At 45.6% G+C, this 60244-nt stretch overlaps 1 protein-coding gene across 1 annotated transcript; it reads right to left on the reverse strand.

Moving 5' to 3' along the window:
- Positions 1–1183: 1183 nt before the first annotated feature.
- wnk3 (WNK lysine deficient protein kinase 3) lies at positions 1184–58540 on the reverse strand (the record flags this gene model as incomplete). Its single annotated transcript, XM_084187166.1, has 25 exons — positions 1184–1447; positions 1718–1843; positions 2022–2197; positions 2285–2380; positions 2595–2821; positions 3173–3525; positions 12173–12445; positions 12717–14818; positions 15224–15367; positions 17313–17361; positions 21388–21489; positions 21759–21875; positions 22006–22144; positions 22509–22552; positions 22980–24712; positions 25022–26639; positions 26998–27198; positions 27420–27538; positions 27798–28125; positions 28587–28806; positions 29092–29180; positions 29556–29713; positions 30371–30591; positions 30845–31017; positions 57791–58540. The coding sequence occupies 25 exons, from the start codon at positions 58538–58540 to the stop codon at positions 1184–1186; spliced, it is 9822 nt and encodes a 3273-aa protein (XP_084043292.1).
- Between the last annotated feature and the right edge of the window lie 1704 nt (positions 58541–60244).

Raw genomic sequence — 60244 nt, forward strand, 5'->3', positions numbered from 1 at the left:
ATTTCTGATCAATAATTTACCTCAGTTTATTGTTGTGCACAGCAGCAGACATGAGAAATATAAGCACAAGTGTAAGCAGATTGCAGGCAAGTCAAGGTACGTTGTAGCCATAAGGTCATGCAGTCTTAGTGTTTTGATCAGTGTTTATTCAGTTAGACTTCAATGAAAGCTCACTGAACATATTCATAAATTAAATCAAAATATCAGCATATATTGATCACAATTTAATCATGTTACTCATCAACATGTTATTTTAAATCTTCTTTAAATCTACTGGTTACCACTTTTTATCAATGTAAAAAATGATAATACACAAAGTACATGCCTTGCCCGTGCACTACACTGTACAACAGTGTGCTTAGTGGCATTGTGGTAGTGATAATAGCCAGGTAGCACCATTATTACCATGCTCTGTGGTGTTACTGTAACATGCTGTTGTTGCAACTGCTATATATCTCAATGGTAACCTGTTGAAACATTTGTGCTATATTCATGTAAGATGTCAGTTAATTCGTAAATGTCTGGTTGGTTATTGTCAACGTGCTTCTAGAAAATTATTTGGTTAAACGCCACTACAGACAAATCTGGACGTTACAGGATGATAAAAAATTTAGATGACAGTTACTAATTGCACTTTTAAAATTCATAGTCCTTTTCAATATAAGTAAGCATTGACAAATAAAAACAAAAAAAATATCTCAATACATAATAATGTCAATGTTTTGTGTTCCTTCTTGTCTCTGCTTGGGAGGAAGAGTTCAGGGTCTAGTTGGATTTTAAAAATAACATGACCATTACTTGGTGTCAAAACACACAAGGAATATGTACTGAGAAAATCAATAGCAACACAAACACACACACGCGCACACACAAATACACACATTACCTAATTTTGTACATCTCAAACACACCAACATCATGACCCCCCAGAGTTCCATATTGCCCTCTGTCTGTACATACTCTGTCTACATAGACTCAACCATCTATCACATTCACTTCCCATCTCATATTTACAAATATACTGACATCCATTTTCTCATTCTCAGACATTACCTCTCATAACATACACACTCTCAAACTTTCAACATGGTTTTTGCTCATCCATCATCTCCATCTTTTTTCTACTTCCCTCGCTCCATCATAATCGACCTCACTCTTCCCCTCTTTCATTTTCTTCTTCTTTTCACTGCTGTCCCAGAGGAAGAGTGGAGGTTGGGGGCATGGGGTGACGTTTGGCACTGGATGGTAGAGCAGCAGCAGAGCAGGAGGAGGAGCAGGAAGAAGAGGAGGAGCAGAAACAGAATGTCCCTCCGGGGCCACCGGGGGCAGTAACAGCAGCAGCAGCGCCAGTGTCTATGGGCCCCACTACTGCATTGTTGCTAGACCCAGGAATCAGACACCCAGGCTGAGCTAGGGCCAGCTGAGACGACGGGGCCATCTGGGGCATCTGGGAAGGCAACAGAGGTTTATTCTGAGGTGGGGCTCCTACACCTACATGGGGCTGCTGGGGTATATGTTGTTGCCCTGTCTGTGGCTGTACAGGAGACAGTAGTGGAGTCTGTAGGGGCTGTTGTTGTTGGTGTAGAGGGGATTGCTGCAAGGGCTGTGTCTGTAATGGGTGAGCAGGCTGGGCTTGCTGGAGATGTAAACTTTGCTGTAGCTGAGGGACTGGAGGCATGTGTGTTTGTTGTTGTTGTGGTCCTGGTGGTCCCCCCACCCCGCTCCACTGGCTCAGGCTCCCCCCAGTGGTGTACTGAGCTGGGGCTGGAGCAGTGAGGCTGGAGGGGGCTGGGGAGGCCTGGGGGTTCAGTGGTGCCACAGGGAACCGACCCGGAGGAGCCACCTGGAAGGAAGACATCACTAATGTGAAACACAATAACGACATCCAATGTTTTTTGGTAGCTTGCAGTCATACACTGAATTGTACAAGTGTGTACACAATACATTGGCAATGGAATCCTGTACATGGGCAATCAAAATGCACTGTATACGTTTAGGTCACGAGAGGCCTGGCGCTTTACCTCTGTGGCCTGTGGCCACCCTCCCAACTCCTGCACCTGCTGAATCTGCTTGATCTGATTGAGCGAGGGCTTGGGAGCGGCGGGACCCACTGTCTCCTTCGTCCAATCATCAACCAGTCTGTGCAAGTCATCTGTGAACATGCTCTTCCTGGCACCCTGTGAGGGAGGACTGTGGTCTGAGAAGAGAGAAAGGGGAGATATTCAATCAAACACTACCTATTCAGAGGAAGAGGAATAGTCTTAAGTTTCGGTGAAACCTTTACCTCTTTTGGTAGTCAGTAGGGTGGTGTGTTCTGGGTTGCAGTATGGTGGTAGTTTGCTCTGTTCTCCCCCTGAGAAACTACTGGACTGCTGTATACCTTCAGCAGAGACAACAGATAGTCAGATATCACATATATCACCTTCAGTGAGAGAGAGATGGAGAAAGAGAGATGAGAGAGAGAGGGAAAGAGAAAACAGAGAGTGAGAAGACAAAGAGAGAAGACCAACAGGGAGAGAGGGGGAGAGAGAAAGAAATACACAGAGATCAAGATTGAAAGACCGAGAGTAGACCCAGAAAGAGAGATTGGTTACCGGGGTGACCAGCGAGTCCATTATTGTCCATGTGGGAGTGGGGTCTGGGCCGGAGCTTGGCTTTGGCCGGCCTGGGCCTGCGGGGGGAGAGGGCTGGGGATCCTGAGGGGAAGGCTGGGGTGCGGGGCAGGGTCTGCCGGTGGTCTTTGAGGGACCGCAGCTGCCTGTACAGCTCCTGGAGCTCTCTGTTCTGCTGAGCGTGGAGGGACATCACCTCCTTGATGTGCCTGGGGAAGAAAGGTAAAATACAGGGGGAGGAATGGAGGTGGGAGGAAAACACATGAAGAGAATGGGGTTTGGGAGATCATTAATGGCAGAGAGACAGAGTTGAGGAGGAGAGGAGTTGAGGATAGAAGAGAGTGATGACATGTTGAGAATGTAGACCGGCAGGGATGGAATGGAGTGGGTGGGAGAAAGAGTAAAAATTGGTGAGTCAAAATAGAAGAAAAAACAATAACTTGAATGATACTGAAAATAAACCCTGTCCCTTCTTTCCCCTCCCTGTCTCCCAGATGGGTCATTGACCGCACAAAATGAATTCCCAATAAACAATAAAGTATTCTATTGTATCATCTCACTTCTCTCTCAGCTTGTGCAGCTCCTTCCTCAGGTCTTCATCCCCCATCTCACTCTCCTCATCATCGCTACTGCCCAGGGGAGAGAGACCATGCCCGTGACCATGTCCTCGGGTTGGGTGGCTCAGTGCTGGGTTCCTCTTCCCCGCCTCCCTCTCTCCCTCCTTCCCTCGGGCCCTCCTCCTCTCTCTCTCCAGGTCAGGAGACACAGGGGAGCTGTCAGTCAGTTCTTTCTCCTCTTTCCGGGCCTCCGTCTGGGTCACAGAGAAGCGCCCCACTTTCCTGTGGCTGCTGCCCGTACCACAGGCTGCCTCTTTGGGGGGAGAGGCCTCAGGGGGCTGGGGCACTGGGGTGACCTTGGGAAAAGACAAAGTGGGAGTCATTAACTTTGTGTGTGTTCCTCCTCCTCCAGCACATTCTGATATTTAACCAGGAAGTGATAATCAGGAAGTTCTATGCACTTAATAGATCTGAAAGAATTTAATAGGCCTGGTAGTAGTACCATCTTGTCCTCTCGTACACTGGGTGGCAATTTTCCCATATTGCTTACACCTATCTAATCCTTTCAGAACTACACAGGTGTCTAGGGGCTGTTTCTAGATGGGCCGTACCTGAAATCGTCCCTTGAGTGAGTGGGGAGGGTTGGAGGAAGCCCTCTCGCTCTCCTCTCTGACTGCCTGACTGCCACTATAGTGACCGTCTGGTAAAAAGAGGAGTAATGAAAAACAACAGGGGGAGAGAGAGAGAGGAGGACATAGAGAGACAAGGACACGGAGACAGAGACACACATGGGTATAGATACAGACATGAGGACAATATATATAGACAAACACACAGAAATAGGCACACACAGAGGCACACACCAACAAGCACAGGGATAAGACGTGGACACAGACACCACAAACACAGAAAAAAAAATAAAAATTAATCCCATGACATCACATTATCAGACAGCAACCCTGAGACTACACAAAAAAGCATTCTATTGTATACATGCTTACAGTTCATGGATGACAATGGGAGTGTGTGTGTGACATTACATTGATTTAGAAAACTATAGCATTTTTACAATGTTTTACTGTCCTTTTCTTACAGTGACAGGAACAAGCATAAAAGCGTCATAATGATAAAGATAACTTAAAAATAACATCTACAGTAAAAACATGCTTAAATAAACATAAGATGTTATGGGGTGTGGGGAGGGTTTGTATAAAGGTCAGATGAGATAGAAATGCATTTTAGGGAGGGGTCAGTTAGTTGAATGTATGCATCAGTATACTGTACCCCCCACCACACACACACACAGACACACCCACAATGCACCTGTACCATATCAGACCCCACACACTAACATCACACGTCAATCTGGATGAATGAATTTATCCACAATTTAGATTAACAGTGATGTTCTCGTTTATGGTGTATGATATTCTAAACAGAAAGTGTGTATATGGATATGTTGTATCATTTGAGATATCAATGTAAAAATGTACAGCTTGGTATGAATGCTGCTGATGTTATGGTATTACACATTATGTATGATATTACATCACCATATATACACACATATGTAGAACATAAGGTATGTCAAGTGCACATACACTACATGGCCAAATGTATGTGGACACCTGCTCATCGAACATCTCATTCCAAACTCATGGGTATAAAATATGGAGTTGGTCCCCCCTTTGCTGCCATAACAGCCTCCACTCTTCTGGGAAGGCCTTCCACTAGATGTTGGAACATTGCTGCGAGGAATTGCTTCCATTCAGCCACAAGAGCATTAGTGAGGTCGGGCACCGATGTTGGGCGACTAGGCCTGGCTCGCAGTCAGCGTTCCAATTCATCCCAAAGGTGTTCGATGGGGTTGAGGTCAGGGCTCTGGGCAGGCCAGTCAAGTTCTTCCACACCGATCTCGGCAAACCATTTCTGTATGGACCTCGCTTTGTGCACAGGGGCATTGTCCTGCTGAAACAGGAAAGGGCCTTCCCCAAACCTTTGCTACAAAGTTGGAAGCACAGAATCATCTAGAATGTCATTGTATACCGTAGTGTTAAGATTTTCCTTCAGTGGAACTAAGGAACCATGAAAAACAGCCCCAGACCATTATTCCTCCTCCACCAAACATTACAGTTGGCACTATGCATTCGGGCAGGTAGTGTTCTCCTGGCATCCGCCAAACCCAGGTTTGTCTATCGGATTGCCAGATGGTGAAGTGTGATTCATCACTACAGAGAACGTGTTTCCACTGCTCCTGAGTCCAATGGCGGCTTTACACCACTCCAGCCAAAGCTTGGCATTGCAAATGGTGATCTTAGGCTTGTGTGCGGATGCTCGGCCATGGAAACCCATTTCATGAAGCTCCATACGAACAGTTCTTGTGCTGACGTTGCTTCCAGAGGCAGTTTGGAACTCGGTAGTGAGTGAATTTGAAGGGGTGTCCACATACTTCTGGCCATGTAGTGTAAAATGAAAATACACATAACTAAACTACAGTGAAACACACTAATATATACAAGAATAGCAGTCTGCTAAAACTATATGAGCTTATACTGTAAGCTTAGCCTTACAAAAGCCTATGCAGGTAAGAAAGAAACAGTATATATATATATATATATATATATATATACATACACTACCGGTCAAAAGTTTTAGAACACCTACTCATTGAAGGGTTTTTCTTTATTTTTACTATTTTCTACATTGTAGAATAATAGTGAAGACATCAAAACTATAAAATAACACATATGGAATCATGTAGTAACCAAAAAAGTGTTAACAAATCAAAATCTATTTTATATTTGAGATTCTTCAAATAGCCACCCTTTAGCTTGATGACAGCTTTGCAGACTCTAAGCATTCTCTCCACCAGCTTCACCTGGAATGCTTTTTCAACAGTCTTGAAGGAGTACCCACATATGCTGAGCACTTGTTGGTTGCTTTTCCTTTACTCTGCCATCCGACTCATTCCAAACCATCTCAATTGGGTTGAGGTTGGGGGATTGTGGAGGCCAGGTCATCTGATGCAGCACTCCATCACTCTCCTTCTTGGTCAAATAGCCCTTACACAGCCTGGAGGTGTGTTGGGTCATTGTCCTGTTGAAAAACAAATGATAGTCCCACTAAACCCAAACCAGATGGGATGGTGTATCGCTGCAGAATGCTGTGGTAACCATGCTGGTTAAGTGTGCCTTGAATTCTAAATAAATCACAGACATTGTCAACAGCAAAGCACCCCCACACCATAACACCTCCTCCTCCATGCTTTACGGTGGAAAATAAACATGCAGAGATCATCCGTTCCCCCACACGCGTCTCACAAAGACACAGCGGTTGGAACCAAAAATCTCCAATTTGGACTCCACCGGTCTAATGTCCATTGCTCATGTTTCTTGGGTCAAGCAAGTCTCTTCTTCTTATTGGTGTCCTTTAGTAGTGGTTCCTTTGCAGCAATTCGACCATGAAGGCCTGATTCCTCTGAACAGTTTATGTTGAGATGTGTCTGTTACTTGAACTCTGTGAAGCATTTATTTGGGCTTCAATTTCTGGGGCTGGTAACTCTAATTAACTTATCCTCTGCAGCAGAGGTAACTCTGTGTCTTCCATTCCTGTGGCGGTCCTCATGAGAGCCAGTTTCATCATAGCGCTTGATGGTTTTTGCGACTGCACTTGAAGAAACTTTCAAAGTTCTTGGAATTTTCCGTATTGGCTGACCTTCATGTCTTAAAGTAATGATGGACTGTCGTCTTATTTGAGCTGTTCTTGCCATAATATGGACTTGGTCATTTACCAAATAGGGCTATGGAAGAAATGGAAGAAAACTAAACTGCCTGCCGACCTGGCATCTTTTCACTCCCTCCTCTCTACATTTTCTTCATCTGTTTCTGCTGCTAAGGCCACATTCTACCACTCTAAATTCCAAGCATCTGCCTCTAACCCTAGGAAGCTCTTTGCCACATTTTCCTCCCTCCTGAATCCCCCCCCCTCCTCTCTCTCTGTGGATGACTTCGTCAACCACTTTGAAAAGAAGGTTGACGACATCCGATCCTCGTTTGTTAAGTCTAATGACACTGCTGGTCCTACTCACACTGCCCTACCCTATGCTTTGACTTCTTTCTCCCCTCTCTCTCCAGATAAAATCCTGCGACTTGTGACTGCAGGCCGCCCAACAACCTGCCCGCTTGACCCCATCCCCTCCTCTCTTCTCCAGACCATCTCCGGTGACCTTCTCCCCTACCTCACCTCGCTGATCAACTCATCCTTGACCGCTGGCCATGTCCCTTCCGTCTTCAAGAGAGCGAGAGTTGCTCCCCTTCTCAAAAAACCAACACTCGATCCCACTGATGTCAACAACTACAGACCAGTATCCCTTCTTTCTTTTCTTTCCAAAACTATTGAGCGTGCCGTCTTTAGCCAACTCTCTTGCTATCTCTCTCAGAATGACCTTCTTGATCCAAACCAGTCAGGTTTCAGGACTGGTCATTCAACTGAGACTGCTCTTCTCTGTGTCACGGAGGCTCTCCGCACTGCTAAAGCTAACTCTCTCTCCTCTGCTCTTGTCCTTCTAGACCTGTCTGCTGCCTTTGATACTGTGAACCATCAGATCCTCCTCTCCACCCTCTCCGAGCTGGGCATCTCCGGCGCGGCTCACTCCTGGATTGCGTCCTACCTGACCGGTCGCTCCTACCAAGTGGCGTGGCGAGAAGCTGTCTCCGCACCACGTGCTCTCACCACTGGTGTCCCCCAGGGCTCAGTTCTAGGCCCTCTCCTTTTCTCCCTATACACCAAGTCACTTGGCTCTGTCATATCCTCACATGGCCTCTCCTATCATTGCTACGCTGACGATACACAACTAATCTTCTCCTTTCCCCCTTCTGATAACCAGGTGGCGAATCGCATCTCTGCATGTCTGGCAGACATATCAGTATGGATGACGGATCACCACCTCAAGCTGAACCCTGGCAAGACGGAGCTGCTCTTCCTCCCGGGGAAGGACTGCCCGTTCCATGATCTCGCCATCACGGTTGACAACTCCGTTGTGTCCTCCTCCCAGAGTGCGAAGAGCCTTGGCGTGACCCTGGACAACACCCTGTCGTTCTCCGCTAACATCAAGGCGGTGACCCGCTCCTGCAGGTTCATGCTCTACAACATTCGGAGAGTACGACCCTGCCTTACACAGGAAGCGGCACAGGTCCTAATCCAGGCACTTGTCATCTCCCGTCTGGATTACTGCAACTCGCTGTTGGCTGGCCTCCCTGCCTGTGCCATTAAACCCCTACAACTCATCCAGAATGCCGCAGCCCGTCTGGTGTTCAACCTTCCCAAGTTCTCTCACGTCACCCCCCTCCTCCGCACACTCCACTGGCTTCCAGTTGAAGCTCGCATCCGTTACAAGACCATGGTGCTTGCCTATGGAGCAGTGAGGGGAACGGCACCTCTGTACCTTCGGGCTCTGATCAGTCCCTACACCCAAACGAGGGCATTGCGTTCATCCACCTCTGGCCTGCTGGCTCCCCTTCCTCTGCGGAAGCATAGTTCCCGCTCAGCCCAGTCAAAACTGTTCGCTGCTCTGGCACCCCAATGGTGGAACAAGCTCCCTCACGACGCCAGGACAGCGGAGTCACTCACCACCTTCCGGAGACATTTGAAACCCCACCTCTTTAAGGAATACCTGGGATAGGATAAAGTAATCCTTCTACCCCCCCCCCCCCCCCCCCCAAAAAAAAAATTGTAAAGTGGTTATCCCACTGGCTATAGGGTGAATGCACCAATTTGTGAGTCGCTCTGGATAAGAGCGTCTGCTAAATGACGTAAATGTGCCCTTGAGCAAGGCACTTAACCCTAATTGCTCCTGTAAGTCGCTCTGGATAAGAGCGTCTGCTAAATGACTAAAATGTAAATGTAAATGTAATGGCTATCTTCTGTATACCCCCCGCAACCTTGTCACAACACAACTGATTGGCTGAAACGCATTAAGAAGGAAAGAAATTCCACAAATTAACTTTTAAGAAGGCACACCTGTTAATTGAAATGCATTCCAGGTGACTACGTCATGAAGCTGGTTGAGATAATGCCAAGAGTGTGCAAAGCTGTCTTCAAGGCAAAGGGTGGCTATTTGAAGAATCTCAAATATAAAATATATTTTGTTTTGTTTAACATATGTGTTATTTCATAGTTTTGATCTCTTCACTATTATTCTACAATGTAGAAAATAGTAAAAATAAAGGAAAACCTTTGAATGAGTAGGTGTTCTAAAACTTTTGACCGGTAGTGTACAGTGAGGGAAAAAAGTATTTGATCCCCTGCTGATTTTGTACGTTTTCCCACTGACAAAGACATGATCAGTCTATAATTTTAATGGTAGGTTTATTTGAACAGTGAGAGACAGAATAACAACAAAAAAATCCTGAAAAACACATGTCAAAAATGTTATGAATTGATTTGCATTTTAATGAGGGAAATAAGTATTTGACCCCTCTGCAAAACATGACTTAGTACTTGGTGGCAAAACCCTTGTTGGCAATCACAGAGGTCAGACGTTTCTTGTAGTGGGCCACCAGGTTTGCACACATCTCAGGAGGGATTTTGTCCCACTCCTTTTTGCAGATCTTCTCCAAGTCATTAAGGTTTCGAGGCTGACGTTTGGCAACTCGAACTTTCAGCTCCCGCCACAGATTTTCTATGGGATTAAGGTCTGGAGACTGGCTAGGCCACTCCAGGAACCTTAATGTGCTTCTTCTTGAGCCACTCCTTTGTTGCCTTGGCCGTGTGTTTTGGGTCATTGTCATGCTGGAATACCCATCCACGACCCATTTTCAATGCCCTGGCTGAGGGAAGGAGGTTCTCACCCAAGATTTGACGGTACATGGTCCATCGTCCCTTTGATGCGGTGAAGTTGTCCTGTCCCCTTAGCAGAAAAACACCCCCAAAGCATAATGTTTCCACCTCCATGTTTTACGGTGGGGATGGTGTTCTTGGGGTCATAGGCAGCATTTCTCCTCCTCCAAACATGGCCAGTTGAGTTGATGCCAAAGAGCTCGATTTTGGTCTCATCTGACCACAACACTTTCACCCAGTTCTCCTCTGAATCATTCAGATGTTCACTGGCAAACTTCAGACGGGCCTGTATATGTGCTTTCTTGAGCAGGAGGACCCTGCGGGCGCTGCAGGATTTCAGTCCTTCACGGCGTAGTGTGTTACCAATTGTTTTCTTGGTGACTATGGTCCCAGCTGCCTTGAGATCATTGACAAGATCCTCCCGTGTAGTTCTGGACTGATTCCTCACCGTTCTCATGATCATTGCAACTCCATGAGGTGAGAACTTGCATGGAGCCTCAGGCCGAGGGAGATTGACAGGTCTTTTGTGTTTCTTTCATTTGCGAATAATCGCACCAACTGTTGTCACCTTCTCACCAAGCTGCTTGGCGATGGTCTTGTAGCCCATTCCAGCCTTGTGTAGGTCTACAATCTTGTCCCTGACATCCTTGGAGAGCTCTTTGGTCTTGGCCATGATGGAGAGTTTGGAATCTGATTGATTGATTGCTTCTGTGGACAGCTGTCTTTTATACAGGTTACAAACTGAGATTAGGAGCACTCCCTTTAAGAGTGTGCTCCTAATCTCAGCTCGTTACCTGTATAAAAGACACCTGGGAGCCAGAAATCTTTCTGATTGAGAGGGGGTCAAATACTTATTTCCCTCATTAAAATGCAAATCATTTATAACATTTTTGACATGCTTTTTTCTGGATTTTTTTGTTATTCTGTCTCTCACTGTTCAAATAAACCTACCATTAAAATTATAGACGGATCATTTCTTTGTCAGTGGGCAAACGTACAAAATCAGCAGGGGATCAATTACTTTTTTCCCTCACTGTATATATACACACTACCGTTCAAAAGTTTGGGGTCGCTTAGAAATGCCCTTGTTTTCAAAAGAAACATTTTTGTCCATTAAAATAACATCAAATTGATCAGAAATACAGTGTAGACATTGTTAATGTTGTAAATGGCTATTGTAGCTAAAAACGCCTGAAAGCGTTTTATGTACACTCCCCTACGTATTTATTTGGACAGTGAAGCTAAAACTTTTAATTTGGCTCTATACTCCAGCATTTTGGATTTGAGATCAAATGTTTTATGAGGCGACAGTACAGAATGTCACCTTTTATTTGAGGTTATTTTCATACATATCAAATAAAAGGTGACATTGTGTACAGTCACCTCATATAAACATCTGATCTCAAATGCTGGAGTTAATAAAAAGTTTTAGCTTCACTGTCCAAATAAATACATAGGGGAGTGTTTGTGTGTACATTATGTGTGTGTCATTGAACCATCGTGTATGTGCGAGTGTGTGTGTGGTGCTACTCTGTGCCAGCAGGTGGGGTGGTTGGTGTGGTGAGGGCAGTGTTTGGTGTGTGGGCACTGACTGGGCAGTGGCCTACAGAGCAGAGGGTGGGGCGGGGCTGTGGTGGGCGTCCTAGCTTGGGGGCTGCAGATCCAGGTGTACCTCCAGAGTTACAGCAGTAAGCTTATCTGCACCATGGACATATCAGCCTCCTGATGTTGCCCATCTCTTCCCTCCTTCCTTCCTACACTCTGTACCATTTTCCTCCTCATCCCCCCCTTCTCTGGCTCCTCTTCTCTACGCTTCTTTCCACTATTCCATCCTCATGCCAAGGGCGAGTTATCCCCCATGCAAACAAAAAAAGATTGCCAAAATAAATTTAGTAAAGCCATTCTCCAAAACAATTCAAAAGAGTAATGTATCATGTAGTGACATCGTCGACATTACACTATACTGTACAACAAAGACAATCACATTACAACAGAAACAAGATACAATTACTAATTACTTGTTAATGAATAAACAATCAAATAATTAATGTCAAAGATTAGCAGAAATAACACAACTAGGTTACACTAAATATTCTGTATCTACCCATTTGTATTTGAGATAAACTCCCCCACCAACCAACACCCCATTCACCCTCTCTCTCTCACTCTCTCTAAGAACACGCTACCTTGCTGGACTCTGGGCTTCTTGAACAAGCTGGCGGAGTGGCGCAGTTTGCATGCCCAGCTTTTGAATTTGCGAGTCCAGGATTTCTTGCTAACGGGATTTCTGATACTAGGACATGTCAGGTTTAGGCCAAAATATCCACCTCCTGCATTGTGCTGCGGCGGCGATCCAGGGCCCAGGGGGATGGGGTGCAGATTTGGGGGCCACGTAGTGACTTCTCCTGGAGTACTGGTGTCAGAGTGAGGGGGGGCAGCCTGGAGGGGGAGGGGGAGGGGATAGGTAACATAGCGACATGGTAAGAGTGGCTGCCAAAATGGGGGGTAGAGACATTCGGAGAGAAAAAAAAATGCTGGAATATCATAAACTTACATAACAACAACCGTATCATTGAAAAATACATGCATCTATTCATTCATAAGAACAAGGCAATCGAAGTAGTGATCTTTACATAAAGTTTCAGATAAAAGTCAATCAAACACTATTCAATGTTTCAATTCAACACCCAGATATGTGGACCTTACTTACAAAAATGGTGGGTTCTCCAGGGATAGGTGGGGGCCCGGCCGAGTCTCCGTGTGGGGGGGTCAGGAGGGAGGCGGAGGAGAGAGACGGGCCAGGCTGCTGCTCCACCGGGCCTGTTGTTGGAGCCCCCCCCCCCACACCTCTCTCCCTTTCCAGGTCAGAAGAGGTGGAGGAGGAGCGGGAGGTGGTGGAGGAGGTGGTGGAGGAGGAGGAGTGAGGAGAGGTGTCTGAGGACGACAACGCGGGAGGAGGGAAGGAGGAGGGATGGAGCGAGTGCGGCTCCGAGGATTCGTCCCCTCCTGCCGATGTGGAGGCTGCTGACACTGCGGTGGGACCAGCGGTAGAAGCCACAGCAGCTCCCCCCGTCACAGCTGCCCCACTACTATACTCCTGATACAACAAGTTCCTCAGCTTTTCATCCAGAGTCTTAATGCGGTTGTCTACAAACTCGATTTTGGGAGGGCCCTCGCTGTCCGACTCAGCCACAGAGGATGGCTGGACTGGTGAGGGGGTCAGGGTGAGGGAGAGGGGCGGTAGGGGGGCATCGGCGGTTGTGTTAATGTTGAGGGGCAGAGATAAGTCTGAGGAGGGGTGTAGAGGGGCAGAGTGACTGCCTGTATCGTCTGTCACACTGGCCTCCTCTGTAGACCGTTCCCACTCTGACTGTTGGAATGACGGCTGCTTCTGGAGAGGAGCCTGCTGGGACACCTGCTGATGCTGAGGGTTAACCTCGTGTTGTTTTTGTTGTTGATGTACCTGCTGTTGCAGCTGTTGTTGTTGTGTCTGTTCTAGAGGGAGTTGTTGAGCCATGTTTAGTGGCTGTAATGATTGTTGTTGGACATACTGTTGGTTCACTGACAGCTGCTGCTGCTGTTGTTGTTGTTGTTGTTGTTGTTGTTGCGGTTGCGGTTGTTGCTGTTGCGGTTGTTGTTGGAGCATTTGCTGTTGCTGCTGAATATGTAGTGCCTGTTGCAGAGCTAACTGTTGTTGATGCTGTGGCTGCAGGTCAATCGCTGCCTGTTGCTGTGAAATGACTGGTTGTTGTTGTTGCGGTGGTGGTGGCAACTGGTTTGGCTGTGGCTGTTGCATGTGTAACTGTGTGTTGTACTGTGCGTTCTGCATTTGGACAGGCATTTGCTGAGTCTGTTGTTGTAGTTGGGGCTGCAAATATACCTCAGACTGCTGTTGTTGTTGTGGCTGTAGTTGTTGCTGTTGCAGCATCTGCAACTGTTGAATAGATTGTTGCAATGCATGCTGCTGCTTCTGCTGCTGCAGTTGTATCTGCTCTTGGTACTCTTGCTGTTGTTGCTGTGCCTGTTGGAGTTGCACAGTCTTCAGGTGTTGTTGCTGATGTTCTAGGAGCGGTTGCTGCTGCTGTACCTGTTGCACTGTTTGGAGCTGAGGCTGGGCTGCCATGCACTGCATCAGAGGCAGAGTGTGTTGCTGCTGCTCCAGACCTGCATGGCTAACAGGAGGAGAGGCCACGGCTCCCGACACAGCCACTGGAGGCTGGATTGGGCCAGTGGATGAGTGGTCCTCTCCAGACACACACTGTCCTAGGGTGGCCACCTTTCCTACATCACCCAGGCTTGGTCCTTGGCCCTGGCTCACCATAGAGCTGCCACTAGTAGCTGGGGAGGTCAGAGATTCAGTTAGAGAGGGGGTGGTAGTGGGAGCGATGGTGGCAGAAGCAGCTACCATGGTAGGAACTGGGAGGTTGGCAGCGGTGCTTGAGACATTGGTTGGGATGGAGGATGTTGCTGTGGTGGCACTGGAAGTTTGGTCAATGGAAGCCTGCAGGTCTAGGCCTAGGCCAGCTGAGGCAGCGGGGACTGAGTGTGGTTCTGAGGCAACAACTGCACTAGCGAGACTAGAAGCCAGAGCAGAAACCCTACTGTCAGAGGCAGCAGAGGCAGTTGTGTCAGGAGTGGGGGCAGCAGGGGCTGGGGGGGCAGACATGGAGGCAGGGGCAGAAACGGTGGAGGCGGAGGCATGGGGGGAGGTGGTGGTGGCAGGGGCACACAGGGTGGATGTAGGGTGGGGAGGAGGAGAGGAGACCATTCCAGCGAAGGAGGAGTCCGATCTCTGGGATCCTCCGTCCCCCTCTAGAGTACGTCGACCAATCAGAGCACACCAGACCAGAGAGAGGAGGGACAGAGGTTTAGTTGGTGTTACTCAACAGACAGAACCAAACACAGCTAAGCCGAGCCCAGCCGTACTACGCTGGCCTGGTTACGCTTCCACCATAGTTGTTGGAAAAGACAATGCAATAAGAAAATATTTAAGCCAGCACAGGGTAAAAGGGGTTGTAAAATGTTCTGTACAGTGCATAGCCTACCTTTGGAGCAGGACACTAACTGCACAGGACAGGTCAGAAAATATTTCAACCCCTACTGTTGAACCCCTACTGTTTTCGGGTGGGCTTGGTAGTGTGAAAAGGGTAATGCTGCCCTGTGTTAGATTACTGCCCATGTTTATCTTTTATTAACCCAATCATATTGTTACTGTACCTCTGTCAGTGTCTGTAGACTGGGTCGAGAGAGGTGGAGGGGTGGATGCTCCTCCCTGGTTGGACGTGGAGTCTCTGTGTCTGATGGTCTGGTTGATGAAGAACCTCCATCTGCCCACCGGAGACGACTGAGGCGCCCAGTCCACTGGAACATAAAATAATATATAAAAAGTCCCACTTTAAACTAACTACAACTTTCAAGTTTTCCTTAAACACTTTATAAAGCCTATATAGATGTTTCAGAAATCAATCAGAATCATTAATAATGCTTTATCACAAGGGGCTACGTCCACTGGCAGATAGAGAGAAGTAATATATAAAAGGTCCCACTTTAACTGACTATAACTTTACTTTCAAGGCTTAATGAAGCCTTCATAAACACTTTATAACCACATAGATCAGAGGTAACCTGCAAGGTAACCTGCAAGCTGAGTCAAAATGCAAGCTGAGATCTACTGCTCAGATTTTGTTTTAAACATGACTTAAAAAACGTAAGCCTATGCAACATTAACTAATTAAAAACTGTTTTGTAGCAATGAGGTTTGTGCAGTAGGCTTAAGGCCCAATACATTATCACTGCATATTGGCTATGCTTGAATTGCTCTGCCAATGTTGTTCTTCTCAGACCATTTAGAAATTATATTTAAAAATTGTAGGTATATGATCACACTGGTAATATATAATTTTTTGTATTACTTGTGAGGCACAGCTAAGTGAGCATAATAATTCACATTTTTTTTTACTGGACTGATGGCCTGCATCTGATGGACAGTCTGAGGGAGGGAGGGAGCAGTGGTGAGGCTGCTTCTCACCAGACTCACTATCCCTCCTCTCTCCCTCACTCCGCTGAGAAAAGGGGACACAGTCTTCCAGTTAATGGCGAAACATAAGTCGCACCGCATTATTTCAGCCTCATGCACCAACTCATGTTGTTACTCCTATGACCAGAGAAAGTGAAAGATTCCTCAATATTAAAAAAAGACACAAGCCACAAATAATAACAACGCAAGCTTATCGAAACACTTTGCTATTCTCATTCATTGCAGGGAGAAGGGCCTTGGTCAGGGAGGTGACCAAGAACCTGATGGTCACTCTGACAGAGCTCCGGAGTTCCTCTGTGGAGATGGGAGAACCTTCCAGAAGGACAACCATCTCTGCAGCACTCATTATGGTAGAGTGGCCAGACAGAAGCCACTCCTCAGTAAAAGACACATGACAGCCCGCTTGGAGTTTGCCAAAAGGCACTTAAAGGACTCTCAGACCATGAGAAACAAGATTCTCTGGTCTGTGAAACCAAGATTGAACTCTTTGGCCCAAATGCCAAGCATCACGTCTGGAGGAAACCAGGCACCGCTCATCACCTGGCAAATACCATCCTTACGGTTGAAACATGGTGGTGGCAGCATCATGCTGTGGGGATGTTTTTCAGTGGCAGGGACTGGGAGACTAGTCAGGATCGAGGGAAAGATGAATTGAGCAAAGTACAGAGAGATCCTTGATGAAAACCTGATCCAGAGCGCTCAGGACCTCAGACTGGGGCGAAGGTTCACCTTCCAACAGGACAACGACCCTAAGCACACAGCCAAGACAACGCAGGAGTGGCTTGGGGACAAGTCTCAATGTCCTTGAGTGGCCCAGCCAGAGCCCGGACTTGAACCTGATCGAACATCTCTGGAGAGACCTGAAAATAGCTGTGCAGCCAACCTGACAGAGCTTGAGAGGACCTGCAGAGAAGAATGGGAGAAACTCCCCAATACAGGTGTGCCAAGCTTGTAGCGTCATACCCAAGAAGACTTGCGGCTGTAATCACTGCCAAAGGTGCTTCAACAAAGTACTGAGTAAAGGGCCTGAATACTAACGTAAATGTAATATTTTTAATCCATTAGCAAACATTTCTACAAAACTGTTTTTGCTTTGTCATTATGGGGTGTTGTGTGTAGATTGATGAGGAAAAAATCAATTTAATCAATTTTAGAATAAGGCTGTAAAACGTAACAAAATGTGGAAAAAGTCAAGGGGTCTGAAAACCTTCCCAATGCACTGTAGTTGCCATTTTGGACGAAGCCAGGGAGGAGGGAGGAGTAACTCACTTGCTGTGCCTGTTGGAGTGCTCACATGCAGCTGCTCCATAGATCCAGTCTTGACAGACCACAGGAAAACAGAGAACAGATGATGTTAACATACATACAGGCAGAATTACATTGTAATAAATCAGATTAGTTATGGTTGCTCCATTACATTAGCTATGGTAAGGGCCTCTGTATGTTCTCCATACACCATTACATATGACATTAGCGCTCTGAATGTTCAGTGTTCACCATAATATATGACATGGCTACTGACATATTGTTTCCATAATGGTAGGACAAAATGACCAGACAGACAGTACTTCACATGGACCTGTTTTCAAGGCACTATAATATGGAGCTTTACCCCTGGCTGTACACTGTACTGGGTTCAGTGTTTCAAACTGTATGTCTAAAGATTAAGAGTAGAAAGGAGTGGAACAGACATTACATCAGGATATCGGAGCTGTATCCCAAAAAGCAGCCTATTCCCTTCATATTGTACTACTTCTGACCATGTAGGGGAGGGGTTCTCAAACTTCTTGGAGCCCAGGACCCCTTTTGTGATTGCAAATTCATTAGGGACCCCCTCATCATCAGAACACAATTCGAGTGAGATTAAAAAATACTAATAAAATAAAAAGCATACAAGAAGTTTTACTATAACTTCGGCAGTGCATAATGGCTGGACGAACCAAGGAACATTTTAAAAGCCCGCTTCTTGGCATGGGAGAGAAAAATGTGCTGTTTTCAAGATAATTTCCTGCAATTCTACACATTTTGTCATTGGGCAGAGAGATTTATTGTTGCTGTTGCAGCTGTAGAGCTAATATCATGCAATTCTACACATTTTGCCATGAGGCAGAGAGAAAATGTTGCAGTTTTAAAGCTTAAATTACAGTGCATTTATGTAAAAAAAATCAAAAATATTTTTGGGGAATACAATAAGTATTGAGTTAGAAAATGTATAATTGGTGGAAAACTGCAGTGGATACCAATATCCCTGTGATTATCCCAGGCCCATGATGTTGCCTAGGGTTAAGAACATAAATTGTAGATGAATAATATTCCATTGTATTGTATTACAACCTCTAAACTTATTCCATGGAGCCCTTGTCCAAAATTAGTTTAATCTGTTGTTAGAAATATTCATTTAAAAAAAGTATGTATGTATATACACATACATACATACATACACTACATGGCCAAAAGTATGTGGACAACCCTTCAAATGAGTGGATTCTGCTATTTCAGCCACACCCGTTGCTGACAGGTATACAATCGAGCACACAGCCATGCAATCACCATAGACAAACATTTGCAGTAGAATGGCCCGTATTAAAGAGCTCAGTGACTTTCAACATGGCACCGTCATAGGATGCCACCTTTCCAACAAGTCAGTTTGTCAAATTTCTGCCCTGCTATAGCTGCCCCGGTCAACTGTAAGTGCTGTTATTGTGAAGTGGAAACGTCTAGGAGCAACAACGGCTCAGCCGCGAAGTGGTAGGCTTGTACTGGACCACTGAGTGCTGAAGCGTGTAGCGCGTAAAAATCGTCTGTCCTTGGTTGCAACACTCACTACCAAATTCCAAACGGCCTCTGGACGCAATGTCAGCACAAGAACTGTTCGTCGGGAGCTTCATGAAATGGGTTTCCCATGACCAAGCAGCCGCACACAAGCCTAAGATCACCATGCGCAATGCCAAGCGTCGGCTGGAGTGGTGTAAAGCTCACCGCCATTGGACTCTGGAGCAGTGGAAACGTGATCTCTGGAGTAATGAATCACGCTTCACCATCTGGCAGTCTGACGGACTAATCAGGGTTTGGCTGATGCCAGGAGAATGCTACCTGCCCCAATGCATAGTACCAACTGTAAAGTTTGGTGGAGGAGGAATAATGGTCTGGGCTGTTTTTCATGGTTCGGGCTAGGCCCCTTAGTTCCAGTGAAAGGAAAGCTTAACGCTACAGCATACAATGAAATTCTAGAGGATTCTGTGCTTCCAACTTTGTGTCAACAGTTTGGGGAAGGCCCTTTCCTGTTTCAGCATGACAATGCCCCTGTGCACAAAGCGAGGTCCATACAGAAATGGTTTGTCGAGATCGGTGTGGAAGGAGTTGACTGGCCTGCACAGAGCCCTGACCTCAACCCCATCGAACACCTTTGGGATGAATTGGAACGCTGACTGCGAGCCAGGCCTAGTCGCCCAACATCGGTGCCCGACCTCACTAATGCTCTTGTGGCTGAATGGAAGTAATTCCCCGCAGCAATGTTCCAACATGTAGTGGAAAGCTTTCCCAGAAGAGTGGAGGCTGTTATAGCAGCAAAGGGGGGGACCAACTCCATATTAATGCCCATGATTTTGGAATGAAATGTTTGACGAGCAGGTGTCCATATACTTTTGGTAATGTAGTGTATATACAGTGCCTTCGGAAAGTATTCAGACCCCTTGACCTTTTCTACATTTTGTTACGTTACAGCCTTATTCTAAAATTGATTAAATAAATAAAAAATCCTCAGCAATCTATACACAATACCCCATAATGACAACGCGAAAATGTGTTTTTATAAATTGTAGCAAATTTATTAAATTAAAAAATAAATAAATACTGTATTTACATAAGTATTCAGACCCTTTACTATGAGACTCGAAATTGAGCTCAGGTGCATCCTGTTTCCATTGATCATCTTTGAGATGTTTCTACAACTTGATTGGAATCCACGTGGTAAATTTAATTGATTGGAAATTATTTGGAAAGGCACACCCGTCTATATAAGGTCCCACAGTTGACAGTGCATGTTAGAGCAAAAACCAAGCCATGAGGTCGAAGGAAATGTCCGTAGAGCTCAGAGACAGGATTGTGTCGAGGCACAGATCTGGGAAGGGTACCAAAATATTTCCTGAGCATTGAAGGTCCCAAGAACACAGTGGCCTCAATCATTCTTAAATGGAAGAAGTTTGGAACCACCAAGACTCTTCCAAGAGCTGGCCGCCTGGCTAAACTGAGCAATCGGGGGAAAAGTGCCTTGGTCAGTGAGGTGACCAAGAACCCGATGGTTACTCTGACAGAGCTCTAGAGTTCCTCTGTGGAGATGGGAGAACCTTCCAGAAGGACAACCATCTCTGCAGCACTCCAACAATCAGGCCTTTATGGTAAAGTGGCCAGACGGAAGCCACTCCTCAGTAAAAGGCACATGACAGCCCGCTCTCAGACCATGAGAAACAAGATTCTCTGGTCTGATGAAACCAAGATTGAACTCTTTGGCCTGAATGCCAAGCGTCACGTCTGGAGGAAACCTGGCACCATCCCTACGGTGAAGCATGGTGATGGCAGCATCATGCTGTGGGGGTGTTTTTCAGCGGCAGGGACTAGTCAGGAATGAGGCAAAGATGAACGGAGCAAAGTACAGAGATATCCTTGATGAAAACCTGCACCAGAGCGCTCAGGACCTCAGACTGGGGCGAAGGTTCACCTTCCAACAGGACAACAACCCTAAGCCAGAGCCCGGACTTGAACCCGATCGAACATCTCTGGAGAGACCTGAAAATAGCTGTGCAGCAACGCTCCCCATCCAACCTGACAGAGCTTGAGAGGATCTGCAGAGAAGAATGGGAGAAACTCCCCAAATACTGGTGTGCCATGCTTGTAGTGTCATACCCAAGAAGACTCGAGGCTGTAATTGCTGCCAAAGGTGCATCAACAAAGTACTGAGTAAAGGGTCTGAATACTTACGTAAATGTAATATTTCTGTTTAAAAAATAATAATTAGCAACAATTTCTAAAAACCTATTTTTGCTTTGTCATTATGGGGTATTGTGTGTAGATTGAGGAGGGGGGAAAACGATTTAATAAATTTTAGAATAAGGCTGTAACCTAACAAAATGTGGAAAAAGTTAAGGGGTCTGAATACTTTCCAAAGGCACTGTGGAGGTACAAGCATGTGTATATATGTAGTGTATTTATCTGGACATGGACCCCCTGCAGTACCTCCACAGACCCCACTTTGAGAACCGCACAGACTCCACTTTGAGAACCCCTGATGTAGGGAATAGGGTAATACTGTGCCATTTGGGACGCAACCAATGTTTTCAAACCAGACCTGTTGATGTGTGAGGAGAATTTCCTGAGCTCTCTTGACAATGGACCTCAGGTCTTCCACAAATGTATCTTTCTCTGACTCAAGGACAAAATCCTCCTCCACCTACACAAGACAAAAGCCATTACAGATACAAAAATTGATACACAATAGAACACACTTTTTAAAACCAAACTAAATGGACCAAACACAGGCTGCATGGCGAACTGGGTGTTAGTCCAAATGAGAATACTTGCCGCAAAAACCATCATACCATCCAATATTATATAATCATATATTCATAGAATCATATCTAATATATCGAAACAGGTAGAAGTTTGTGGTGCTATAATCCCATACAATGTCCATGTATAACTGCGTGTTGGTCTAGTTACCATGTAATCTGCGATGTCTTCAGGTGCGTCTCCCTCAGTGTCGAACTTAAAGGTGACCATCTTGTTGCTGTGGGTTTCAAGCTGACACTCCACCATGTTATCCCCAGAGCTGGACACCTACGGAGCGCAGGAAGAGAAACCATGTTGGTCTGTTCAATGTCTTGGACATGACAACTTCTTCGACTTGACAATTTATTTCAAACCTTTTACATCCTGAGACGGATTAATATTATTAGGGATACAATACCTGGATCATGCTCAGTTGAAATGCATGTGATCCCTTTTCTGCCCCCCGATAGGACAATCTCCTTTGAGACTTCACCCTCTCTAGTTTTCCATTGGCTAACAACATCTGTAGATCCCCATCCCCATTGGCTGGAACAGCACTGTGAGAGGTGTCAGACAAACAAGAGTCAACACATGTGAACATTGATGGTCAAATAAATAGTACTCTTATTGTTAGTACTTCATGTACAGTAGTGGGCAAAGCCTTTTCTAACATGGAGGGCTTGACATTCAAAACAAAAAACAAACGAACAATGACAACCGGTCCCTAGCCCATCCCCTTGGCCCTAACCTTTGGATGTTTGCAGATCTGAAGGTTCTGGAAAGGTATAAGTAGTGTAGTGGTGTAGCTTCCACCATATCACTTCAAATGTATAGATCTGCAAACATTGACATGATAGGGCCGGGGGCTAGAGCAAGGGAGTAAATTGGGGCCGACGTTGAGAGTAGTGATGTGACACATACCCTGAAGAGGAGTGTCTCTCTGTGCCAGACTGGTTTGCACTCTCCTGTAGAGCCACATAAATACAGACAGAACAACGAACATACAAATACATACCGACATACAGAAAACAGCAAAAACCCACAAAGAAAAAATACATACCAAACCATTAGTTGACTAATACAAATAAAATTGAACAACTGAAATAGGAAATTGAACAAAAATGAACCTATTTTAATGTAAGTTAAACACTGGATCTGGTTGTTGTCGTACTGGTTGGTTTAAATCAGAACAAATACCATACAAACGTACTTAGCGTAACTGAATGAAATGACCTTTTCTTCAAACGAAACAAAAATAATGTGTTTTATTGTGTTTCAAAAATAATACTCTCTACTGTATACACCCTTCTATAACCGGCTGGTTATTGGATGTTGATAGTGGTAGTAGTGGAACAGTATGCAGTAGTGGTAGAGCGGCGTGCACTTCTGTACCTGAGCAATGCCCAGCAGAGCAGGGTCACAGTCTTGGAGCGAGGTTGAGGTGGGGGGCAGCAGCGAGGGGGCGTTAGAGTCAAGGGGCTGGGCAGCGGCAGCAACAGCCAGGGGAGAGGTTAGGCTCGAGGGGACATCAGCCAGGCCAGGCAGGGTTAGTTGGCTCTCTGGTGGGGTGGGCTGGGTCTCTGGGCCAGGGGTAGCAGGATGGAGGGGTGGCAGGGAGGCAGGGTGGGGGTGAGACGATGTATGAGAAGGGCTGGGGGGCATCTGTGGAAGAGGGAGGGAAGTAGCCTGGGGAGGATTCAGAGGGGGCTGTTGCTCGGTGGTGGAGGCCGCCATTGCAGCCTCAGCGAGCTGGGTCTGGGTATGGGCATGGGGCTGCGTTTGGGCCAGTGTCTGGGTGTGTGCCTGAGCTTGCATGGCCATCTGGGTGTGTGTGTGGGCGGGTAACGGCTGTGTCAGCTGAGCCTGGTGCTGGTGGGATGGTGGCGTAATTCCTGCTACTACCTGACTGTAGAAGGGTAGGGCTCTAGTCTGATTCCCGAGCTGGGGCAGGTTACTTGGGGATGCTATCTGTGCTGGGTTAACAGTGGGCTGCTGGGGAAACAGATGTGGGGGGATCTGAGGAAGCTGATAAGCCAGTTGACTTGGGTCGGGAATTGAGACTTGCTGATGCTGAGAGGGAAGAGACTGCAGAGCCTGCTGGATGGGGGCTGGGGCTGTCTGAGCCTGAAGCTGCTGTGGCTGTGGGACAGGCTGTACCGGTGGTTGTAGCTGTACCTGCTGGCCTTGGATATCCACTTGTCCAGTTTGTTGTTGTATGTGTTGAGGCGAAGCAGAGACCAAGGTGGTAGGGTCTATGTCTGTGGCTGCAGGGGCCGCCATGACAGTTCCAACACCAACAGATCCAGGAGACAGCATCACCTGCTGGTACTGCAGAATGGACTGCTGTTGCTCCAACAGTATCTGCTGTTGTTGGGTAACTTGTTGTGTGATGTCCTGATGCTGTTGTTGCAGGACTGGCTGCATGGCTTGCTGTTGGGTGGGCTGAGGTGCAGTGACATACTGCGGTGCCAGTAGGGCGGCTGGAGCATGGGGCAGGAGTTGAGGCTGCGCCAGCACTGGGAGCTGAACACTGGGCTGCACTGGAGACTCGTGCTGGGGTTGGGCTTGGATCTGGCTGTGCATGGGGGTTATTGAGACTGGAGGTCGGGGTTGGACCAGAGTTGGACTCTGCTTCATAGGAGGCATCATCTGAGTCTCAAGAACTGCTGGAATCTGAGTCTGAGTCAAAGCTTGGGTTGGATGCAGAGGCCGGGGAGTCTGCTGGATGAATGACTGCACTGGAGCCTGGGCCTGTATTTGAGCTGGGATCTGATGGATAGACTGTACTAGAGGAGCCTGGGGCTGGATAGGGATCGGAGGACTTGGTGCCTGGATCGGGGCCACCACTTGAGGTGGAATCTGGACCTCAATCATCTGGGGCTGGGCTTGGAGTACTGGGACTGGGGATTGGCCCTGGCTCTGAGGGTGAGCTTCATTCCGAGCTTGAATCTGGGCCAGGACTTGGGCATGGGCTTGCACTACAGCTGGTGGAGCCTGACTGGGAATCTGTGGCTGAATGGCTACAGGTATGGCTCCCTGACCCTGGGCTTGGGCCTGCGCCTGGGCGGCCATCTGAGCTTGGACCTGAATGGCCTGTATAACCTCTGCTGCTGGTACGGTTGGGGCTACAAGGGGGATCTGAGGCTGAGGTTCAACGACAGAGCTCTGATGGCGCTGCTGTTGTTGCTGGACAACATACTCTTGTTGTTGTTGCTCCAGTAATATAGCTTGTTGTTGTTGCTGCTGCTGCTGTTGTTGTTGTTGTTGTTGTAATTGCTGTTGTATCAGTGCTACTTGCTGTTGTTCTGTCAGTTGCTGCTGTGTTAGGCTAGTGTGACTAGGTGGAAACATAGCAGTGTTTTGCTGTTGTTGTTGTTGTTGCAACATACACACATCAATTTGTTGCTGTTGAATCAACGCTTGCAACTGCTCACATTGTTGCTGAATCAAAGCGGTCTCTTGTTTCTCGCTTTGTTGTAATTGAATATTGGCGGTTTGCTGCTGCGGTTGCCCAGTCTCTTGCTGTTGTTGAATCTGTTGCTGCTGCTGTTGTAGCAAAGCCTGTTGGTGCAGTCTCTCTGCTTGTTGTTGCTGTAGCAACGCCTGCTTTTGCCGTTGTTGTTCGATCTGTTGTTGTAACAAAGCTTGCTGCTGTTGTAGCTCCAGCTTCTGTTGCAGTTGTGCCTCTTGTTGCTGTTGCTCCAATTGCTGCTGCTGTAAAATCGCTTGTTGCTGTTGAAGCTGTTTCTGTTGTAGCAGGGTTTGCTGTTGTTTCAACTGTTGCTGTAGCACAGCTTGCTGTTGCTGTGGGTCGACTGGATGACTGACGACCGCCTGTTGTTGTAGTTGGGTCAGTTGTTGCAGAACAGCTCGCTTTTGTTGTTGCTGCTGTTGTAGATCCATTTGCGGTTGTTGTTGGATCTGGCTCGCTTGGTGAGCCTCCAGTTGTTGTTGTTGCTGTAAGAGCGCTTGCTGCTGCTGTTGCTCGAACTGCTGTTGTTGTAACAGCGCTTGCTGTTGCTCTAGCTGTTGCTGTTGTAGTTGCGCCTGTTGTTGCTGTTGCTTTAAGGCTTGCTGTTGCTGCTGCTCTTGTTGCTGCTGCTGTAACATCGCTTGCTGCTGCTGTTGCTCAAATATCTGCTGTTGTAACAGCGCTTGCTGTTGCTCCAGTTGGTGCTGCTGTAATCGTGCCTGTTGTTGCTTTTGTAGCAACGCTTGTTGCTGCTGTTGCTCAAGCTGCTGTTGTATGTACACTTGCTGTTGTTGTTCTAGTAACATCGCTTGTTGTTGTTGCTGATGTTCAATCTGGTGCTGTTGGTGTAGTAACAATGTTTGCTGCTGTTGCAGTTGTTGCTGCTGTTGTATGTCGTTTTGCGGATGTTGCGCATAGACTTGGGTTTGATCCACTTGCTGTTGCTGCAATGACAATGCCTGTTGTTTTTGCTGCTGTTGGTCCATTGATTGTTGTTGTAGTAAGGCCTGCTGCTGAGGATGCTGTTGCATTTGCTGCTGCTGCTGAACCAAAGCTTGCTGCACATACACTTGCTGCTGTAGCTCAGTAGTTTGCTGCTGTTGGATTGCTATAGTCTGTTGCTGCTGTTGCTGTTGTTGTTCTATATGTTGCTGTATCAGTACCGCCTTCTGGGGAATTACATTGGCCTGTTGTTGTTGTTGCTGTTGATGCTGCTGCTGCTGAAGCAGGGCGGTTTGTTGAGCCTCCATTTGCTGCTGCTGTGGCTCCATCAGTATCTGCTGTTGTTGTTGAACAATGGTCTGCTGTTGGGTGATCATGACAGGCTGTGCTTGCTGGGTTAAAGGCTGGGGTGTCATCTGGATGTCAGAGGCCTGCATGATGTTGGGAGTGACATTGGCCTGGGTCTGTTGTGGGAGAGGGACCATGGCCTCCTTGCCACCAACGCCCACTAGTCCTGTTGGGTCCCCCACTGAAATGGGAGCTGGAAGAATGTTATGCTGGGCTTGGGGCGAGACTGGGGGTGCGTAGGACTGGGAAGGGGCCATTGGTGCGATCTGTGATCCATCTGAATGGTATGACTGAGATGGTGTGAAGATGATCATCATGGGGTGACAGGTGCATGGTCAGATGGAGTTATGGTGAGAGGGCAGGTAGGGGAGATTGAGGTAAAGAGACAAGTTAAGAGTAAGCATTGGATAAAGGGCAGGCATTAATTATCAAAGGATTGCACAGATTTTTTAGAGGACATGAAAACATTGTTATGATCAAGATTGTTATAGTTTTTATTATCATTTTATTAAAGAACATCTGATAAAATAGTTACGTGGAATGATTAAAAGCTATTTGGAATATATCATGGTTCAAACTTGTTTTATCCAGTATAAAAGAGAGTTAGAGAGATGTTAAGAGAGTTGAATGGGATCGAGAGCCACTCACCTGCGAATACTGCTGTGGTACACCTGGTGAGACTTCCGTTGCCATAGCAACAGGCTGAGCGTAAGTCTGCTGACCAACAGGTGCCCCACCACTGCTTTGACCAATGGACATGGCGGAAATCCCACCACTCTGACCAATAGGCACGTTCGGAACTCCTCTGCTCTGACCAATCGGGAGCATTTCATGATGGGCCAAAATGGCCTAAAAATAGATAATAGACAACATAATTGAGCATGATTGCAGGGTTGAAGATAAGATATCAATCTCTTTGTATACTGGATTTTCCAAAACAGGAACAACCATAATATGATGTATGTTCCAAATGGTACCCTATTCTCTACATAGCGCACTACTTTTGGCCCTGGTCAAAAGTAGTGCACTACATAGGAAATAGGTTGTCCTTTGGGATGCCATATACTCACCGACGCAGCAGCAGGGATGCTGGGTTGAGAGAGCACGTATGACTCCCCTTGCTGAGGGTATGCCTGGCTCTGGCTACTGGCATAGGACTCACAGCTGGCTGAGCCAATGCTCTCACCTCCTGGAGTAAATACAAGGGCAAGTGTAAAATATGAGTCTAGACAAACACTACTTTGGGGATAAGGAAAATAATATAATTATCATTATATCCTATTCTAGGACTGTCCACAACCAAATAATATGTTTATCTTAATATTCCACTTCGTTGCTGATATCTACCCCAGTACAGTCAGTAAGTAGGTAAACACAGTATACAGTCTTACACCGTAAATAAATCTTTACAAGCCTCTGACTGACATAACATTGGTCTGCAGTTGTACCTGTGGGCAGGCTCAGAGGATTCCCACTATGGAACAGCTGCTGTTGCCTCACATGCTGATCCACCTCTGGTAGCTCCTCAGCCTCCCCCTGCCCTCCTCCTCCCCCATCTCCCCCTGTCAGCCCAGCCACCCCAGGCCCTAGGGAGGAGGGGTGAGAGCAGGTGTAGGAGGAGGTGAGGGTAGAGTCCCGTCTCTCATCAAAGCCTTGCTGCTGTTGGAGCAGCTGCTGCTGGCGTCTCTCACGGGACTTCTTGATGAGCGTAACGCGGTCGCGGATGGATTTACCGACCACTTTAGCGTCGCTCTCGTGGAAGAAGCCTGACTTCACCTGGAGAGAGGAGGGAGAGGGGGTGGTGGGTAGACAGAGAGAAGGGGAGGGAGAGAGAGAGAGAGGGAGGGAGGGAAGGAGTAGGTGGAGAGAGAGACAGGGAGATAGGAGCGGAGAGAAAAAGAGAGAGTGGGAAAGACAGAGAGAGAAAAAGTTGAAAGCATGGCGAGGGAATGTAGGTTGGAGGTAGCGACTAGCAAGGAAACCTTGATTAATGAGCTGTGGACTTTGTAATACATCAAAGCACACCTTTCCTATAGCCCTCCCACCTTCCCTGCAGTTCTCTCAACATAGAGGTCCCAGTTATTCCTGCTCCGTCCTACACTGCTCTCTCTCAAATCATTTTTCACACTAATGTGCTGAGCCGAGCCAACCTTTATTGTAATGTACCAGTTCGGGTCTGTACCAAAGTGTGAAAAAGGTATCCCTCCCTCTCTATCCCTTTCTCCTCCTAATCTCACCATCTCCGAAGCCACCTCCTCTGCGCTGTCATTCTCCAGGTCATAGCTGAACTCGATGGCCTCGTTGTCTTTGTGTTTTCCCTTCAGCTTCTTTGGCTCCTCCACCCAGATCCTGAGGGCCAGGCAGTCCTGACAGCCCATGTCTTCCTCCGCCAGCTCCACACGTACCCCTGTGTCCTCCCCGAAGAACGCGTTGGTCAACAGGTCCCGGATGGACAGCCTGCAGAAAGAGAGAACACATCAAGCAAGGAACAAATTCCCACTTTATTCCCCAAAACATTTTGATTTTTATTGGATAGAACAGTGAAGAACAGATGACAGGAAAGGTAGAAGGGCGAGTCAGAAGGGCAGTGGGCTGGAGTTGAACCCATGCCCACTCTGGTATATGTACCGGGGTCAGTGGCACTAACCACTATACCTTTTTACAAGCGCTCTGCTGTTTAGCAAGGTTTGCAAAAGGCATTGCAATTCATCCCATTATTATGAGAGTGGTCAAACCACTTGCCTCTGACTCTTGTCCTGGCGGATGCAGCACTCAATGATCTCTTTGATCTCTGGGTCGTTGACTTTATCGAAGCTGGCTGGTTTTATACCCTGTAGACAGACAGGGAGAGAGGGGGCAGGTGAGGTGACTGAACGGACAATAATATAGATGATGGACACCTCCGTCCTACACGGACAGTAATATACTTTAGATGGGACTCCTGTACTACTTCAGAGAGTTAATCATTAAGCAGTAATGAAGAAACCCTGACCACAGTTAATGTACTGTCACATATACAGTATATTTAATAATTTACTGAATCTGAGGGAGGTTGGCGAGAAAATCAAGGGCAAGTCGGGAAACGACAGACTCGGCCAAAGGGACTTTTATGAAGAATTCTAGACAGAAAGATCTAGTAAAAGTAGGGAAAAGGGAACTTATGCCACAAAGGGACAAGCCCAAAGGGACGACAGTCCCAGACTTACGCTGGTGACTTTGCGGTAGATCTGCGCAGCGTTCTGGCACTCCGAGTAGGGGTATTCTGAGGTGGCCATCTCCAACATGCACATCCCAAAGGCATAGACATCCACAGACTCATCATAATGCTCCTCATACATCTCTGGAGCCATGAACTCAGGAGTACCTGGAAGACAGGGCATATCAATCAATTGAAAAGGTAAAGTCGCACACCTTAAATACCCTGATGAAGATCTTTTGAGACCTAAATGACCGAAATTGGTGAAATAAGCATCAAGATTGCCATCATAGTTATGCTTGGACAGTGATGCTCAACCTGGGCAACCTGTGTTTATTGAATACCATTTTGATCTCTAACCGCCTCTGTCAGTAGTGGAGTACCCACATTTCTCACGAAGAAGGCATCATCAGATGCCCAGGAGTATACATTATTTTTGAAGAAGGTTACTCAGGAATCTATAGGGTCCACACTTACTGTAAATACAGACCACAGATTAGCTCTTAACATTAACTTCGAGTGGCATTTAGTGCAATAGAGCTTGTCCTAAGGGCAAGAATTATCACCGCAGAGACTGTACTAAGCTGATGATGCCTTCTTGGAGAGTTGGGGCAGCTTATAAGATATTCACATTGTAGCAGAGTGACCACAGATTATAAAAGCCATTCCCACAACACAGGGGTCCATTAGCTCAAGGTCCATTAGCTCAAGTCTTACTCACAAGAGCTCTGACATACCTATATGACCCATTCAAATACCATTCCCACAACATAACATAAGAAAACAACTGATAAATGGCTCCAGAAACTGATGTCCGCTAGTTACCTATGACACTTTTGGCGAAGGAGGTCCTCATGAGAGTGGCCAATCCCAGGTCTCCTATCTTGACGGAGCCGGTAGGGCCGGTGATGAAGATGTTGTCACACTTGAGGTCCCTGTGGATGATGGGAGGGGTCCGTGTGTGGAGGAACTGGAGGCCCTTCAGGATCTGACGACACCAGCTCCTCAGGACCTTGGGCTTCATCACCTTGAAGCGCTTCAGGTACCTGCAGACAGGACAGTAGACGAGAGCATGGTTATAACTATACAGCATTATGACATATGGTTTATGTGGAACAACTATATGAAAGTTGAAAGTGCGACCCGATTTCTACAGGTAGAACATCAACATCCTCGTGAACGCACCATGATCCGCCAACTCACTGGTAACAATTTCCAGGAGCTGTCATCTCTTTGGTGTAACGCTACTTGGAGCTGAGCAGGGGTGTGTGTATGTATCTGTGCATGTCTTCTACCCACGTTTTGAGTGTTCCCGAGGTCATGAGTTCGGTGACCAGGACAATGCACTTCTTCCCTCGCAGCACTGACTCCCAGGAGTCATAGAAACGGACAATGTTAGGGTGCTGGAGGCCCTTCAGCATCTCTGCCTCCTCCTTAAAACGCTGCTGCTCCGCCTTGGTCAGCTTACGGTCCTGTAGACACACAAGAATACACAGAAGGCAGGTTAGACATCAGTGAGAGCGTTCGGTTGTGAGATCAAGTTGCAAAGATCGATACCTGCACACTGTTGAATGCTAAAGCAGTTCGTTTTATTGGGCAACCCAAAGGTTTTCATCAGTGAGAACATACCCACAGCTTAAACAGTGTTCAGTGCTATTCTCCTACTGTTGTACAAAAAAAACTATGGATTTAGAGTGCTTAGGGCTATATTCAAGAGGCATGGGTTCATACTTTCACCATACACTAAACTTGAAACCTATGACAAAAACCTTTCAGGAGACAATGCATATATGTCACGCCCTGACCTTGAGAGCTCTGTTTTCTCTAGTTGGTTTGGTCAGGGTGTGAATTCTAGATTTTGTATTTCTATGTTGGCCGGGTGTGGTTCCCAATCAGAGGCAGCTGTCGATCGTTGTCTCTGATTGGGGTTCATACTTAAGCAGCCATTTTTGCCTACCTTAGTTGTGGGATCTTGTTTCTGTTTTGGCTTGTGGTTGTGCAGCCTGTTGAACTTCACGTTCGTTTGTATTTTGTTGGTTTGATTTGTATTCAGTTAATAAAGGAATATGTACGTATACCACGCTGCACCTTGGTCCGATCCGTCTATCAACGAGCGTGACAATATACAAAAACCTGAGACTTATTATTGGGAGCATGCTTTCAGGAAACAGTTCTTTGTCAACAACAGAGCCAATACTGGAGCCTCACAGCACAGTTGAAAAATAGAAATCAAAATTGGATGTCTTCAGAGATAGATAGGAGGGGTTGAGGGTAGCTGAAGATGGGACTAAAAACAAACAAAAGACAACTGTAAAATATACTGTGTCCGTAAAATGTATATAGTATGTATTATTAAAAATAATATATATTTGTAAAAAAATATGGAAATTATGCAGACAATTACATTGATAGAAGCCACAATCTATTTGCAACATTAAAGCTGATCCACCCCATAAAAAAATACTGGAGCACTATACCAATCAGGAAACAGTGCCGTCAACAACAGGGCCAATACTGGAGCACTATATCAGTCAGTCAGCCCTCCTTACCACCAAGCAACCATGTTTTATGTAATTAAACACCTACCACCACTAGATGGCGCTAGCAGAATATAGTTCCATCTGCATGAGTGGAGACAACACCCACCTCAGCCTATAAAACACTTCTGCAGCATCTGCCACGCTGCCATTGGGCCCAGCATGGCGGATGCTGCAGAAATCCCTGACTCCGGCAGAGTATCCCACTGGGAAAAACACATGCTTGCACACACACACAGATATGTATGCTGACGCACACGCATGCGTGCATACGCACGCAGACAGCCACACACACGCGGACGCAAGCACACACACACGCACGCAAACATGCACATACATGCACGCAAACATGCACATACACACACACACACACACATATATATACAAACTAGGCTACTGACTGGGCCCTCTGTTGGCTACTTACAGTAAGCAATAAGGCCCGAGGGGGTGTGGTATATGGCCAATATACCACAGCTAAGGGCTGTTCTTAGGCACGACGCAACACGGAGTGCCTGGATACAGCCCTTAGCCGTGGTATATTGGCCATATACCACAAACCCCAGAGGTGCCGTATTGCTATTATAAACTGGTTACCAACATAACCAACATGTGGTCCTCTGTAGCTCAGCTGGTAGAGCACGGCGCTTGTAACGCCAAGGTAGTGGGTTCGATCCCCGGGACCACCCATACACAAAAATGTATGCACGCATGACTGTAAGTCGCTTTGGATAAAAGCGTCTGCTAAATGGCATTTTTATTATTATTATTTATTATAATTAGAAGAGTAAAAATAAATGTTTTGTCATACCCGTGGTATACTTTCAGCCAATCAGCATTCAGGGCTCGAACCAACCAGTTTATAATGGCAAATAAGCAAATAATATACCATTATGAACCGCTGAGTGACTATTCATTTATAGCTTAGTAATTTCCCAAATAGCAGCTGTCCTAACAATTGTCATCATTAAAAGAACAAAGTAAGCATTGTTCTTTTAGTGGTCGTTTTGACCTCTGTTGACCTTGCCACTTGTGGTCTCTTACGCATCATTCAACATCACGCTATAGTCTGAATAGGACAACAACCAAAGGTCATGACCTGAGGCGAGGCCATATTGCAAAACAAACAAACTACAAAACAAAGATGTGCAAGAAAACAACTATCATCTCCTCACTAGCACCTGTCAAGTACATGAAAACAAACAAACATATTTGAACGTGCAAGAAAACAACCTATCATCCCCTAGCTAACAGCTGTGAAATGGTCAGTGGGATTCCTGCCATAGCAATAACACAAACAGAACACACATCCCTAAAATAGCATTCATAATATTTAGCTTTCCATTTAGCGCGTCCATTTACTTATAGGCTCTGTGTTCATGAATTACTGTCTGAAGGGAGAGGGGCTACTACTGCAGACATTTCATTCTAAATAATCAGATTGACTTCTGATTTCCCTCCTCTCGTCTCTCCCTCTGTCTCTCTCTCTGTCTCTTGCCTTCCCCTCCTCTCTCATGGTCTCTGCATCCTGTATTCTAAGATCCTTCTCTTCCAACTCAATGTCCTTTTCTGGAAGTGAAGGCCACCTCGCTCCTCTTCGCCCCCTCCTCCTCCTCTCCTCCTCCCTCTTGGCACTGTCATCCCTCTCTTCCTCGCTCTCTCTCCTGTATTCCCTGGCTTGAACTGAGCGTCAACAGCAAGACTGCTGCTTTATCGTCAGAGCTAAAAAATAATATCCTGGACTTGGGACTGCCGCTTTGCCTCGACTCCCTGCTGTTTCACTGTCTGAATGGCTTGATGTGTCTGTCTGGCTCGAAGTGGCTGTCTGTGCAGTAGGCCTATGTGCTTCGGTTTGTCTGTGTCCCTGCATTGAACTGTGTCCTAACAGTGTCTGATTCTGTGGGTTGGTTTCTGTTGGTCACAGACTAGCCTCACCTTCATCTGTCACTGTCACTGTGTATAATCAGACCATCACTCTGTGTCACCGCTTGTCGTCTGTGTGTCTCTTGTCTGGCCGTCTGTCTGGCTGTCTAACTCCATATTCTCTGTGCATCATGCAGCTCTCTTAGCTCTCCCCTGTGTATCTATTGTGTGGTTGCCAGTGTCAGGTCAGATGATCTGGGGTAAGCAAAGGTCACTGGGGTCAATTATCATCATAAATCAGATCAGTCATGTCACGGTGGCAAAAGACAAACATACACGCACACACACAAAGAAGAAACACAGGCGCGCACGCACATGCACACGCACACACAAAAACATCTGCTCTCTAAGATATGAAAGGCAGAAGAATAGATGCTTATGGGCTGCATAAATAAAACATTCATTATGAAGACTGCTTAACATACCAGCATACAATACTTTTACTGCTGATCATCTCATTGATAGACATGTATTCTCAGAACCCAGAATCACATTTCACAGTACGTGGGCCAGCTACTCGATGCACAAGAGACAAAATATTTACACACTTTCTTTCTCCAGCAAAGCAAACAAACTGGGAGTATGCGATGTGATAACGTACGTGAAGGACAAACACATGGTTGAGACATTGCCCTGTGTAGGGTGCCGTCTTTCGGATGGGACGTTAAAAGGGTGTCCTAACTCTCTGTGGTCACTAAAGATCCCATGGCACTTATCGTAAGAGTAGGGGTGTTAACCCCAGTGTCCTGGCTAAATTCCCAATCTGGCCCTCATACCATCATGGCCACCTAATCATCCCCAGCTTCCAATTGGCTCGTTCATCCCACCTCCTCTCCCCTGTAACTATTCACCAGGTCGTTGCTGTAAATGAGAATGTGTTCTCAGTCAACTTACCTGGTAAAATAAGAGTAAATAAATTAATAAAAATACTAAACAAAAGAAACAGGACATAATTAAAAAGGGGGAGTAAAATTGACAGACTTCAACTTGTAAGTTCAAGTTGACCACAAGACACATGGAGGAGAGGGAGCAACAGAGTAGTCCCGTGTAGCTCAGTTGGTAGAGCATGGCGTTTGCAACGCCAGGGTTGTGGGTTTGATTCCCACGGGGGGCCAGTATGAAAATGTATGCACTCACAAAATAAAAACTGTAAGTCGCTCTGGATAAGAGCGTCTGCTAAATGACTAAAATGTAACAAAGAGAGAGAAACGGAGGAAGAAATGGAGAGAAAGAGATTGGGAACTGAGAAGCTATGAAAGAGGCCTATTGTGTACAGCAGGCTGGGTGTCTCGCTGCAGTCCCTCTGAGTGAATATCCTTGTTACTAAGTGGTGTGATACATATGTTGTGCATCTCAAATGGCACACTATTCCCTATTTACATTTTAGTCATTTAGCAGATGCTCTTATCCAGAGCGACATACAGTTAGTATAGTGAACATAGTGGCCATAGGGCTCTGGTCAAAAGTTGTGTACTATCCATCAAGACAAAACGAAAGTATTCACCCCCCTAGGCATTTTTCCTATTTTGTTGCCTTACAACCTGGAATTAAAATGGATTTTTTGGGGGGGTTTGTATCATTTGATTTACACAACATGCCTACCACTTTGAAGATGCAAAATAAAAAGAATGGTGAAACAAACAAGAAATAAGACATAAAAACAGAAAACTTGAGCGTGCATAACTAGTCACCCCCCCCCCCAAAGTCAATACTTTGTAGAGCCACCTATTGCAGCAATTACAGCTGCAAGTCTCTTGGGGTATGTCTCTATGAGCTTGGCACATCTAGCCACTGGGATTTTTGCCCATTCTTCAAGGGAAAAACTGCTCCAGCTCCTTCAAGTTGGATGGGTTCCACTGGTGTACAGCAATCTTTAAGTCATACCACAGATTCTCAATTGGATTGAGGTCTGGGCTTTGACTAGGCCATTCCAAGACTTTTAAATGTTTCCCCTTAAACCACTCGAGTGTTGCTTTAGCAGTATGCTTAGGGTCATTGTCCTACTGGAAGGTGAACCTCTGTCCCAGTCTCAAATCTCTGGAAGACTGAAACAGGTTTCCCTCAAGAATTTCCCTGTATTTAGCGCCGTCCATCATTCCTTCAATTCTGACCAGTTTCTCAGTCCCTGCCGATGACAAACATCCCCACAGCATGATGCTGCAACCACCATGCTTCACTGTGGGGATGGTGTTCTCAGCGTGATGAGAGGTGTTGGGTTTGCGCCAGACATAGCGTTTTCCTTGATGGCCAAAAAGCTCAATTTTAGTCTCATCTGACCAGAGTACCTTCTTCCATATGTTTGGGGAGTCTGCCACATGACTTTTGCCGAACACCAAACGTGTTTGCTTATTGTTTTCTTTAAGCAATGGATTTTTTCTGGCCACTCTTCCGTAAAGCCCAGCTCTGTGGAGTGTACGGCTTAAAGTGGTCCTTTGGACAGATACTCCAATCTCCGATGTGGAGCTTTGCAGCTCCTTCAGGGTTATCTTTGGTCTCTTTCTTGACTCTCTGATTAATGCCCTCCTTGCCTGGTCCATGAGTTTTGGTGGGCGGCCCTCTCTTGGCAGGTTTGTTGTGGTGCCATATTCTTTCCATTTTTTAATAATGGATTTAAATGGTGCTCCGTGGGATGTTCAAAGTTTCTGATATTTTTTTATAACCCAACCCTGATCTGTACTTCTCCACAACTTTGTCCGACCTGTTTGGAGAACTCCTTGGTCTTCATGGTGCCGCTTGCTTGGTGGTGCCCCTTGCTTAGTGGTGTTGCAGACTCTGGGGCCTTTCAGAACAGGTGTATATATACTGAGATCATGTGACAGATCATGTGACACTTAAATAAAGTCCACCTGTGTGCAATCTAACTAATTATGTGACTTCTGAAGGTAATTGGTTGCACCAGATCTTATTTAGGGGCTTCATAGCAAAGGGGTGAATACATATGCACGCACCACTTTTCCGTTATTTATTTTTCAATTTTTTAAAACAAGTAATTTTTTTCATTTCACTTCAAATTGTGTATGTCCATTACATGAAATCCAAATAAAAATCCATTAAAATTACAGGTTGTAATGCAACAAAATAGGAAAAACACCAAGGGGGATGAACACTTTTGCAAGGCACTTTATAGGGAATAGGGTGCCATTTTGGAACGCAACCATGTAATAATCTATACAACTCCTACTGCTTCTACACAACATAAATAAACCATTATCTACTGTCAGTGGGGCCATAAATATTTTATTTATTTAACATTAATTTAATCAGGCAGTCATACTGAGACCAAGGTCTCTTTCACAGATGAGCCCTGAATTACAGAAATTTCAGAAAATACGCACATCAAAATATAAATACACTGCTCAAAAAAATAAAGGGAACACTAAAATAACACATCCTAGATCTGAATGAATGAAATAATCTTATTAAATACTTTTTTCTTTACATAGTTGAATGTGCTGACAACAAAATCACACAAAAATTATCAATGGAAATCAAATTTATCAACCCATGGAGGTCTGGATTTGGAGTCACCCTCAAAATTAAAGTGGAAAACCACACTACAGGCTGATCCAACTTTGATGTAATGTCCTTAAAACAAGTCAAAATTAGGCTCAGTAGTGTGTGTGGCCTCCACGTGCCTGTATGACCTCCCTACAACGCCTGGGCATGCTCCTGATGAGGTGGCGGATGGTCTCCTGAGGGATCTCCTCTCAGACCTGGACTAAAGCATCCGCCAACTCCTGGACAGTCTGTGGTGCAACGTGGCGTTGGTGGATGGAGCAAGACATGATGTCCCAGATGTGCTCAGTTGGATTCAGGTCTGGGGAACGGGCGGGCCAGTCCATAGCATCAATGCCTTCCTCTTGCAGGAACTGCTGTAATTGTCTTGCATTAGGAGGAACCCAGGGCCAACCACACCAGCATATGGTCTCACAAGGGGTCTGAGGATCTCATCTCGGTACCTAATGGCAGTCAGGCTACCTCTGGCGAGCACATGGAGGGCTGTGCGGCCCCCCAAAGAAATGCCACCCCACACCATGACTGACCCACTGCCAAACCGGTCATGCTGGAGGATGTTGCAGGCAGCAGAACGTTCTCCACGGCGTCTCCAGACTCTGTCACGTCTGTCACGTGCTCAGTGTGAACCTGCTTTCATCTGTGAAGAGCACAGGGCGCCAGTGGCGAATTTGCCAATCTTGGTGTTCTCTGGCAAATGCCAAACGTCCTGCACGGTGTTGGGCTGTAAGCACAACCCCCACCTGTGGACGTCGGGCCCTCATACCACCCTCACGGAGTCTGTTTCTGACCGTTTGAGCAGACACATGCACATTTGTGGCCTGCTGGAGGTCATTTTGCAGGGCTCTGGCAGTGCTCCTCCTGCTCCTCCTTGCACAAAGGCGGAGGTAGCGGTCCTGCTGCTGGGTTGTTGCCCTCCTACGGCCTCCTCCACGTCTCCTGATGTACTGGCCTGTCTCCTGGTAGCGCCTCCATGCTCTGGACACTACGCTGACAGACACAGCAAACCTTTTTGCCACAGCTCACATTGATGTGCCATCCTGGACGAGCTGCCCTACCTGAGCCACTTGTGTGGGTTGTAGACTCCGTCTCATGCTACCACTAGAGTGAAAGCACCGCCAGCATTCAAAAGTGACCAAAACATCAGCCAGGAAGCATAGGAACTGAGAAGTGGTCTGTGGTCACCACCTGCAAAACCACTTCTTTATTGGGGGTGTCTTGCTAATTGCCTATAATTTCCACCTGTTGTCTATTCCATTTGCACAACAGCATGTGAAATGTATTGTCAATCAGTGTTGCTTCCTAAGTGGACAGTTTGATTTCACAGAAGTGTGATTGACTTGGAGTTACATTGTGTTGTTTAAGTGTTCCCTTTATTTTTTTGAGCAGTGTACAAAATGCAAGCAGAAAGAAAGAAAGAAAATATAAGTCCAGTACTTGTGCAGTTGATGTTGATTAATGACTTCAACCCATTGGCACCCTATTCCCTTTAGTGCACTACTTTTGACCAGAGCCCCATAGGCCCTGGTCAGAAGTAGTGCACTATATAGGTAACAGGGTGCCATTTGGGAGGTAGACTGTGAATGTCGTTGCACCACTTAGCTGGTTGTTGTAACACAGCTATTTTGAGCTCCTAAACCAAACACCCCCTGACTGTAGCTGTCAGAGGAAAACGAGATAAAAACGTTACACAACCTTTGTGTACTAATAATGGTATGTATTCTTTGTGTAAGGTAATGTGTATGGGTAATGTGCTGTTTGGCGATGTGTTGTTTTGGTAATGTATTGGTAACGTGACAAGCCTGTAACTTCGTATGTAAACAAAGTAAGATGTTCTGCTTGATAATGTGTTTTAGTAATGTAATATGTATTGGTAAAGTGTTTGGTAATGTGTTTGGTAGTCTGTTTTTCTGGTGTCTCCTTTGACAAGCCTGTAACAGTAAGACCTGGTGTCTCCTTTGACAAGCCTGTAACAGTAAGACCTGGTGTCTCCTTTGACAAGCCTGTAACAGTAAGACCGCCTGTTTGATAATGCGTTTTGGTAATGTGCTGTGGCACTGCCTCTCCAGTCCTAGTTCCTGGCCCGTAACTCACAGGCCACAGTCACAAGCCAAAGGCTTGTAAACAGATTAAGACGTGACCCAGGTTGACCCCAACCACACCGTGAGACTGTTTTTTCCCAGACACCTGTTAAGCAGAAGGTCAGCCAACGAGGCTCCGAGTCACAGTCAGTCAGACAGTGCTTGACTTGGACTGAAATAGGTTCCGGTACTCATTTTGTGTGCCGGTACTGTTTATATTTAGGTGCATGAACAGGAGCTCAAGCACTAGAACATTTGATGTGCCGGTAATCAGCTCCGGTGAGCTCCTGCCCAAGTCAAGCACAGCAGTCAGACAGTAAAACAATCAGCCACATGACATACAGCCGGTAAAACATTTAGCTAACATACAGCCTTGCCTAGTCGGTAAAGGGGAAACAACTCGGCTATGTTTACTGCGAAAGGCCATATTCACATTCCCCCTCTTACAATCCCTGCTTGACGGACAGAAAAATAAGTTTTACATACACTACCGGTCAAAAGATTTAGAACACCTAATCATTCAAGGGTTTTTCTTTATTTTTTACTATTTTCTACATTGTAGAATAATAGTGAAGACATCAAAACCTGTTCTGATGTTCTTGACATTTTCCGTATTAAATGACCTTCATGTCTTAAAGTAATGATGGGCAGTCGTTTCTCTTTGCTTATTTGAGCTGCTCTTGCCATAATATGGACTTGGTCTTTTACCAAATAGGGCTCTCTTCTGTATACCCCCCCTACCTTGTCACAACACAACTTTTTGGCTCAAACACATTAAGAAGGAAAGAAATTCCATAAATTAACTTTTAAGAAGGCACACCTGTTAATTGAAATGCATTCCAGGTGACTAGCTCATGAAGCTGGTTGAGAGAATGCCAAGAGTGTGCAAAGCTGTCATCAAGGCAAAGGGTGGCTATTTGAAGAATCTCAAATATAAAATATATTTTGATTTGTTTAACACTTTTTTGGTACTACATATTCCATATGTGTTATTTCATAGCTTTGATGTCTTCACTATTATTCTACAATGTAGACAGTAGTAAAAATAAAGAAAAACCCTTGAATGAGTAGGCGTTGTAAAACTTTTGACCAGTAGTGTATATAAACTCAGCAAAAAAAGAAACGTCCTCTCACTGTCAACTGCGTTTATTTTCAGCAAACTTAACATGTGTAAATATTTGTATGAACATAACAATATTCAACAACTGAGACATGAATTGAACAAGTTCCACAGACATGTGACTAACAGAAATTGAATAATGTGTCCCTGAACAAAGGGGGGGTCAAAATCAAAAGTAACAGTCAGTATCTGGTGTGGCCACCAGCTGCATTAAATACTGCAGTGCATCTCCTCCTCATGGACTGCACCAGATTTTAAAGTTCTTGCTGTGAGATGTTACCCCACTCTTCCACCAAGGCACCTGCAAGTTCCTGGAAATTTCTGGGGGGGGGGGGGGATGGCCCTAGCCCTCACCCTCCGATCTAACAAGTCCCAGACGTGCTCAATGGATTTGAGATCCGGGCTCTTCGCTGGCCATGGCAGAACACTGACATTCCTGTCTTGCAGGAAATCACGCACAGAACGAGCAGTATGGCTGGTGGCACTGTCATGCTGGAGGGTCATGTCAGGATGAGCCTGCAGGAAGGGTACCACATGAGGGAGGAGGATCTTTTCCCTGTAACGCACAGCGTTGAGATTGCCTGCAATGACAACAAGCTCAGTCCGATGATGCTGTGACACACCGCCCCAGACCATGATGGACCCTCCACCTCCAAATCGATCCCGCTCCAGAGTACAGGCCTCGGTGTAACGCTCATTCCTTCGATGATAAGCGCGAATCCGACCATCACACCTGGTGAGACAAAACCGCGACTCGTCAGTGAAGAGCACTTTTTGCCAGTCCTGTCTGGTCCAGCGACGGTGGGTTTGTGCCCATAGGCGACGTTGTTGCCGGTGATGTCTGGTGAGGACCTACCTTACAACAGGCCTACAAGCCCTCAGTTCAGCCTCTCTCAGCCTATTACGGACAGTCTGAGCACTGATGGAGGGATTGTGTGTTCCTGGTGTAACTCGGGCAGTTGTTGTTGCCATCCTGTACCTGTCCCGCAGGTGTGATGTTCGGATGTACCGATCCTGTGCAGGTGTTGTTACACGTGGTCTGCCACTGTGAGGACGATCAGCTGTCCGTCCTGTCTCCCTGTAGCGCTGTCTTAGGCGTCTCACAGTACGGACATTGCAATTTATTGCCCTGGCCACATCTGCAGTCCTCATTCCTCCTTGCAGCATGCCTAAGGCACGTTCACGCAGGTGAGCAGGGACCTTGGGCATCTTTCTTTTGGTGTTTTTCAGAGTCAGTAGAAAGGCCTCTTTAGTGTCCTATGTTTTCATAACTGTGACCTTAATTGCCTACTGTCTGTAATCTGTTAGTGTCTTAACGACCGTTCCACAGGTGCATGTTCATTAATTGTTTATGGTTCATTGAACACGCATGGTAAACAGTGTTTAAACCCTTTACAATGAAGATCTGTGAAGTTATTTGGATTTTTACGAATTATCTTTGAAAGACAGGGTCCTGAAAAAGGGACATTTCTTTTTTTGCTGAGTTTATATATTTTTTCTTTACCATTGCAACACTAGCTACAGTGGGGAGAACAATTATTTGATACACTGCCGATTTTGCAGGTTTTCCTACTTACAAAGCATGTAGAGGTCTGTAATTTGTATCATAGGTACACTTCAACTGTGAGAGGCAGAATCTTAAACAAAAATCCAGAAAATCACATTGTATGATTTTTAAGTAATTTATTTGCATTTTATTAGAGGAGATCTGCATGGAGGAATGGGCCAAAATACCAGCAACAGTGTGTGAAAACCTTGTGAAGACTTACAGAAAACGTTTGACCTGTGTCATTGCCAACAAAGGGTATATAACAAAGTATTGAGAAACTTTTGTTATTGACCAAATACTTATTTTCCACCATAATTTGCAAATAAATTCATTAAAAATCCTACAATGTGATTTTCTGGAATTTTTTTCCTCATTTTGTCTGTCATAGTTGACGTGTACCTATGATAAAAATTACAGACCTCTACATGCTTTGTAAGTAGGAAAACCTGCAAAATCGGCAGTGTATCAAATACTTGTTCTCCCCACTGTATGTATGTATGTATATACAGTGGGGAAAAAAAGTATTTAGTCAGCCACCAATTGTGCAAGTTCTCCCACTTAAAAAGATGAGAGAGGCCTGTAATTTTCATCATAGGTACACGTCAACTATGACAGACAAAATGAGGAAAAAAATTCCAGAAAATCACATTGTAGGATTTTTAATGAATTTATTTGCAAATTATGGTGGAAAATAAGTATTTGGTCAATAACAAAAGTTTCTCAATACTTTGTTATATACCCTTTGTTGGCAATGACACAGGTCAAACGTTTTCTGTAAGTCTTCACAAGGTTTTCACACACTGTTGCTGGTATTTTGGCCCATTCCTCCATGCAGATCTCCTCTAGAGCAGTGATGTTTTGGGGCTGTCGCTGGGCAACACGGACTTTCAACTCCCTCCAAAGATTTTCTATGGGGTTGAGATCTGGAGACTGGCTAGGCCACTCCAGGACCTTGAAATGCTTCTTACGAAGCCACTCCTTCGTTGCCCGGGCGGTGTGTTTGGGATCATTGTCATGCTGAAAGACCCAGCCACGTTTCATCTTCAATGCCCTTGCTGATGGAAGGAGGTTTTCACTCAAAATCTCACGATACATGGCCCCATTCATTATTTCCTTTACACGGATCAGTCGTCCTGGTCCCTTTGCAGAAAAACAGCCCCAAAGCATGATGTTTCCACCCCCATGCTTCACAGTAGGTATGGTGTTCTTTGGATGCAACTCAGTATTCTTTGTCCTCCAAACACGACGAGTTGAGTTTTTACCAAAAAGTTATATTTTGGTTTCATCTGACCATATGACATTCTCCCAATCCTCTTCTGGATCATTCAAATGCACTCTAGCAAACTTCAGACGGGCCTGGACATGTACTGGCTTAAGCAGGGGGACACGTCTTGCACTGCAGGATTTGAGTCCCTGGCGGCGTAGTGTGTTACTGATGGTAGGCTTTGTTACTTTGGTCCCAGCTCTCTGCAGGTCATTCACGAGGTCCCCCCGTGTGGTTCTGGGATTTTTGCTCACCGTTCTTGTGATCATTTTGACCCCACGGGGTGAGATCTTGCGTGGAGCCCCAGATCGAGGGAGATTATCAGTGGTCTTGTATGTCTTCCATTTCCTAATAATTGCTCCCACAGTTGATTTCTTCAAACCAAGCTGCTTACCTATTGCAGATTCAGTCTTCCCAGCCTGGTGCTGGTCTACAATTTTGTTTCTGGTGTCCTTTGACAGCTCTTTGGTCTTGGCCATAGTGGAGTTTGGAGTGTGACTGTTTGAGGTTGTGGACAGGTGTCTTTTATACTGATAACAAGTTCAAACAGGTGCCATTAATACAGATAACGAGTGGAGGACAGAGGAGCCTCTTAAAGAAGAAGTTACAGGTCTGTGAGAGCCAGAAATCTTGCTTGTTTGTAGGTGACCAAATACTTATTTTTTCCACCATAATTTGCAAATAAATTCATTAAAAATCCTACAATGTGATTTTCTGGATTTTTTTTCCTCAATTTGTCTGTCATAGTTGACGTGTACCTATGATGAAAATGACAGGCCTCTCTCATCTTTTTAAGTGGGAGAACTTGCACAATTGGTGGCTGACTAAATACTTTTTTTCCCCACTGTATATATGCTGTAACTTCTATGCTTGGATGTATTTTGCCCTCAGAACAGCTTCAATTCATTGGGGCATGGACTCTACAAGATGTCGAAAGCGTTCCACAGGGATGTTGGCCCATGTTGACTCCAATGCCTCCCACAATTGTGTCAAGATGGCTGGATGTCCTTTGGGTGGTGCACCATTCTTGATACACATGGGAAGCTGATGTGTGTGAAAAACCCAGCAGCGTTGCAGTTCTAGACACAAACCGATGCGCCTGGCACATACTACCATAACCCGTTCAAAGGCACTTCAATATTTTGTCTTGCCCATTCACCCTCTGAATGGCACACATACACAATCCATGTCTCAATTGTTTCAAGGCTTAAAAATCCTTATTTAACCAGTCTCCTCCCCCTCATCTACACTGAGCGAAGTGGATTTAACAAGTGACATCAATAAGGGATCAGAACTTTCAACTGGATTCACCTGGTCAGTCTATGTCATAGAAAGAGCATGTGGTTCTAAATGTTTTGTACACTCAGTCTATGGCTGTCCAAGGAATGCTGCTTTCCAAAGAGTGTTCTGTACAGGCCAGGGAGAAGATTCTCAATTATGATGATCATTTATGCCACCTAAGAGCTATGTTGGTGACGTTTACATTTAACAAAAACAACCATAGAGCACAGTTATTGCAAGTAGACTCCTCCTTCGAAATAGCTGCTCTCAGCATAATCACTGCCAGAAAGAAAATAAGTGCAGGTGTGAGATAGAGATACATATCGTGATACTATTTTGGACAGTATTATAGATACTTTGACTCTAAGTATCGATTTGTAATAAAATAAAATTGTGCACTCACACCCGCACGTTATAATGCACGCTCTTGGTAGCGTTAGCTAGCTGTACCTGAGCCAAAACTCCGGTATTTTTAATCCTATAGCTTGTTCTCCATCTTCTTTGAGTGTTTTCTGCACTTTTATTCCCATGACTGATAAAAATAAAAATTCTCATGCTCTCTTGTCTCTCTGAAGCAGACATATAGTGAGCAATATGTTTGGAAAATAAAATTGCTATTAAATCGCAGTATCGAAGAGAATCTTGAGAATCTTGAGAATTTCAATACATATTGTATTAGTACCTACAGTGGTGTGAAAAAGTGTTTGCCCCCTTCCTGATTTGTTATTTGTTTGCATGTTTGTCACACTTAAATGTTTCAGATCATCAAACACATTTAAATATTAGTCAAAGATAACACAAGTAAACACAAAATGCAGTTTTGAAATGAAGGTTGTTATTATTAAGGGAAAACAAAATCCAAACCTACATGGCCCTGTGTGAAAAAGTATTTGCCCCCCCTGTTATAACACAACTCAACTGTAGTTTATCACACCTGAGTTCAATTCCTCTAGCCCCACCCAGGCCTGAAACCTGCCACACCTGTTCTCAATCAAGGAATCACTTAAATAGGACCTGCCTGACAAAGTGAAGTAGACCAAAAGATCCTCAAAAGCTAGACATCATGCCGAGATCCAAAGAAATTCAGGAACAAATGAGAAAAAGTAATTGAGATCCATCAGTCTGGAAAAGGTTATAAAGCCATTTCTAAAGCTTTGGGACTCCAGCGAACCACAGTGAGAGCCATTATCCACAAATGGCGAAAACATGGAACAGTGGTGAACCTTCCCAGGAGTGGCTGTCCGACCAAAATTACCCCAAGAGCACAGCGACGACTCATCCAAGAGGTCACAAAAGACCCCACAACAACATCCAAAGAGCTGCAGGCCTCACTTGCCTCAGTTAAGGTCAGTGTTCATGACTCCACCATAAGAAAGAGACTGGGCAAAAATGGCTTGCATGGCAGAGTTCCAAGGCGAAAACCACTGCTGAGCAAAAATAACATTAAGGCTCGTCTCATTTTTGCCAGAAAACATCTTGATGATCCCCAAGACCTTTGGGAAAATACTCTGTGGACATTACATCTGGCGTAAAAGTAACACCGCATTTCAGAAAAAGAACATCATACCAACAGTAAAATATGGTGGTGGTAGTGTGATGGTCTGGGTCTGTTTTGCTGCTTCAGGACCCGGAAGGCTGTGATAAATGGAACCATGAATTCTGCTGTCTATCAAAACATCCTGAAGGAGAATGTCTGGCCATCCGTTCGTGACCTCAAGCAAGTCCACCTCTGAATGGCTGAAGAAAAACAAAATGAAGACTTTGGAGTGGCCTAGTCAAAGTCCTGACCTGAATCCTATTGAGATGCTGTGGCATGACCTTAAAAATGCAGTTCATGCTCGAAAACCCTCCAATGTGGCTGAATTACAACAATTCTGCAAAGATGAGTGGGCCAAAATTCCTCCACAGCGCTGTAAAAGACTAATTGCAAGTTATCGCAAACGCTTGATTGCAGTTGTTGCTTAATTTCAGGCTTGTCTAATCAATTCCATTTGTACTATTTTAGTCATGAATCAATAGTATGGCTTGTACTTTTGCTGGTTCATTTCCTATCAACATAAATCTGAACTCTACTGGTGTGTAAAAGTAGGACGATTTTCCATCAGGCTTCAGACTGAGATGTAAAGGTTGAAGACATAAAGAGCCAGCCAATCCCTCACAACTGACCTCTTCTTCTTGCAATACTGAACCACTATCAACCTATTCTACTACTGCCCCACTAACAACTATTCAGCAATTCATGTTTTTTGTCAAAGTAACTCAATTAACCCAGAAATTAGGTATTGACTGTATGTCTCTTTAGTGTAAACTACCAATGGTATCTGAACCAGTCGACCCCATGAAGGGTAGTGCTATGGGATTATTATGACGATGACCTTTGACTCCTACAGCGTAATCCAGTATAATCCAATAGAGGGTCTGAGCTGAGTGAAAACACATGGTACCACATGTAAGTAACAGGGTCTCCAGACCTTGTTTCTCCCCACTGGACTATAAGGGCCCTTTTAGATCTGCCTTTCCTCAACTTTTCTGTGCTACGAGATTATCGTTGTGTGGTTGTTTGACCTTTGATCTCTGGCTTTAATCCAATTATAGAGGGTCTCCTCTTCCCTTCACAGGGTCTGAGCTGAGTAAACACACACACACGATAATACCTGTATTCATTTGTAACTAACTAAGTTTAACGCACCCAGAACCAAATCTCGCTCCAACTGGAGCCCGAGCCTCAGATGGTTGTTTGACCCCTCCTCTGGAAGGACACAAACAACTGTGTTTCAGGTGCTTTTGTGATACAGGCATTAACTCTGTGTGAGTGTGTGCTTGTATGTGAGCATTAGTCCCTCGGTCTGTGTGTGGACAGGGCATAAATACTAAGGAGAATCCCCAGGGGTCCAGGCTGCCTGCTGTTTCTAAGAAGACACTTTAAATCACTCCCACATCCCTAACAATTGTCTCATAGCAACCTTTTACTGCGGTAAAACGGCACTAAGCAACCTTTTACTGCAGTAAAGTGGACCTAAATGCGGTTCCATCCACTGACTGGTCGGAACCGGTCATTCCTGGACAGGTTAGTTCTGCTACACTAGACTCTGTAGGCTAGACTAGCTCCATCCAGCCATCCCTGCCCTGGCTGGCTAGCTCATTCCAAACACGCACGCACACACACACACACACACACACGACACACGCGCATAGATACCAACTGCACACAGACACTCTGACACAAATACATTCCCGAACACACACAGGGTGGATTTGGGCTGGATTGGGTTAGGCCGGTCTGGGCTCAGTGGGCTGACAGGACAGGAGAGGGTTGGGGTGGGTTTGTGTGGGTTCCTGCCCCAGCCCAGACCGCCCCAGACCAGTTAGTTGTGCTGTCTGTGCAGGATTTTTGTCCCCGCCTGACAGGCACCCACTGTAATTAACTCCCTGGATCACTCTGTATACTCACTCTCACAGACAACGAGAGAAAGGGGGGGGGGGGGGAGAGAGAGTGGCATACACACACAATTGCGCGCACACACACACCGATGAATGTTCTTAGCTAATGAATGTGGTAAATTAGAGCTGAAAGCTGAAATGTTAGCCTGGGGGATATATAGCGTTGCCCTTTTAGCAGGGAATGTGTGAGGTGAAGGGAGAGGAAGGAGAAGAGGAGAGGCTGTGAGAAGCTGTGGCTGAGACGGTGTCCCCACTGTGAACTTCCCTCACCCATTCATTCTTTCAAGCTGCATTAGTAGAGCTAATCCCGGTTTCTGGAGTGCTTCTTTGTGTAGGTGTAAGGACAGGTGCTCATTTAGAGTGTGTCTCACGTACAACATGCATAATGTGTGTGTGTGTTTGCTGCTGTGTATACATATTATTGTGTCAACGACCTCACCATCATCAACACCTTTCCTTTACGTAACACAGAGTTAACAGGACCAGGGAGCAGCAGCGAGGAAATGCAGGCCATGAGATATAGTGAGTGTATTATATGTGCCAGTGGATCCATCTGTGTGTGTGTGTGTGTGACCAGACAAGGATGTGTGTGTGTGTGTGTGTTAGGTTAGTATTAGCCACACGGCCACTCTCTGGGAGCAATGCCATGTTAATCCTCTTTTTGGCTCATCAGTCTCTAACTTTGTCATTCTACCTCTTATTATCCCTCTATCTCCCATGCTTTCTCCTTCCAACCCCTCTCCAACCCATGCTATCCTTCCATCCCGCTCTCCCTCCCTCCCTCAACAGTTTTCATAAATTGGAATAGGCCTAGAGTGAGATAAAAAAATAAACACTGCTTTCATTACTTGAGATAAGGGGCAAAGCAGAATACATACAATACTAGTGCAGGTTTCCTTCCCTGGTAGTACAATAAACATGTTACTACCACCATATTACACTACATGGCCAGAAGTATGTGGACACCTGCTAGTCGAACATCTCATTCCAAAATCATGGGCATTGCTGCGGGGACTTGCTTCCATTCAGCCACAAAAGCATTAGTGAGGTCGGGCACTGATGTTGGACACCAAGGAACTTGAAGCTCTCGACCCACTCCACTACTTGCCCCATCAATGTGGATGGGGGTGTGCGTGCCCCTCCGTTTCCTGTAGTGTTGGAATGTATATGCATGAAACGTACATTATGGAACCATGTCTCACACTCAGTAATAGTTAGTAGAATAATTAATGGATTGTCAAGATTTTGGCACAGTCAACGTCTAGAATGTAATTGTATGCTGTAGCGTTAAGACTTCCCTTCACTGGAACTAAGAGGCCAAATCATGAAAAACAGCCCCGGACCATTATTCCTCCTCTACCAAACTGGCACTATGCATTGGGGTGAAGCGTGATGTGGCTGCTCGGCCATGGAAACCCATTTCATGAATCTCCCTACAAACAATGATTGTGCTGACGTTGCTTCCAGAGGCAGTTTGGAACTCAGTAGTAAGTGTAGCATCCAAGGACAGACTACTCCGTGCTTCAGCACTCGGCAGTCCCGTTCTGTGAGCTTGTGTGGCCTACCACTTCACGGCTGAGCCGTTGTTGCTCCTAGATGTTTCCACTTCACAATAACAGCAATTAGTTGACCGGGGCAGCTCTAGCAGGGCAGAAATTTGATGAACTGACTTGTTGGAAAGGTTGCATCCTATGACGGTGCCACGTTTAAAGTCACTGAGCTCTTCAGTACGGGCCATATACTGCCAATGTTTGTCTATGGAGATCGCAAGGCTGTGTGCTCGATTTTATACACCGGTCAGCAACGGGTGTGGCTGAAATAGCTGGATCCACTAATTTGATGGGGTGTCCACATACGTTTGGCCGTGTAGTGGTACAACACTAGCAATGCTTCCTTTGTATATGAAAACAGACTATTTTAACTGCCACAGTAAGTCTCTGGTCGAGGATTTCTGGCTGGCCTAAATCCTTTGGTATGGCTGGCTGCTGCTGGCTGCCTTTGATGATGGGACTAGTTGGAGTGGTAAGTGATCTAAATCAGAGCGGTCGGTTAGTGGGACTGATTTATGGTAAGAGCAGTAGGGACAGAGCTGAAAAGCTGAGGGATATTGTGGTGGAGGTGGTTAGTCCTACAAGCAGTGGTGCAGAGCCTATGGTCTAGTGGTCTAATGTAGGTGGTGGGCCATAGCAAGCTATCGGCTTTAGTTTTCGAGATGATCGATCTATGTCGAGGGAGGGGCTGGTTTTTACATATTGTGTATCTTTATTTCTTTTGAACACATTTCCGTTTCCTGGCAATTTCAATTCTTGCAACAAAAATAATGATTGCACGCCGCCGAGTACTAAACTGTAAACCAATCAAAACTTGTGTACTATCTCTGTTGATCACATCTGCCATTCAGGTTATCCCGTACCTAAGGTAGTTGTCACGGTTTCGGCCGAGGCTGCTCCTTCTCCTTGCTCGGGCAGGCTTCGGCGGTCGTCGTCCCCGGAGTACTAGCTGCCACCGTTGTATGTTATCGATGTTTGTTTGGTTTTGTCTTCTTTGTACACCTGTTCCCTGTTAGTGTTAATTATGTATCCTATAAGTTTTCCATTTGTTAGTCATGTGTTGTGTGTAATTGTTCCGCCTGTCTGTTGGTGCTGTCCTTTTTGCCATTCGCTAGTTTCGGACCGTCGCACTGTTGTTTCGTGCGCAGTCGGTATTTTGGTGTTTTACGCACTTTTGCGTAATTGTTCGCCTCCGGGTTTGTTTAGGCCCGTTTTGTTATTTTGTTGTCGTCAGTAAAGTCTGGTTAGACGAAGCTTCTGTGTCCTGCACTTGATTCCCACACCACATCCACATCAGATTCCTGACAGTAGTAGACAGCTGCTGACAGCTTGAGAGCTCTCCATCCGACAAACTACTATCAGGTAAAGTATTGTTTATTTATTTGTAATCTAACTTTTTAAGATGGTAAAGTTCTCATTTCTGGACTGCAACATTGTAATATTGTGCCCTCCACAGCACCTGATATACAGTACATTGATTGGTTAGTTACACTATATTTAGATAATTAAAATACCACCTGAGACACATTTGCTATTTGTCTCAGTACTCAATTAATGGTGAAACATTATTTGTGATGGTGTCATTTGTTCAAATAAAATAAAATGTTATTTGTCACATGCTTCGTAAACAACAGGTGTAGACTAACAGTGAAATGCTTACTTAAAAAGGTAATTTTTCAACAATGCAGAGTTAAGATAAAAATGTTTTAATAAAAAATACAAAGTGACATGAGGAATAAATACACAGTGAAAAATAACATGGCTATATACAGGGAGATCCAGTACCGAGTCGACGTGCAGGGGTACGAGGTAATTGAGGTAGCTATGTACATATAGGTAGGGTTAAAGTGACTAGGAAACATGATAGATAATAGACAGTAGCAGCAGCTGGAAGCCATTTGATTAGCTATTTAGCAGTCTTGTTTAGCAGTCTTATGGCTTGGGGGTAGAAGCTGTTCTGGGTCCTGGTGGTTCCAGACTTGGTGCACTGAGAACAGAGAACAGTCTATGGCTTGTGTGGTCTGACAATTTTTAAGGCCTTCCTCTGACACAGTCTGATATAGTGGTCCTGGATGGCAGGGAGCTCGGCCCCAGTGATGTACTGAGCCGTACTCACCACCCTCTGTAGCTCCTTGCAGTTGGGTGCCTTGCTGTTGCCGTACCAAGCGGTGATGCCAAATCTTTTCAGCCTCCTGAGGGGGACGAGGCGCTGTCGTGCCCTCTTCACAACTGTGTGGGTGTGTGTGGACAATGTTAATTCCTTAGTAATGTGGACACCAAGGAACTTCAAGCTCTCGACCCACTCCACTACTTGCCCCATCAATGTGGATGGGGGTGTGCGTGCCCCTCCGTTTCCTGTAGTGTTGGAATGTATATGCATGAAACGTACATTATGGAACCATGTCTCACACTCAGTAATAGTTAGTAGAATAATTAATGGATTGGCAAGATATTGGCACAGTCAACTTTGAGAACGTTAGTAGGAAAGTTAATAATTCAAACCACATAAATACACTCACATTCACTGAACATTTAGTATTTGAAACTCAGACATTAATTTCCCAACTGCTTTTTCTATAATCCTACAGGCTCTTTATCATTCTCCATACCTTATATTCTAATGCATCCAACATTATGCATACCCACCATGGTATTGGGCAGCTGCCATTTGAGAACTCATCTGGTTTCAAAATAAACTCTAGTCATCTTATTGCAGAGCACATTGTACATCTGTTTTTAGAGAAGATTGTATTGCAAGGTATGCTACACTACATGGCCAAAAGTATGCTCGTCGAACATTTCATTCCAAAATCATGGCCATTAATATGGAGTTGGTCCCCCCTTTGCTGCTATAACAGCCTCCACTCTTCTGGGAACGCTTTCCACTAGATGTTGGAACATTGCTGCGGGGACTTGCTTCCATTCAGCCACAAGAGCATTAGTGAGGTCGGGCACTGATGTTGGGCGATTAGGCCTGGCTCATAGTCGGCGTTCCAATTCATCCCAAAGGTGTTCGATGGGGTTGAGGTCAGGGACCTGTGCAGGCCAGTCAAGTTCTTCCACACAGATCTCGACAAACCTTTTCTGTTTGGACCTCGCTTTGTGCACAGGGACATTGAAGCGTGATTCATCACTCCAATGAACGCGTTTCCACTGCTCCAGAGTCCAATTGCGGTGAGCTTTACACCACTCCAGCCAACGCTGGAGCACATGGTGATCTTAGGCTTGTGTGCGGCTGCTCGGCCATGGAAACCCATTTCATGAAGCTCCCGACGAACAGTTATTGTGCTGACGTTGCTCCCAGAGGCAGTTTGGAACTCGGTAGTGAGTGCTGCAACCGAAGACAGACGATTTTTACGAGCTGCGTGCTTCAGCTGTCGCGGTCCCGTTCTGTGAGCTTGTGTGGCCTACCACTTCGCAACTGAGCCGTTGTTGCTCCTAAACCTTTCCATTTCACACAGCACTTACAGTTGACCGGGGCAGCTCTAGCAGGGCAGAAATTTGATGAACTGACTTGTTGGATAGGTGGCATCCTATGATGGTGCCATGTTGAAAGTCGCTGAGCTCTTCAGTACGGGCCATTCTACTTCAAATGTTTGTCTATGGAGACTGCATGGCTGTGTGCTCGATTTTATACACTTGTCAGCAACGGGTGTGGCTGAAATAGCGAAATCCACTAATTTGACGGGGTGTCCACATACCATATTGTGTATATGTGTAGGCTATGCCATATGTATTAACTAATATGCATATGCAGCTGTCGTTTTTAAACCTCCATTGTAGCATACATGACACACAAACATTTTTTTCTAACTACATGCTTTTATTTGTGTTTCTATGCAAATAATATGATTTAACGTTTCTCTAAGCCTGCAACTAGTTACTTGAAATGAGACAATCATGCCAAAACATCATTAAATATTGCAGGGGCGCAACTTTGGTTTTAGAAGTGGGGGGGACATATATATATATTTTTTAATCCAGTCGGATAAACACTCCAAACAGTCTACCCAACCGCTCGGCGGCGTCTGCATGGTCCTAAAGCTCACCGTTACCTCGTTTTGTATCACATTCCAATGATAAAACTCGTGGGGACAAAAATGCAATTTCAAAATGTGTGGGAGACATGTCCCCCGTCCCCAGTGAAAGTTGCGCCCCTGCAAAATTGAATTCACTGAGAGATAGCGAATGAAACACTAGCTTTAGGCACATTGACATTTACAGTATTAGTTGGCTAGGCTAGTCAACTAACATTGGTTAACTTTCAATAAATTGGCTAAATGGTCAACGGAGTTACCTCTTCATATGATCAAGACCATTGGTATTGCATGCTGCATAATTCAGTCTTTGGGAGCTAATGTTAGTTCCTCTTAACACACAGACAGCAGATCAGAGGCTGTGTTTACATCTTAGAAGCAGACCATCGGCTGCCTTTATCACGAGGGGTATGTACGGGAATTCTGATTGGTTCCAAGTTCAGCAGTTCGCAAATTTGCTTGAGCTAGAAAGTGTTGAAATATACTTTCTCTGAGAAAATTTGCAAGAATTGGCAACATATTTTACAGCAACATATAGCACATCAAATATCTGTATTTCGCCCATGGAGACAGGAGCTCGTCCTTGTGCCCACCCTTCCTACTGTGTCTCCCCTGCTCATCTATCTTCCACTCTACTTCAAAACTGTCTGAATAAAGCATAAAAATACGATTTTAAAAAGCGATGCTCTAAAACAGGGGGACAGAGCTGAAAGGTGCAGGGGAACAATTGAGGTGGTTAGTCCTACAAGCAGTGCTCTAACACAGGGTTAGGGTCAATTCCATTTCAATTCAGGAAGTAAACTGAAATGCCAATTCCAGCCAATTTGCCTCATTGCTTTTCAATGAGGAAAATGTAAACGTACTTGACTCAACCTACACCCTGGCTCTAACACAGTGTGTATCACAAATGACACCTTATTCCCTATGGACCCTGGTCAAAAGTAGTGCACAACACAGGGAGCCATTTGGGATACATTTGGGATGCAGACAGATTGGACACGGCTGCTGTTTAGCATTAGCTACAAAAGATTAGCTCCAAAGCCAACACATGACTGACCAGGGTAAACTATAATATAATAATAATAATAATAATATGCCATTTAGCAGACGCTTTTATCCAAAGCGACTTACAGTCATGCGTGCATACATTTTTGTGTATGGGTGGTCCCGGGGACCACCCATGTGGAAAGCCTACTAGCCTTTCCACACAAAGACACCAAACAAATCAGCTGCCGAATCACACAGCTTCTCTTTTGTGACTGAGAACAGTATATAGTGAGACAAGTTTATTTTCTTCCTTTTTCCAAGTGTCTCCCACCAGTTGAGCCCAAACCATTTGACGTTGTTGCTCCCTGTTGCTTGACAGTGTCAGTAAATCACAAGCTGCTCCGTGTAAAGGGTTCAGCCTTGCTCAGATGAGGGTATAATCCCACATTTAGCTTGTCACGTTTTCACCCCTTCAGTGCCAATAAATTGCAGTTAACAGAGTCTGAGTCCCCTACGGCAATGGTCATTCTCAAGGCTACAGTTCCTCTTTCACTACACCTTATCCTTCATCTCAATCTCAGCCTCTTGGTGAGGATTGTTCTCATTAGGGATATTGTTCCTCTTTCACTACCTACACACACACACACACACACACACACACACACACACACACACACACACAGTAAGTTACCATGAAAACAACAGGATTTATTTTTACAGTGTAGGGCCCTGTTCAAAAGTAGTGCACTGTGTAGGGAATAGGGTGCCATTTTGGGACGTAGACAGTGTACCTTACCATTATGCATTATTTATACACTACATACATTAGTGTCTAGTTTGAGAAAGACGCCTCACAGGTCCTCAACTGGCAACTTTAAACTTTAAATAGTACCTGCAAAACACCAGTCTCAACGTCAACAGTGAAGAGGCGACTCCGGGATGCTGACCTTCTAGGCAGAGTTGCAAAGAAAAAGCCATATCTCAGAGTGGCCAATAAAAAGAAAAGATTAAGATGGGCAAAAGAACACAGACACGGGACAGAGGAAGATTGGGAAAAATGTGTTATGGACAGGCGAATCGAAGTTTGAGGTGTTCGGATCACAAGGAAGAACATTTGTGAGATGCAGACCAAATGAAAAGATGCTGGAGGAGTGCTTGATGCCATCTGTCAAGCATGGTGGAGGCAATGTGATGGTCTGGGGGTGCTTTGGTGGTAATAAAGTGGGAGATTTGTACAGGGTAAAAGGGATCTTGAAGAAGGAAGGCTGTCCCTCCATTTTGCAACGCCATGCCATACCCTGTGGACGGCGCTTGATTGGAGCCAATTTCCTCCTACAACAGGAAAATGACCCAAAGCACAGCTCCAAACTATACAATAACTATTTAGGGAAGAAGCAGTCAGCTGGTATTCTGTCTATAACGGAGTGGCCAGCACAGTCACCGGATCTCAACCCTATTGAGCTGTTGTGGGAGCAGCTTGACCTTATGGTACGTAAGAAGTGCCCATCAAGCCAATCTAACTTGTGGGAGGTGCTTCAGGAAGCATGGGGTGAAATCTCTTCAGATTACCTCAAGAAATTGACAACTAGAATGCCAAAGGTCTGCAAGGCTGTAATTGCTGCAAATGGAGGATTCTTTGACGAAAGCAAAGTTTGAAGGACACAATTATTATTTCTTTTAAAAATCATTATTTCTAACCTTGTCAATGACTACATTTCCTATGCATTTTGCTATATTTCCTATTCAAACTCATTCCATGTATGTTTTCATGGAAAACAAGGACATTTCTAAGTGACCCCAAACTTTTGAACGGTAGTGTATATTCCTGGGTACAGTTGCCCCATTTTTTTCTCCCATTGCTTCTGTCATTCAACCCAACCTGAGTGCAACAAAAAGTTCATTTACTTCCTCTCTTGTCTTTCCTTCCCCTCTTCTCACCCCCTTTCTTTGTCTATGTCTCCAATGTGCTGCAGTGAGTCTCAGGCTTCATCCCAAATTGCACCCTATTCCCTATTTCGTGCACCAGTTTAGACCAGGGCACATAGAGTTCTGCTCAAAATTAGGGCCCTAGTCAAAAGGAGTGGACTATGTAGGGGAAAAGGGTGCCATTTAGGATGAACCTGTCTCCAATGTGCTATAGTGAGTCAGTCTCACAGTCTGAATAGCAAACAGACAACAGGCTGAGATTTTCCCAGGGAGGAGAGAGAAGAGAAGCTCCAGGGAAGACTTCAATTGACTTGAGTCATGTTGCATTATGTCAAGCAACTCTCTGTCAGTGTGTAACGCGATGCAAAACTAATAACTATATATTTTTTCAATAGCCCAGTGAAAACAACAATATTACCATTCCCAGGATGTTTGGCAAGGTGGGGGGTTATGTCCCCCTTGGGAAGCTGGATCATTTTGTCTTTTTAAAACACCTGTAACAGCCATTTTCTGCAATCAAGAACCTATGATACAACTATAGAGATCCTATATATTATTCTATTGGTTCTATATGTAATTCTATGGATAGAACTAAAGAATACGGGTAGTAAATTGTTCTCACCTGTACTGTAGTTCGCACCAGGCTACTACATACAGTAGCATGACCTGCATACATTTTACATTTACATTTTAGTCATTTAGCAGACGCTCTTATCCAAAGCGACTTACAGTTAGTGAGTGCATACATTATTTTTCATACTGGCCCCCCTTGGGAATCGAACCCACAACCCTGGCGTTGCAAACGCCATGCTCTACCAACTGAGCTACACCCCTGCCGGCCATTCCCTCCCCTACCCTGGACGACGCTGGGCCAATTGTGCGCCACCCCATGGGTCTCCCGGTCGCGGCCGGCTACGACAGAGCCTGGATTCGAACCAGGATCTCTAGTGGCACAGCTAGCACTGCGATGCAGTGCCTTAGACCACTGCACCACTCGGGAGGTTAGAGTAATGCATAGAGTAATGTATAGTATTCTCACCTGTAGTTCGCACCAGGCCACCTCCACCCAGGTCTCAGTGTCTAGGCCTTTGTAAACGGTCTTGAAGGCTCCCCTCCCCAGCTCAATGTCAAACTTCAGAAACCTCCCTCCCGGCGAGGTGGCCACGGCCTTCATCTCTGCCTCCTCCTCCTGCTCCCTGTCCCTCTCCTTCCCCGTCTGGGGTGGGGCGGAGGAGGGGGCGTCCTTGGCCCCAGGGTCCTGGGTGGAGCTGAGGCTGGATGGGTCGTGGTCAGCAGTGTCATGTCCCAGGGCTGTAGAGGCGGCGGTAGCGGCCTGGGCCCCACCGAGGGTGAAGACTGAGTCCAGGTGGGGGGCGGAGTGGGAGACCTCTGGGGGATCCGCTACCACATCGTCCTCCTCCTCACAGATCTCCACACTCTTCCTGAAGAAACGCTTCTCTCTCCTCAGCCTTGGCCCGTGACCCCCTGACCCTGAAGCTGCCGCAGTTGCAGCCGGGGACGAGGGTGTGGAGTGAGACATGGGTCTAACCACCAGGGTCTCCACTTCCTTACTGTCCCTGGTGTCTCCACGCCCTCCACCCCTTCCGCCTCCTGTCTCCCCTCCCTCTGCGGTTCTCCTCTCCTGGGTCTGGGAGGAGGGGAAGTCGGAGGGGGTGCTGTGCGTCCTCTCCCTCCTGCCGCCTTCCTGCTCCATCTCCTCCTCCCGTGTTCCAACAGGTTTCTCCGAGGAGTCCTCCGTCCCAGTGGGTTCTCCAGGGTCTGTCGCCATGGGGATGCGCCTCCTCCTCCTCCTCCCCGTCCTCTCCTCCGACCCTTCGGTTCACCTTCAGTCCCCGTCTCTCCTCTCTTTCTGTGGTCCTCTTCTTACCCACCTTCTAGGTTCTCTGGCTGCTGTTCTTCCAGTGTTGCTGGTGACTACGGGACTGGGCCCTGCCACTAGATTAGACTCCCTCCTTCTCTCTCCTTCCTTTAGTCTTTACAGAGACAAAGGATAAGCAGCACAGTGCTTATTTTCTCCACCCCGACCGACACTAGCTTTCGATCCTTACGTTCCTTCTCTCCATCTCCTACAGTACATACCCTTTCCCCTGCACCTTCTGAGGGCACCGCAATAAAGCTTCACCTCATCCAAACTATATACACACACACACAAGGCCGAGGAAAGTCTTTCAAGTCTCTGGGAGAGAGGGAAGCTGGTGTCTCTTTCCTCCTTTTCTGGATAATCCCCTCCTTCAAAGCGTAAAAGGTGAATATCCTCAGGTAAATTCTGTGAAGAAAACAAACAAATACAAATTTTCAAGAAGAACACCAGTGTTTTAGTTTGATGTTTTGGTCAGATGGGGGAACAGAACAGTCTCAGAGGCACAGAGAAGGGGGGCCTGAGAGGATTCTGAAGAATCAAACATTGATTGGATTCTTTACTGGTACTCTATACTCATTTCCACAGTCAATGCTGACTGTCAAATGATGCCTGTAAAATCGTGTCAAAGCCGATGTTCTTTATTAAAATGGGGAAATGTTCATACAATCCTCAGAGGAAATCGTTCCATCATTTTGAATGTAACTGATTCCTAATAGCACACTTTAAAACACTGCCTGGCTAGCACCAATTTATGGTGTTATTCCCAGGCATTTCCCCAGTGTCTATTCCACCTCAAATGTTAATTGCCTTTTTTGCAAGGGACTGGAACAGGGCATTTCTTTGCAATACGTTTTCTATTCCTGCAGTTTGTGTTGTAGCCAGCCAAACTTTATATTTTAAAACACAGAAAGCTTTTATTTTGCAGCCAGCCGAAACTGACAAAAAGGTCCTCTTAGTTTCAACCTTCATAAGTCTGCTGAAGAAATTCTCTAGTAATTGGATACTGCCTAATACTTCAAGTGTTGGACGAAATAGTCAAAGATGGCATTATTCCCCGTTTTTGTGGGTAAATGATGAAGACCGTAAGGTGATTAATTGTGCTAATTGGATTGGGTGGCGTAAGCACAGGCCATGCCACAAGTTGCCCAAGTATGGTGAGACTTGAGATGATGTAGGCCTACTCTGAGGAAAGCAACAAATAAAAAACATTGATGACAGCCTAAAGGGCTAGAGTAGCATTGCTGATTCAACTAAGGAAGGTACACAAGTTTCCTACAGCCCAGCACCCCTTATAAAAGTGTTGCGCAGGACTCCATAAACTATTTAAACTAAGGAATCCTTAAATTGAAGACTATCTTGCCTAGCTTTGCTTTGAGTTTAACAGCTTGTCATCAATCAGAAGTTTATGAGTGTGTTACAACTGTAGTTGTGTTCAGTGGAGACCATTAGTCAATACAGTGGTGCTAGATTCTGTTCTGATGATTCAAAAATGGATGATGCGGTATTATGGACCATTTCTGCATGATTAATTCATCAGCAGAGGGATAAGATGCATCACAAATGGCACCCTATTCCCTATATACAGCCCTGGTCAAAAGTAGTGCACTATAA

The sequence above is a fragment of the Coregonus lavaretus genome (genome assembly GCF_964263955.1).
Source record: "Coregonus lavaretus genome assembly, chromosome: 22".
Lineage (NCBI taxonomy): Eukaryota > Metazoa > Chordata > Actinopteri > Salmoniformes > Salmonidae > Coregonus > Coregonus lavaretus.